At 45.8% G+C, this 60,948-nt stretch overlaps 1 protein-coding gene across 2 annotated transcripts; it reads right to left on the reverse strand.

Moving 5' to 3' along the window:
• Positions 1–31,984: 31,984 nt before the first annotated feature.
• ANKRD46 (ankyrin repeat domain 46) lies at positions 31,985–51,880 on the reverse strand. Of its 2 annotated transcripts, none has more exons than XM_073679628.1 (4): positions 51,757–51,880; positions 47,845–48,172; positions 46,597–46,830; positions 31,985–34,321 (listed from the first exon to the last, which is right to left on the reverse strand). In XM_073679628.1, the coding sequence occupies exons 2-4, from the start codon at positions 48,153–48,155 to the stop codon at positions 34,105–34,107; spliced, it is 762 nt and encodes a 253-aa protein (XP_073535729.1). In that variant the 5' UTR covers positions 48,156–48,172; positions 51,757–51,880; the 3' UTR covers positions 31,985–34,104. The 2 variants fall into 2 exon arrangements, with proteins under 2 accessions (XP_073535729.1, XP_073535728.1); XM_073679627.1 differs by lacking the exon at positions 51,757–51,880 and adding an exon at positions 51,575–51,750.
• Between the last annotated feature and the right edge of the window lie 9,068 nt (positions 51,881–60,948).

Below are 60,948 nucleotides of genomic sequence, written 5' to 3' on the forward strand. Positions count from 1 at the left end.
TTGTCTGGCGGCGTGCATAGCGATTGCAGTGCAGAGAGCCATTGTCTCTCAACTCAGCAATACAGTTCAGCTTAATGTACATCCAAGGACACACATTCAGCTGAAAATGTTGCTGGCACCTTGACTCCCCGGTCGCGGTTTCACCTCTGCAACCGCGATCATTAGACCCTGCTGAGATATAAGCTTAATGTTACGGATTCGGGTGGTGGAACCTCTGTGCTGCGGTGCAAGGAGGGACCAGAGGAGCGTAACTAGGTATCAACTCGGACTGACCAAGGTCGCACGGCGGCTCAATCGACTCCATGAACCAGGGAAGGACCGAGCAGAGGGACCAGGTGCTACTCTGGGCCTGTCCTTGTATGAGAGCAGGTGACTCCCACGGGTAACTGGCAGGAGCCTCCGGGTAGGCACGGCAGGTAACTGACAGGAGCCTCCAGGTAGGCTGACTGATAGGCATGGCAGGTAACTGGTAGGAGCCTCCAGGTAGGCTGACAGATAGGCACGGCAGGTAACTAGTACGTTCTCCGGGAAGGCAGACAAGCCAGGCCCATAGACAGACTGGCGGATTTGGATCGTAGGCAGACCGTCGGGCTGGAGAGTACACTTGGCAGGTGGAGACAGGGAGTCAGGCTGGCGGACTGGACTGGTAGTCAGGCTGGCGGACAGGACTGGTAATCAGGCTGGCGGACAGGACTGGTAGTCAGGCTGGCGGACTGGACTGGTAGTCAGGCTGGCGGACTGGACTGATAGTCAGGCTGGCGGACTGGACTGGTAGTCAGGCTGGAGGACTGGACTGGTAGTCAGGCTGGAGGACTGGACTGGTAGTCAAGCTGGCGGACTGGACTGGTAGTCAGGCTGGCAGCGGGACCTGAGGGCTGAAGCAGAGTTTAGGACACAAAGCTACAACCTTGCACGGGCACCTCCATTTTGGAGGAGGTGCCTTTTATATGAGAGGTCCTCCGGCCATTGGCCGGGGACTCCTTAGGGTGGCACGCGCGGCTCCTTTAAGAGGGAGGGAGCGCGCGCGCGCCCTAAACACAGTGCCCGGGGAGCTGCGTGCGCCGGCAGCAGCAGCAGCAGGAGAGCCGGAATATGCCGGGCCGGGAGCGCGGAGGTAAGAGGGACGGCGTCTCTGCCTGTCAGGGGGCAGAGACGCCGATACTACAGTACCCACCCCTTTACGCCCCCTCTTTTTTAGGCCGCAAAGACATTTTTTAAGGAGAAGCAGGGCGTGGATGTTCTCCCTGGGTTTCCAAGTTCTCTCTTCTGGGCCAAACCCCTTCCAAACCACCAGAAAAAAGTTTTTTCCTCTTACCCTCTTGGTGGCCAGAATGTTCTCTACCTCATAGACGTCCTCAGTGGAGACCGGAGCTGGGGAGGTACCTGGATTGTCGGAAAAGGAATTAAGCACAACTGGTTTGAGGAGAGATACGTGGAAGGAGTTGGGAATCCGTAAGGTGGCCGGAAGTTTTAACTTGTAGGCTACTGGGTTGATTTGCTTGAGGACTTCGAATAGACCGATGAACCGTGGACCAAACTTATAGGAGGGTATTTTGAGGTGAACATGTTTGGAGGGGAGCCAAACCTTGTCCCCCGGACGGAATTGAGGCGGATCCAGACGTCTCTTATCAGCATGTTTCTTCATCCGCTCGGAGGATTGAAGAAGTACGGAACTAGTGTCTTCCCAAATGATGGAAAATTCGCTGACCAGAGACTCCGCAGCAGGATTGTCCACTAAAGCGGAGACGGGAAACGGAATCCGGGGGTGTTGACCGTAGACCACAAAGAACGGGGACTTGGAAGAAGATTCGCTCTCATGGTTGTTATAGGAGAACTCGACCCATGGTAGGCGCTCCACCCAATCAGTATGGTGAGAGTTGACGAAGTGCCGGAGGAAGCTGGTAAGGATCTGGTTGATACATTCCACTTGGCCACTGGACTGCGGATGGTAAGCAGAGGAGAAATCTAGGGTGACATCCAGCAGTTTACACGTAGCTCTCCAGAAAAGCGAAGTGAACTGGACCCCGCAATCAGACACAATATGGAGGGGTAGGCCGTGGAGGCGAAAGATGTGATGGCTGAAATCCTTAGCCAGCACAGATGCAGACGGGAGACCAGGCAGAGGGATGAAGTGAGCCATTTTAGAAAAGTGGTCAGCGACCACCCAAATGACCGTACAACCGGCAGAAACAGGGAGATCAGTAATAAAGTCCATAGCAATGTGTTGCCACGGGGCAGCAGGTACGGGAAGAGGCAGGAGGCGGCCGGCTGAAAGATGTCTGGGAGCCTTGTTGCGGGCACAGGACGAACAGGCCGTGACGAAGTCTACCACATCCTTGCGCAGGGTAGGACACTAGTAATGCCGGGTAATGAGCAGGAAGGTCTTCTTCTGGCCAGCATGGCCGGCTAGTTTAGATGAATGACCCCAGTGAAGAACCTTCTAACGATCCGAAACCGCTACAAACGTCTTACCGGGTGGGAGACGAGACTGGTCCAAGGGGGCCACATTCATCACTTTGGAGGGATCGATGATATGCATAGGCTCCTCCTCTTGATCGGAAGACAGGAAGGATCGGGACAAGGTGTCGGCTTTAACGTTCTTGTCCGCCGGGCGGTAATGTAGGGTAAAGTTGAAGCGAAGAACAAAGACCACCGGGCCTGAAGCGGATTGAGTCTTTGGGCATTCTGTAGATATGCCATGTTTTTGTGGTCAGTATAGATGACCACCGGGTGCAGAGCCCCTTCAAGCAGTTAACGCCACTCCTCCAGAGCCAATTTGATGGCTAGCAGTTCTCGGTTTCCTATGGAGTAGTTGCGCTCGGACGAGGAGAAGAGCTTGGAGAAGAAGCCGTAGGTTACCATTCTACCGGACGGAGATTTCTGGGTGAGCACCGCTCCGGCTCCGGAAGAGGAAGCATCAACCTCCAGTAAGAACTGTTTGTTGCTATCCGGACGGTGCAGCACTGGGGCAGAAGAGAAGGCTTGTTTTAAGGAGAGGAAGGCCTCCTCCGCTTCGGACGGCCATTCCTTAGGATTTGCTCCCTTTCGGGTAAGCGCAGAGATGGGAGCAGTCCGGAAGAGACGGTAATAGTTGGCGAAGCCCAGGAATCGCTGAATCGCCTTCAACCCCTCCGGACGGGGCCACTTTAAGACGGCAGAGACCTTCTTGGGGTCCATCCGTAGACCAGTCTTAAAGATAATATAGCACAGGAACAGAAGAGAGGTCTGATCGAAGCGGCATTTCTCAAATTTTGCATATAGGTGATTCTGCCTGAGCCTAAGCAGGACCTGACGAACATCCCTCCGGTGTGTGGGAAGATCCGGAGAGAAGACCAAGATGTCGTACAGGTACACCTCCACGTAAGAATATAAGAGGTCACAGAAGATGTTGTTAACCAATTCTTGGAAGATGGCTGGTGCATTACAGAGACCGAAGGGCATCACACTGTATTCATAGTGACCGTCCCGGGTATTGAATGCCGTCTTCCACTCGTCTCCTTGGCGGATCTGGACCAAGTTATACGCCCCACGAAGATCGAGCTTGGAGAAGATCTTTGCGCTTTTAAGGCGGTCGAACAGCTCAGAGATAAGCGGCAGGGGGTATTTGTTTTTGATAGTAATCTTGTTGAGTCCTCTATAATCGATACAGGGGCGTAGTGAACCATCTTTCTTTTTTACGATGAAGAATCCGGCTCCATCCGGGGAGATTGATTTCCGGATGAATCCCCTAGCCAGATTTTCTTCGATGTACTCAGACATGGCCCGGGTCTCGGCCAACGACAACAGGTAAATACGCCCATGGGGTGGAGTGGCACCGGGTACCAGGTCGATAGGGCAATAATATGGCCTATGAGGTGGCAGTGTCTCTGCTTCCTTCTTGTCGAAGACATCTGCATAGGACCAGTAAGGTGCCGGTAGACCAGGTAAATTAGCCGGAGTAGATGGAGGTCGAACCAGGCAGACCGAGACCAGGTAGCTCTCGTGTCAATCCTGCCCCCAACGGAGCACCTCACCGGATTGCCAATTCAGAAAGGGTTCATGTCTCTGTAGCCAGGGTAGACCTAGCAAAAGGGAGTGAGAGAGTCCGGAAAGCACATGGAAGGAGATCCTCTCTGAGTGCAGCATTCCCACCTGCAGAGTTACAGGCTCTGTGACGAGCAAGGTGGTCACCAGAAGGAGTCTTCCATCCACGGAAGCGACTGCCAGTGGTTCAGCCAGAGGTTTGGTAGGAATCTGATACTTCTCTACAAGGGACTGGGAAATGAGATTCCCAGCGGCTCCGGAATCCAGATGTGCAGTTTCAAAGAAGCGGTTCTCTCCACAGGAGATAGAGACAGATAAAGTCAAGAACGGAGAGGATTTACTCTTGCCTAGGACGACCTCTCCGAGCTGTCCTAGACACTGGAGTTTCCCGGCTTCACCGAGCAGGAACAGATCAGGTGCTCCTTACTACCACAGTAGAAACAGCTCCCCTCGGGTCGGCGTGTTTCTTGGCGAGATTTGACCATCTTTGTCTGGTCGATCTGCATAGGTTTGGGCGAGCGTGCCCAGGGAGTTGCTGGTTGGGAAGCAGGTTTCTGGAAAACAGGAGCAAGACGAGGAAATCTTCTCTCCCGGGTAGTCTCCTTAGCACGTTCTAGGAAACGGATGTCAATGCGACACAAACTATGTGGTGTACCTCATTAAATGCCCTTGTGGTTTGATTTATGTAGGGGAAACAATGCAATCCATTAAAGATAGGATCTCCAAACATAAATCTACTATCAGATGTAAAAATTCACTATTACCCATTCCTCAACATTTTATCGCAGCAGGACATAATATTGCACAATTACGCTTTCAAGTAATTGAAGAGATTCAGCAACCTCGCCGTGGTGGCGACCGTATCCGTAAATTGAAACAGAGATAGTCCTACTGGATCCACGAATTGCAATCCCTGGCTCCCAGAGGGCTCAATAGGGATTATGATTTACTTTCATTCATGTGAATCTCTCTGACTCTCCGTTATCATTTATCTATAATACTGTGGGTACTCTAGTTGATCTGTCTCTATTATTATCTGCTATTTAACATATGTCCGCTTTAAAAGTGTGCTTGAACCATACTGTATGATGTACCATGTACACTAATACATGCCTCCTTCTGTTCCAGATGATCTTAAGGGCCAGCAATCGCTCCCCTCCTGCTTCCTCCCCATACCCTTGGTGCATAGTTCACGCCCCCCCTAAGTGGAACGCAATGGACAGCCCCTGGTTGCGACTTCCTGCCCCGTGGAACGCACTGCTTCGTCGGATGACACGCACGCACACGCGCGCACTCCGACCAATCAGATTCGCTATCCGGAGCCTCCTAGCGTCACTTCCTGTGACGTCACCGGACAAGCACGATTCCTATCAGACCTAAAGCCTCTCCCATTGGCTAACTGCCACTGCTTGTCCCGCCCACTCATGACATAAACTCCGTCTCCCATCACTACCATGCCAGCTATCAGCGGTGGATACCGCGATTCCAAGCGTCCTCACGCAATCTGCTTCAGCGCTCAAGGTATGCATAGTCCAACCAGGTTTTATTAGCACCAGCAGTTTCACACTGCATGGCTGTCCCACTGAACCACCATGTATTTTGCACCCACAGGATTCCCTAGCTGGGACACTGCGCCCCCCACTCCTTGCTCTATTGCCTTATTCCTAGCAAGTGGGTAGGTTATCTTAATTTTGCTTCAGCATTATACATCAACTTGCTTTAGACACAGTGACCTACTGTTCCATATGTGTTTTGTGTATGTTCCTTTCCTGTTCAACAAAAATTGATGTACTTTTGTTATGCTTATATTTCACTTGCAGTACACTGATGAAGGTCTAATGAATAGACTGAAATGTTTTTTGCTGTGGACTGCTATAATAAACCAGTAAATTCATCTTTGGTGTGCCGAGATTTTTCTACAAATCCGGGTAGCCAGTGACACCAGGTCATCCAGGGTGGTAGGAATGTCCCGGCCGGCTAACTCGTCCTTAATCCGACCGGAAAGACCCTCCCAGAAGGTGGACACCAGGGCCCCGTTGTCCCAGGCAAGCTCAGAAGCGAGGGTACGGAACTGTATGGCATACTGGCCCATGGTGAGACTCCCTTGGCGGAGACGGAGCAATGAGGAGGCAGTAGAAATCCTTCGTCCGGGCTCATCGAAGACCCTCCGGAAAGTAGTAAGGAAAGCCGGAAGATCAGACACCAGGGAATCCCCTCTCTCCCATAGAGGGTTTAGCCATGCCAATGCTTCCCCGGTGAGGTGAGACATGATGAACGCCACCTTGGCCCGGTCGGAGGGAAAATGATGTGCCAGAAGTTCAAAGTGCAGCGTGCACTGGTTCAGAAAACCCCGGCATAAGACGGGGTCACCTCCAAAACGAGGAGGCGCAGAAAGTCGGGGTCCTAGGCTGGATGCCGTGGTATTGGTAGGCAGCGGCGCCGCAGGAGCGGGTGTCGCTCGGCTCGAGGCGGGCACAGGTGGGACAGACAGCGTGTCCAGGCGAGAGTTGACAGACCGCAGGTAGGTCAGGATGGTTTCCTGTTGGGATCTCTGACGAGAAACCTCCTGGTACAGGTCAGCAAGCGAAGGAGCCTGGGGGCGACCGGGTTCCATGGCCCGTGCAAACTGTTACGGATCCGGGTGGTGGAACCTCTGTGCTGCGGTGCAAGGAGGGACCAGAGGAGCGTAACTAGGTATCAACTCGGACTGACCAAGGTCGCACGGCGGCTCAATCGACTCTGTGAACCAGGGAAGGACCGAGCAGAGGGACCAGGTGCTACTCTCTTAAAAAAAGATGTATTCCCAATTACAATCCTTTTTTCTCAAAGACTTATTGGTTCAGAAGAAAAAGAACTCAATACTTTCATCCTCCCACAACTTCTATATATCTTCCAGAAAGTCCCAATACACCTGCCCAGGCAATTGTTTAGTAAAGTGAGACATGTCTTCTGTAAATTCTAGTAGAATAATAAAAATTGTAGTCTTCCCTATAGATTACTCATCCTCAAGTCAGCGCATGGAGGTTTCAATTTCCAGACCTTGAGATGTACTATTGCTCAACACAAATCACCAGATGGGCTCTCCTTGCCAGGAATGATCCTCCCATTTCTCACATCGATATTGAATGTTGTACAGTAGGCCCATTCCACCTTACTTCGCTCTGGTTTGTTCCAAAGAAAATGGGTTTCCACCCACCTCACACCTCTCCTCCAAACTTCTTATCAAAAGTCTTCTATCTTCAACCCACTGCATCCTTTGCTAAACACACTATTCCACTTAGAATTTTTCTATTCATGCCACTGAGTTACCGTCCTGAACTGCTCTCTCTTTGCAAAGCACAACCTGATTATTGGAACCATATAATCCAGCCCCCATAACAGAGGCTTTCTCGGGGGCAAACCTCCAAGCCCGGAGCCTACATTACCATCCACCTCTTGACGAAAATTCACGTTCATACACAAACACAAGTCACATGGTTATAGTTATAGTGGTTATAGTGCATCAGCAAGGTCTCTCTCAGGCAAAGATTTCTAAGCGGGGTTTCAAGATGTTCTGTTGCGGTTCATAGACTCTGCCAAGAGTGTCTGCCATGAAAACATAGTACAGCAGATGAAAGACACATGCTAACATCCTAACGAAAAAGATGTCAAGCAGTGCCATCAGCTCAGAACTGGCAGCAACAAGGGTAACCCAGCTACACTTATGTACTATTCTGAGAAGTCTGGCCAGAAGTGGTCTCCATGCTTCATGAATTGCAGCTAAAAAGTCAGCAGATGAAAGACACATGCTAACATCCTATCGAAAAAGATGTCAAGCAGTGCCATCAGCTCTGAACTGGCAGCAACAAGGGTAACCCAGCTACACTTATGTACTATTCTGAGAAGTCCGGCCAGAAGTGGTCTCCATGCTTCATGAATTGCAGCTAAAAAGTCAGCAGATGAAAGACACATGCTAACATCCTATCGAAAAAGATGTCAAGCAGTGCCATCAGCTCTGAACTGGCAGCAACAAGGGTAACCCAGCTACACTTATGTACTATTCTGAGAAGTCCGGCCAGAAGTGGTCTCCATGCTTCATGAATTGCAGCTAAAAAGTCATATGTTTGGCATGGAAACAAGGCCAAGCAACTCCACTATGCTCCCTACTTGGGAATTGTTGATTATAAGAATGCATCCACCACTCACATTTCCTGATTAATCATTTGGTGATCCCATCTAGAAGAGTTGCTGTCTCCCTAATACCTGTAGACTTTAGCATAGGGGCTCACCTTCATGCACAGCCACCTCTTCTATAGTTTGCTGCATAGAGAAGTGGTGTCCAGACCTAGAGGTAAGAAACGGACCTCCACAAGCCTTAATGTTTGCCTTGATTTTACTATACACAGTACTTGCCTCAATATTATTAGACCTCTTCTCCATGTAAAAGAGTCCTATAAGAGCTAATAAAAGGTGTCTTCTTATGCATTAACTATCCTGATAATGTAAAATACTTAGGTGTGGTTCTAGAAATATTTAGTGGGACTGTTATAATTTAAATAGGGTCTATTACTTGGGCAGAAAGAATTTGTTACCCTTTTCTCCACCTGGCTTTCATGGTCATTGTAGAAAATCTCAGTCATTTGCTTTGCTTTGTTAATTCCCAGGAGGCTTTATGCACAGACCTAGCAGTACAGCAACTTATTTTTGACAATTATTCACAAACAGGTGGGTAAGAGTTCCGATTGTCTTCTTCTCTGGATCCCAGCCTTTACTCATAGTGGTAACTGCGAGTGTGCTCGTTTAACCCTTTTGCCGACCACGCTCGGGTGCTTTCCGAGTATTTTCGGCATGCTTGTATATTAAGTTCGAGTCCCTGCATCTGCATGATTTATGGCTGTTAGTCAGCCTCAACACATGCAGAGATTGCGTGTTTTTTTAGGGAATCCTCACATGTGTTGAGGCTGACTAACAGTCATAAATCATGCACGTCAAAGATACTCGGAAAGCACCCGAGTGTGCTCGGCGGAAGGATTAAATGAGCACACTCACTCACTATTAGTGCTCATGCATTACTAATAAACGTGACGCCCTACTGTGTCAGTTCCTGTTCAGAATATACACCACGTGAATAATGCCCATTCTGTTGATTCATTTATGTTTACCCCATTGACGTGGTATAATTGACTTGCTCTCTTTTTTCCGCATGTCATTGAGAACATGTAAAGTATCAGGGCTGCACCACCAGCTGTAGGTCCATAGTGATACAGAAGAATAAATATATCTCAGCCGGATCAAAATAAATTGATAGAATTAAGATAAATAACCTAGAGGTAACAATGTAAAATTCAGTATCAGCTTGTAATGAACAGAACAGAAAAAATAAAAAAACATTGAAAATGGCCTGGAAAAAAAATGATGGTACCTTAACGTGATATTTTGTTGTACAACCTTTTGAGGCATTACTGCAAGCAATTTCTGTGACTGTCAATGAGACTTCTGCACCTCTCCACAGGTATTTTGGCCCATTCCTCATGAGAAACCTGCTCCAGTTGTCTCAGGTTTGAAGGCGCCTTCTCCAGACTGCAAGTTTGAGCTCCTTCACCAGATGTTGAATAGGATTTAGGTCAGGGTTCATAGAAGCCACTTCAGAATAGTCCAATGTTTTGCTCTTAGCCATTCTTGGATGCTTTTAGCTTTGTGTTTTGGGTCATTATCCTGTCGGAGGACCCATTATCTGTGTCTCAGACCAAGCTTTCTGACACTGGGCAGCACATTTGACTCCATAATGCCTTGATAGTCTTGAGATGTCATTGTATCCTGCACATATTCAAGACATCCTGTGCCAGATGCAGTAAAGCAGCACCAATACATATCCGAGCCTCCTCCATGCTTCACAGTAGGTACAATGCTCTTTTCTTTGTATGCTTAATTTTTATGTCTGTGAACATAGAGCTTATGTGACTTTGCCAAAAACCTCCAGTTTTGTCCCATCTATCCAAATAATATTCATCCAGAAGCTTTGTGACCTGCCAATATGCATTTTGGCAAATTCCAGTCTCGCTTTTTTATGATTTGCTTTTAAAGTAGTTTTCTTCTCTGTCATCTATCATGAAGTCCACTTTGGTGAAGACAGCGATGGTGTGATCTGACACTGATGTACCTTGACCTTGGAGTTCATCTGTAATCTCTTTGTAAGTTGTTCTGGGCTCTATGATTACCATTCGTATTATCCGTCTCTTCAATTTGTCCTCTTCTGGGCATGTCCAGGGAGGTTGGCTAGAATCCCATAGACCTTAAACTTCTGAATAAATGTGTAACTGTTGTAACAGCAACTTCAAGCTGTTTGGAGATGGTCTTATAGCCTCTACCTTTCACATGTTTGTCTATAATTTTCTTTCTAATCTCTAGAGACAACTCTTAGCTTTCTTCGGTCCATGTTCAGTATGGTACACATCATGATTCCAAACAGGACAGTGACTACTTTTCACCCTCTGACTGCCGAGACCATAACACCCAAACCCTCTAATATCTAAGTTGCCTCCCCCCAATGATAAGATGCTCCAATAAGGCACTGGACACATTATTCTTTTGATGGACAGAGTCTGCCACAGCTTTATTATTCCCTTTTTCTCCACATACAGCTCCATACTCTCCAAACCGATATTTTACCGCTAGCAGAGACTTTATGTATCTCACCATAACATAGAAAACTGTATCTATAAACAGGTGATGCCTTAAACAAAGATTTTATAAGAGGAGGGAGGGAGGGAAGTTTAGTCAGCAAGTACCGGTAAAGAGACTGACAAAACGCTACTGGGTAGGAGGAGCAAGTGAGGGGAGCTGACCACCCCTTTATAAAGAAACTAATACACTGCTCCAAAAGTTTAACCCCAATCTAACCATCCCCCAGCATGAAGGAATAATAAAACTGATGAGGGAGATAGAGTTTAACACATTGACTTTGCAGTTAGGGATCCCTTACCTATTTGGCTTGTGGTCCTCAAAAATAGGCACACTGATTGATTACAAGTTTGTAGACACTTGTGATGCTAACTACAGCACACACCTTAGTTTAACATGTCCCTATAGTAAAATAATTTTCAATTTTTTTCTAGGGTCCATGCCAATTTCAGCATTTATTTTTATATTTCTGTTGAACCACAATTCAAAACCAATGTCTGTGCTATGCTAGCGTAGCTACTCACTCGGGTAAATAGGTAACAAACTAAAAACTGCACCTAGAGATTGGACCTATAGAAGCACTATTCAGGCGCGAAATGGCCGTCGTCCACCTGTTTCCTCTCTCTGCACACCTCCGCTGCTACTCCACTAACCGCTGAATCGATGTCCATTTTTGCTGAAATGAAGGACTTTTAACAAAGGAAACGGTGAGTGCTGCCTTTCTGTTTTCCATTTAATTGCATAAAAACTGCAACTAACCCTGACGGTTTCTGTATAGACTAGAGATCCTGACTGTACAGTCCCCAGTGATTACTGCGTGAGCAGAGATTGCCCTAACCACAGGCTAGAAGATGGTAACTCGGGCCTATGCTGCCTAAAAGTCCGTCAAGCGCATCACGTTCCTGCTAAGGAACCGGAGGGCAGAGCTGAGTGTGAATTACCTACAAAAGGGAGAGTGTGCTAAAAAAAGAAAAGATCCCAGAGTGAGTAAATTAAACCACGAAATACAAAATAAAGTATAAAGTACATAATATTAGAAATATGCCACCTACTTCCTAAAAGGAAACAGAAGCTAGGTGCAGAGCAAAGAACAGAAACAGCAAAGAGATAAACCCTAGCTGGTCTTTTGATGACTGGTTTTAAATGACAGCAGTATGGCTGGACATTTAAATGAGAATATCACCAGCAGGAAATACAAGCAGGAGGACTGAATATAAAGCCGCACCTGAAACGTGATAGGACAGACAAATGAAAACACCTGCGTTATGCTAAACAGACTGCAGCCAGAATAGAGGAACCTAAACACCTGGAAAAAGGTGTGTCTGCTGTAGCCCAGAGGACAGAGAAGCAAAACACAGGTTCAAGGGTTTGAACCCAGGAGCATGACAATCTGATTGTCATCAGTTGATATTCAGTAAATATGAATTGAAAATTTATAGTTTCAAGTTATTTCTGCGACCATAATGTTTTTTTCTTACTTTAGCAGAAGGGCAGCAACAATTTTGTCCACGTGTGTATTGCATTCTTTCACTAGAATACATCTATACTGTATTTCCTGTGCAGGGTAAGACTATATTCTCAAAACTGTGGGAGTCCTAGAGGTACGACTCCATAAAGTAGTGGCATAGCCATCTTCCCAAGGCAGGAAAACACTATTAATAACGTGTATTTATTTTAGTCACTGTCCCAATTAGGGATCACAATCTACTTTCCATAATCGAAATTACATACACTCTACGGGTCAATGTGATAGACTGCCAGTATGTAAGGGGGGCGCCACTAGACGACACACACCTTACCATTAAACTGATAACTTTATTGTAATTGTGGTGCAAACTTTCTGTCCCATTACTCCACTCACTCTACTAGACTGGCTTAGGGGATAGACCCCACAGTAGACTTCAGGGCAACCGGCCAGTCTCTTCACTCACTTTTCAGTCCCACTTCGGACAGGTACAGTCAGACACAGCTTAGCCAAATGGCTTTAATGTCCTACAGTTTCTTACCTCCAGCCCGGGTGGCTGGGTACAATCCTGTTGCTCTGCATCACTTGTAGCATGTCCCTCTGGGACTACATGTGGTTACTCCCACAAAACTACCGTATTAGTTCAACCTCATAATAAGCCTTTCTAATTGAACTTTTTTTTTTATAAATCAATGCAATTGGGCAGAACATAGCACCATTACCCTGCCCCACATCAACGTGAAGCCCCTGACACCACCTGTAGCTTTGGCAGCATCTTATCAGCTATTATACACAATGGTCATAAAATGCGCAGCACTTAAGAAACAGGGACAAACACTTTGAGACAGAAAGTGAGGTCACTTTAATAGGATTACGCTTGGCCAATGCCATTACAATGTCGGATGATAAAAGAGCTGCTATATGGAACCATTAACAGGTGGGACACAGGGATGATTGGCCGATTGTGCCATTATTTACATCCTTGTATTTGGCTATCTTTGTAAATCCTACTGACCTTGAACGGACTGGCAGGTGCATATTTGACTGCTAGTCCATTTATGCTCCTCCTCACTATAGTTGTGCATTAAAGAGTTGGGGGGGGGGGGGTGTCTCAGGATTCATGTTCTGATGATTGTGGGATTCCCAGAATTCAGATATTTATCACTCATCCTTTAAGTGGCATGCACAAATGGGGGTGGGAGGGGATATGCTGCTGAAGTTTGTTACGGATCCGGGTGGTGGAACCTCTTGCTGCGGTGCAAGGAGGGACCAGAGGGGCGTAACTAGGTATCAACTCGGACCGACCAAGGCCGTACGGCGGCTCAATCGACTCCGTGACCAGGGAGGGACCGAGCAGAGGGACCAGGTGCTACTCTGGGGACCGACCTTGTATGAGAGCAGGTGACTCCCAAGGGTCAGAAGGCAGAGACTGACCGGTACAGCAGATGAGCAAGGCAGGCAGACTGACGGGATATCCGGGCAGATGGGCTGGCAGGCACGGCAGGTAACTAGCAGGAGCCTCTAGGTAGGCTGTCTGGTGGTCACGGCAAGTGACAGGCAGGAGCCTCTAGGTAGGCTGTCAGGTGGTCACGGCAAGTGATGGGCAGGAGCCTCTCGGTAGGCTGTCAGGTATACACGGCAGGTGCAGGCAGGAGCCTCTAGGTAGGCTGTCAGGTATACACGGCAGGTGCAGGCAGGAGCCTCCAGGTAACAGGCAAGTTCTCCAAGTAGGCAGGCTAGCCTAGCCCATAGACAGACTGGCGGGTTTGACCATAGGCAGACCGTGAGGCTGGAGAGTGTCCTTGGCAGGCGGAGACAGGTAGAAGGTGAAGGCTCCGGATAAGCGGACTGGCCAAGCCCATAGACAGACTAGCGGACTGGGCTGTAAGCAAACTGTTGGGCTGGACTGGTAATCAGGCTGGCAGACTGGACTGATAGTCAGACGGACTAGACTGGTAGTCAGACAGGCAGCAGGACCTGTGGGCTGAAGCAGAGTTTAGCATACAGAGCAACAACCTTGCACGGGCACCTCCATATTGGAGGAGGTACCTTTTATAGGGGAAGTCCTCCGGCCATTGGCCGGGGACTTTTTAGGACGGCGCGCGCGCCCTAAGCACAGTGCCCAGGGAGCTGCGCGTGTCGGCAGCAAGAGAGGCAGGAGTGCCTGAGGACGCCGGGCAGGGAGCGTGGCGGTGAGTGGGACGGCGTCTCTGCCTGTCAGGGGGCTGAGACGCCGATACTACAAAGTTCATATGCTGATTTTGCTATAATTTTCTTAAAAACTGTAGCAACAATACTACAACACGGGACAGAAAATATGTAATTTGCCACAATTAACTCCTGTGCATTTCCATAAGAAATCAACATACAGTGCTGGCCAAAAGTATTGGCACCCCTGCAATTCTGTCAGATAATACTCAGTTTCTTCCTGAAAATGATTGCAATCACAAATTCTTTGGTATTATTCTCTTCATTTAATTTGTCTTCAATGAAAAAAACACACCAAGAATTGTCCTAAAGCCAAATTGGATATAATTCCACACCAAACCTAAAAAAGGGGGTGGACAAAAGTATTGGCACCCTTTGAAAAATCATGTGATGCTTCTCTAATTCGTGTAATTAACAGCACCTGTAACTTACCTGTGGCACCTAACAGGTGTTGGCAATAACTAAATCACACTTGCAGCCAGTTAACATGGATTAAAGTTGACTCAACCTCTGTCCTGTGTCCTTGTGTGTACCACATTGAGCATGGAGAAAAGAAAGAAGACCAAAGAACTGTCTGAGGACTTGAGAAACCAAATTGTGAGGAAGCATGAGCAATCTCAAGGCTACAAGTCCATCTCCAAAGACCTGAATGTTCCTGTGTCTTCCGTGCGCAGTGTCATCAAGAAGTTTAAAGCCCATGGCACTGTGGCTAACCTCCCTAGATGTGGACGGAAAAGAAAAATTGACAAGAGATTTCAACGCAAGATTGTGCGGAGGGTGGATAAAGAACCTCGACTAACATTCAAACAAGTTCAAGCTGCCCTGCAGTCTGAGGGTACAACAGTGTCAACCCGTACTATCGTCGACGTCTGAATGAAAAGGGACTGTATGGTAGGATTCCCAGGAAGACCCCACTTCTTACCCTGAGACATAAAAAAGCCAGGCTGGAGTTTGCCAAAACTTACCTGAGAAAGCCTAAAACGTTTTGGAAGAATGTTCTCTGGTCAGATGAGACAAAAGTAGAGCTTTTTGGGAAAAAGCATCAACATAGAGTGTACAGGAAAAAAAAGAGGCATTCAAAAAAAAGAACACGGTCCCTACAGTCAAACATGGCGGAGGATCCCTGATGTTTTGGGGTTGCTTTGCTGCCTCTGGCACTGGACTGCTTGACCATGTGCATGGCATTATGAAGTCTGAAGACTACCAACAAATTTTGCAGCATAATGTAGGGCCCAGAGTGAGAAAGCTGTGTCTCCCTCAGAGGTCATGGGTCTTCCAGCAGAACAATGACCCAAAACACACTTCCAAAAGCACTATAAAATGGTTTGAGAGAAAGCACTGGAGACTTCTAAGGTGGCCAGCAATGAGTCCAGACCTGAATCCCATAGAACACCTGTGGAGAGATCTCAAAATGGCAGTTTGGAGAAGGCACCCTTCAAATATCAGGGACCTGGAGCAGTTTGCCAAAGAAGAATGGTCTACAATTCCAGCAGAGCATTGTAAGAAACTCATTGATGGTTACCGGAAGTGGTTGTTCGCAGTTATTTTGGCTAAAGGTTGTGCAACCAAGTATTAGGCTGAGGGTGCCAATACTTTTGTCCGGCCCTTTTTTGGAGTTTTGTGTGAAATGATCAATGATTTGATTTTTGCTTCATTCTCTTTTGTGTTTTTTCCTTGCAAGCAAATTAAGTGAAGAGAATAATACCAAAGAATTTGTGATTGCAATCATTTTCAGGAAGAAACTGAGTATTATCTGACAGAATTGCAGGGGTGCCAATACTTTTGGCCAGCATTGTACGAGGTCCAGCAGAGTCTCCATAGAAGCTTTAGCACATCTCTGTATACAAGGGAGCCATAATAAAGGCAATAAAGGCATGTGTGCATGAACCCTAAACGTCGCAGTCCAGTTACAGCAAGTTCTAAAAATTTTGGCCAAATGTTTTGTGGTCATTATTAGATTTTCCGCATAAATATTCCCTTTTTGTACATTGTGCTGATCACTTTCTCTGTGAACCGGGCTCTTTGGATAGCAAATCACAGCACAGGCTCCAATTTCATAGAGATATTTTGGCAGGGAAGATTTGGGAATTCTTCATTCTCCCCTACCCAGCCCCATAACAGATGGATGGATGCCGGAAATACACTATGATGTAGAAGAAGCTATTTTTAAGCCCGTTAACCCTCCTTTGGCTCCACGAAACACGGACAAATCCACATAGTTTGGAGTGATAATTTTGGTTGGTTGGCTTTATATAATCAGAAAAGAAAGATTCATGTAAGACGGTATACAGTTAGAATAAAATGTTCCCTGGCTCGAATCTCTTGGCAAGTGCTATCCGTGGCTTGGCCTGTAACACAACACTGCGGCACTATTCATTCAAGACATCGTGTTATCCTACACTGCAGGCAGCTTCAGGCTGGAGATGGTGCTCTGCTACCAAGCACAATGAAGTCACATGAAAAGTCCTATGCACATCCCTTACCGGGAATAGAAGTGTTAGGCTATGAGCCCACGTAGCAGATTTGATGCAGAGCGTTTTTGCCTCTCTCTGGCAGAAAAAAACGCATGCAGATTTACATGCGTTTTTTCTGCCAGAGAGAAGCGTTTTTTTTCAGTGTTTTTACATGCGTTTTTGCATGCGTTTTTTCAAGCACTTCTCCAAGCGATTTTGAGCATCACTTGGAAAAGTGCTTGACAAGTTGATCACACAATCTAAATCCATGCAACCGGCATGGATTTATAATGTGTGAACAACTTAGATGCTTTAAATGCAGCATCTATAGTAAAAAAAAAAAAAAGAATTAAAACGTTAAAAATAAAAAAAAACTGTATATTCACCTCTCCGGCGGCCCCCCGTCTGCTCTCCAGTCTGCTCCCGGCCGCGTAAGCGTCCCGCAGTGTACTGTCAGTACCAGCGGTGATGTCATTTAGTCAGCTGATGGTCACGCGACCATCACCTGACCATCGACGTCATCGGTCGCGTGACCATCAGGTGACTAAATGATGTCACCGCAGGTCCTGACAGTACACTGCGGGACGCTGAAGAGAGAAGACGCGGCCGGAAGCAGACTGGAGGAGACCGGAGCAGACCGGGGCCGTCGGAGAGGTGAATATACAGGTTTTGTTTACTTTTAACTTTTTTATTTTCTTTTTTTCACTGCCTGGTAGCCGGGATGAAGAGGAGTTGTAGTCTCGTCTTCATCCCAGGTACCACACGCACCGCGATTACGCTGTAGCGTAATCACGGTAGAAATGGTCATGCTGCGTTTTGCAAACCAGTGAGAATTCGGCGCGCAAATTAGCGCATCCTGTGCACAGCACATCCGAATTCACATTGCTTTGCATGGCAGATGGTTTTACAAGCGTTTTCGCGGCCGTAAATACGCCGCAAAAGCGCTACAAAAATGCTACGTGGGCACATAGCCTTAGATCCTTTACATTATGGACACAAGCAGAGCCAGAACGAAGCCAGAACGAGGATCTCATAGACTTACACTGAGAGCTTGTGATCGTTATCTCTGACTTCCGGGCAGTCAAAAGTAGTGGTCACAAGATGGCGGCGCAGGACGGAGCGACAACGGGAACAGCTGAAGACAGGGACTGGTAAGTATAAAACTAAGAGCAGGGAACTTCCGTTAGTGCCACCACTCCAGCTCTGAAATAAAAGAAAAATGCTGGAGTGGTGCTTTAAGTATGTTTTTTTAATTTTAGAGGAAAATTCTCTTTAATTGCAGAACTAGTCAAAAAACCTGTCAGTTAAATTAAAACTAAATTAAGAAAGAATCTATAAGGGTATGTGCACACAATGTGTTTTCCAAACGGATTCCGCCTGAAAAAGCATCACAAGAAATGACCATATTGAACTGCAATGTCAAAGTGACATGACCTCCGTTGTCTAACAATGACCTCCATTCTGTAATAAAGTCCCCGTCCTGTAATAATGTCCCTCATCCTAGCCCCTTCCTGTAATAACATCCTGGGCCCCATCCTGTAATAAGGTCCCCCGACCTGTAATAATGTCCCTCATCTTGTAATAATGTCCCTCATCCTAGCCCCTTCCTGTAATAATGTCCTGTGTCCTGGGCCCCATCCTATAATAATGTCCCCCATCCTCATCTCTAACTCATAAAAAAAAAAGAAAAAAAAGATTCTTCTCACTTTGTAAACACGCTTACGGATGCAGCGGCACAAAGAACACAGACTCAGTGGTACAAAAAAACAAGTTGCTGTTTATTAACTATTTAAGCAAATTGTCTTTTCAGAGAGGAAGAGGACTAGAACTCTAATGCCACCTATTAGAAGTAGCAATCCTAAAAGTCAATATCGACTCTCTAGCGAGCCTCGTCACATGACTTAGGATAAACACCAAAACCAAAATCTCAATTTTGGCCCGGTCAGATGCCTCTCACCCAGCCAAACCAGATCTCACACTTTTCACTGATGAGGAGCAGTACCCCGAAACACAGTGCAAATTGAGATTTTGGTTTTGGTGTTAATCCTAAATCATGTGACAAGGCTCGTTAGAGAGTCGATATTGACTTTTAGGATTACTACTTCTTATAGGTGGCACTAGAGTTCTAGTCCTCTTCCTCTCTGAAAAGACAATTTGCTTAAATAGTTAATAAACAGCAACTTGTTTTTTTGTACCACTGAGTCTGTGTTCTTTGTGCCGCTGCATCCACAAGCTTGTTTACAAGGTGAGAAGAAACTTTTTTTTTTCTTTAATGTGTTAGAGAAAAGGGTCATTGACTATAATGATGCAGACGGAGTCACAGTGTGCTCTGTCGTTTTCATTTTCAGCCTTATACACCTATTGGAGGCAGGCAGCAGTAAGTAGTACATTAGGTCTTGCTGCCTGCCTCAACAAGGCATATATGCCCAAAAATGATGCCCAACAAAGCGCACTATGACTCCATGTGCATCATTATAGTCTATGGTCCCGTCTGCTCATATGACCGAATTCCGATTTCAGAGGCTCGGACGTAAACCCCAACTGAGTCTCTGAACATAGGGGCAAACACTATGTGTACACAGCCTTAGTCATAACTACACCTGGAAATGCCAGGTAAGAAACAAACTAAATGGGTAGCACGGTGGCTCAGTGGTTAGCACTGTTGCATTGCAGCGCTGGGGTCCTGGGTTCAAATCCCACCAAGAACAACATCTACAAGGAGTTTGTATGTTCTCCCTGTGTTTGCGTGGGTTTCCTCCCACACTCCAAAGACATAGTAATAGGAAATCTAGATTGTGAGCCCCAATGGGGACAGTGATGATATTGTCTAAGAAGTGCTGTGGAATATGATGGCGCTATGTAAGTGAGTAAACTAAAAAAATAAATCATCACAATGGCTGCCACAGGGCTTGAGTTTCAATCAACAATAGCTCTATTTTTACAGTTAATTTTTTACATTTTTATTTAATTATGTTTTATAATAGAATATTCCTGATGCTGGTTGACTTCATTGACTACACTTGGCACGTTGGGCTTACTGCACCCTTGGGGTATTACAGAATTTTTTATGCGCCAAATATTTTTCATTTCAGAGTCTGGAGGTATGAGAGGATTATCCATTTAATTAAATATCCAAACAGAGGTACTAAATAAAGCCGATCAAATGTCAATTGGATTTACCACGTATTATCCATAGGAATGTGACAAAGTATTATGTCCAACTCTATTATACGTGTGCCGCCATTTTTTTTAGATGCTTTAAGGCATTTAAATTAAACTTACTCGTTATACATAGGATCCAATTCAAAACTGTCTAATAGTATTAATTGCATAATTTACATAATTTCATATCCTTAGGATGGGTTATCAATATCAGATTGGTGGGGGTCCAACACCAGACAATTGAATCGGAGCTGAGCTGCAGTTCTCGGCAGCGGCCACTATACAGTAAATAGAACCGAACTTTCCCGGCTCTGTTCATAGTTTAAATCCATCTGCCGACGCAGCTGAAAATAGATGATTAGTGGGGGTGCCAGGAATTGGACCCCCCAATCTGATATTGCTGATTTACTCTAAATACAGCCATACTTTTGGTCCAAGTGAGATCTAATAAAACATTGGAACGCACTAGGACCAATTTTATTCTATGGGGCCGTGCAGGTAAACAGCACATATGCATTTTTAGCGCATTTCCACTGCGAAGACAAACCAAAAAAAATATGTAATCCACACATGACTGTATCAATAAAGTCTTGTCAAAGCAAAATACCAGAAAGTATCAAACACAAAACAGCTTTATTTAAAACATGACAGATCAAAAATGCAATAAAAAAGCATGTAAAAAAAAACACACTCAAAATCGCAATGAAAAAAATGTAAGTAATCTAATTTACCTAATAGGTGCAGAAATGCTACAGAAAATTTACATAAAAAAATCATCAAAAATTCATCATGGGAATGTGGCCTCAATTTCTTCCACACTTTACAGACATCATCAACACTGTCCCCATTTGGACTTATAATCTAAATTCTCTTTCAGTGTGTCTTTGGAAAAACTGCTAGTGGTTTCTTTATTGTTGTATGATCCGGAAAATACCAGTAAAAAAAACCCACCATTAACACTAGAATAACCCTAGTGATTAAAGACAAAAACTAAAAAAAAAAACTAAAAAAAAAGAAGAAAGGAAAGTTTTTTCAAAGCACCTGATGCTTAAAAAATGGATATTTTTGGGTGCATGAAAAAGATGTGTGAACATACCGTAAGGGGGCAAATTTAAGGGAATCTGTCAAGTCAAAAAACACTATTAACCAGCAGATATGGCGTTAATCTGTAGGTTAATAGCATTCTGAACCTGCCCGGCGCCGACACTTATACCCCTGCTGCCGGCGCCGACACTTATACCCCTGCTGCCGGGAGGAGATGAGGAAATTAACTTTATTCCTCTCTGCAGCATTCAGGTTCCAGTCACGGGGCAGAGCTGGTGCGGGTTCAGTCACCGCTCTGTGATAGGAAGCGACCCCGGCACTGACTGATAGCAGCTCAGCATTAGAACCTGCTGTCAGTCAGTGCCGGGGGCAGGGTGCAGATAATCTATTGATTAACTGTTCACTATCATCTGTACATCTCATAACCAAAAGAAAAGTATTTTTTAGGCTATGTGCACACAGAATTTTCCCAGGTGAAACCGCGTACAGAAAACGTCGGTGCTTGTTCTCCTCAAGCGACTTTTTTTCTATATTTTCAAGTATAGAGAGTGCGGGAGGTTTCCTGGTGGAAGCTGCTCAAGAACTGAGCATGTCACTTCTTTCAGCCACTTCAGGGTTTCTGAACCCCGAAGCAGCTAAAAGACATGATATAAGTCGTTGTAGTGCATTATGCTTATTTTACGGGCCGCTTTTGCTGCGTTTTTTCAGGCGGCTTCCGTCTGGAAAAGACTCCATGTGCACATACTCTTGTGCTGGCACATTCCAAGAGGCAACATTTTCTTTATTTTATGGTTAAAACATGGGCTTTTTTTTTGGTAGTACAAGGTTTTTTTTCACCCCTACATGACCAGGTAATTTTTGTTTTTGTGCTTTTTTTATTCTCCTTTTTTCTACCCGCATAGCTAAATGAGGGCTTGTTTTTCTGCAGGACAAATTGTAGTTTTGAATTAGACCATTCATTTTACTATATAATATACTGAAAAATGGGGAAAAAAATTGCAGATGGCGTGAAATGGTTAAAAAAAAACCTGTAATGCTGCAATTGTGTTTTTTTTGGAGGTGGGGGGGGGTGGGATTTGTTTTTACGGCGTTGATTTTGCAGTAAAAATGACATGGTAGTAGGATTCTTCAGGCCAGTACAATAATAGAGATACTGTACATTTATGTAACTTTTTTTTTCTTCATATTTTAGTGGTTGAAAGAATTTAGGGCTTTGTAAGAAAATATCTTCTTTTGTTGCCATTTTTCTCAGGTAACTTTTTGAGTGCCAACCTGAGATTTTTGATACCGTGTTGGGCTACATTTGACATTTTGGTCATTTTGGTTGCTGATAATTCCATTTTTGGGGGGGGAAGTGTTGTGAATGACAAAGGGCAATTTTGGTCTTTTTTTTTTCTTTTTAGCTTTTAGCACACAGTTTAAATGATTTTACACTTCGATAGATCAGTATTTTTCAGACGTGGTTATGGCAAATATGTTATTTGTTTTTGAACTGAGAAAAGATGGGCGATATAAACTTTTAGATTTTTTAAGTATTTTTAACACTTTTTTTTTATTTTTTTTTTACTTTATTTCTTAGTGCCCTTAGGGAACTTGAACCTGCAATCCATATACCGGCACCTGACATAAGACATAATATTATTAAAAGGTTAATAAAAATCATTTAGAGATATATAAAATTTATTGAATAACTTTCTTTTTTTGGATGGCGCTGCAAAGGCTATTTCTTATATTTTATATTCTATTTTTTAGAATTTCAACAAGACTTAATTTTTTAATTTTGCTCGTGGTTGCAATCCAGTCTTAAAAATCTCTCGCCTTAATAAAAGTACCAATCGCAGCTTTTTCCCTGTTTGCCTAATAGCCACTTTTAGAAAATGTCTTAGAAAACATGTCAGATCTCACCAAAGAGACAGTTTTCTCAAAGATGTTTAGAGAATTATTGCAAATCTATTGTGCCGGCGGGACCCAACAAGACAAATAGCGGAGCTGATGGTTCTGTCCGCCTGACACACAAAGGAAGAAAATTAAATATCTGAGGCTTGCTAAGTTGTGTAATGGGCGATTTGTCCTCGGGCCTCACTCCTTAATGGATTGCATAATTGGACTTCTTTTGTCCCCTTCAGAGCAGCCTCAGGAGGTGACCCACTTTATAATAAAGATTTATCAAAATCAACTTCAGTTTGTATGTTTTTTTTCCTCTCCACATTTACTTTTCTATATTGGTCAAATTATGACCGCAGTACCAGAGGACACAGTGACCCACATTAACCACGGCCCGTTCTTTGAGCAAAATTTTAAAGCAAAGCTTTTTAGACAGATTTGTTAAACTCTTGTGCCCAAAAAAGAATTACCCTTTGTGCCACGCTCAACACTTTTCTTATTGGACAGAATGTGCAGAGCCATATTTGCAGTGAATTTCATATTGTTATGCGCCATTTTTTTACGCAAATTAATGGCCTAAAATAAGTTAAGTTAGAGAAAGGCCCTGATTTATCGAAGAGTTTTCGCCAATTTGCAAGGAGTTTAGGTCTCCTCATGCTGGCGTGACTCTCCACAAGGAGAAACCTTACCCCTTAGATCCCAGTCTTAGCCTCTCACCCAACCAAATCAGATCTCATACTTTGTACTGATGAGGGGCAATACCCTGAAACACTGTGTCTACAAATTGAGATTCTGATTTGGCTTTTATCCGAAGTCAAATTTCAAGGCTCGTTAAAGGGTCGATAAGGACTTGTAGGATTGCTACTTCCAAAAAGGTGGCACTAGAGTTCAAGTCCTCTTCCTCTCTGAAGAGACAATTTGCATATTTAATTTCCCAGAAGAGCATGCAAGGTGTTTAAGTCTCCTCATACTGGCATGTCACACCTCGCATGTCACTCTCCACAAAGAGAAATCTTACCCCTTAGACGCCAATTTGCTTGAAATGTTGCAAAATTTTTGTACAACGCGAGGCTTTGCAAAAATCTGGTGATTTTTTTGCATTTGTACTACAATTCCAGCCAGCTCCGCCAACTGTTTAACCCCTTCACAACCTTTGGCGTACTTGTATGTCAAAAGTTGTGCCCCTGCCTTTGATGTAGGCTCGGACTACAAGTCCGCATCTTTCCCGGCACGTAATGGCTGATTTAATCAGCCATCATGTGCACTTAACAGCCGCAGGCATAGCTGTTAACCTGTTAAATCCTGCTGTCAATCTCTGACAATAGCATTTAACACTTGCCGACAGGGGCGCGCGTCAATCCATGCTCCCATCGTCATGCCCGTGACTTGATCGCAGGGCGTCGATGGGTTGTTATGATAGCTGGAGGTCTGCTGATGACCCCCGTGCTTGTCATTGCAATCCTCCTGTGAACGCTGGCCTGTGGCCGGCGTTCATAGGAGACTGTGGTATCTGCTATACATTACATATCAATCCATGCTCCCATCGGCATGCCCGTGACTTGATCGCAGGGCGTCGATGGGTTGTTATGATAGCTGGGGGTCTGCTGATGACCCCCGTGCTTGTCATTGCAATCCTCCTGTGAACGGCGTTTATAGGAGACTGTGATATCTGCTATACATTACATATCAGGGCTCATGCACTGCTATGTATACCACAAGCGATGGGATGAACGCAGCTTCAAGTCCCCTAAGGGGACTATTAAAAACAGTTTAAAAAATAATTTTTAAAAATATGAAAAGAAAACAAAAAGCTCAAATCACCAACTTTTGCCCCGTTGAAAATAAAACAATAAAAAAAAAAAAAACAAAACATATATTTGGTATCGCTGTGTTTAAAAAATGTCCGATCTATCAAAACATAAATAAATTAATAAACTCAGTAAACGGTAATGAAAATAAGAATCAGAATGACAAAATTAATGTTGTTTGGTCGCCGCAACATTGGGATAAAAGGTGATCAAAACATCATATCTACCCCAAAATAGTATCAGTAAAAACGTCAGCTCACTACACAAAAAATAAGTCTTCACACAGCCCACTATCCCAAAAAAATAAAAATGTTACGGGTCTCGGAAAATGGCGACACAAGAAAAATTTTTTTTCACCACTTAAAATGATAAAAAAAATGATACATGTTTGGTATCTGTGCACTCTTACTGACCTGGGGAATCATATTGCCAGGTCAATTTTACCACATAGTGAACATGAAAATAATTGTGGAATTTAACTTTTTTTTGCAATTTCAACATGTGGCACCCTACTACCCACAGGTAACACAGGACCCAAAAGGGTGCATGGATGAACTTCTCCACAAGAGGCTCTCAGTACACACAGACACCTCCACCCTTCCACCTCATACCACCAGAGGGAGCCCTGTTAGGGATATATATACTGGAGGGTGGAGTTAGGTAGGCAGAGAGTGTGCTGACACTTTAGAGCAGCGAAGAAGCAGCACATGTTAGCTGCTGTGCTGAGGGCAAGTTAAGGCCTAAAGCACGTGCTGAAGCCTGAGGGCCTAGAGCATGGCCGGAGGCAAGGAGAGGAGAGAGAAGTGTTGGGGGGGGGGGGGGGCAGAGGAGCATCTTAGGCTCACCCCAGAACACAAGCCGGACACCGGGTCCGCGCCTACAGGGTCCTCTACGTCCAGTAGGAATAACCGGTATACCAAGGGGATTCTAGACCCCTGGTCAACCTGAAGCTACAACCATCCAAAGAACTAGGAACCACGAACGCCCCAGAGTCCAGGGATAGTGGTAGCCAGAGGAAAGTTCTTACCACCAAGCAGACAGGTGAGAGAGTGAGAAAGAGTACAGAAGCTAGGCGTAGTTCCAAGCAGGTCAGGAGCTTCAGAGAGAGAGAGAGAGAGAGAGGAAGAAACAGACAAGGAGGCCTTATACCCGCTCACTGGGGAGAGTCCAGAAGTGCACCCTTCCTACCAAGTACCCAGGACCGTACCTGCCATCTACACCAGTAAAGGTACTGAAGCGAATCCCCTGTGTGAATGTCTGTTATTCTCCCTTGACCCAGCTGGGCCACCTCTTACCTGCATCCCTTCCATTTACCCTGCCCCGGGGGCCCGCTCCGCCTGTGGGGAGCAGAAACATCTCAGCTGCTATCCCATCACCCCTGGAGGTCTGCAGCAGCGCTGGTACCCATTACCAGGAACCACAGGTGGCGTCACGAGACAAAACCGTTTATCATCCCTTCAAGCAACAACCCCTTTTAAGAGTGACCCCAGGGTACGGGCCCGGGAGCCAACCGCCGTGACATCCCAAGAAGGTAAAGGCCCGGGTACCGAGTCCCCCATATCCCCCTGGGCGAGTCAAACACATTTGGAATTTTTTTCCCACTTTCCAGTGCATCACATTAAAAAATGTATGAGGTCAATCAAAGTACATCTCGTCCCGCAAAAACAAGCCCTCATACACTAGATTGAAGAAGAAATAAAAAAGTTATGGCTCTTGGAAGAAGGAAAAATCGAAAACGGAAAATCGCAAGATCACGAAGGGGATAAAAAGTGAGCAAGCTCAGATGTGAGGGTGTACATCCGACAAATTCATCAAAATTTACACCAAGTAAATTAGTAAAAAAAAAAAGTGGCAAGTCCCCCAAGTGAGGGACGGGAGTAACATTTCTGGTGGAGACGCACAGTAGTTGAACATGCGTCAGATTCATTAAGAGGCACTCACTCACCTCTTAAAGAATTTGGGCCATCTTATGCCAATGCACATTTCTTCAAGACTGGCATGCACAACACCAATCTTAATGAATTGGAGCCAAAGTGTGTAACATCTATTAAAGGCAGACATTTATAAACACAAGATGCCTAGACTAAGATAAAGGGAATCCGACACTGGGCTTTTGCTATGTAATCTGAAAGTATCACAATGTAGGAGCAGAAATACTGATTCCAGGGATGTGTCCCTTACAAGGCTTTTTTTCTGTTTCAATACAATCAGTATTTTATCAGCAGGAGATTATCACTACAGGACAACTGGCCTTGTGCATGCTAGTACAACCACTCCCAAGCACTGATTAGCGGCTCTCACTATACAATGTACATGGAAAGCTGTGGTGTGGGTGGGGTAAAACTATGTTGAAAATGTGTTGTTACAACACACGAATAGAAATTGGCCCTTTTTTTTATTTCACCTTACAAGAAAAAAAAATGATAGAGGCCTAACGATTAGATTGTTCAGACATCGGTGTTTGTCATGTGTGCTGTCTGTTCAACATGTACAAAAAAGAATATTCGCGTGTATGAGCTGTTCACTTTACAAGGGCTGGTGGCTACGAGATAATTAGGAAACATCCAATTTTTTTTTGTGCATAATGACAGGTGGGAAAAACGGACACATGAAAAATAAACATGTAAAAAGCTGAATATCACATAGGTGAAAAAAAAAGTCTTTGCAAACACAAAAACACTTGTGAATAGGACCCTACACAGCATTAGCAAAGGTGGGCCTCGATGTCGGTAAGGGCTCATTCAGACGTCCGGTTTTCGCGTACCAGTGCTGTGTTTTTTTTTTACGGATAGCATTCGTACCTGTGATTCACATATCGGTGATTTCCGTCGTCCGCGTAACATAGCGGAGATGTGTCCAATTTTGATCCTAGAGTTGGTTCAAAATTGGCAATGCAAATCTATGGGTCTGTGAAAAAATTGGACAGCACTTAGGCTGCGTGCCCATGATGCGTTTTTCATGCGTTTCCGCAGCGGAAACGCATCAAAAACGCATGTATATCCGCACCCCATGGTCCCCAATGGCATTCCGCAATGTCAATGCACATGCTGCGGATTTTTCCGCAGCGTTTCTACAGCGCAAATAAATCCGCAGCATGTTCATTAATTTTGTGGAAGCGCCGCCATTGACTTGCATTGAGACGCATAGAATCCGTGTCTGTACATTTGTACACGCGGATTATATGCGTTTCAATGTGCGGATGGTACCCAGTTCTGGAGGAGAGAAGACTCTCATCCAGACCTGGGTACCATTGTACCTGTAAAAAAAAAAGAATAAAAAAAATAAATAATGTTATATTCACCTGTCCGGTGGCCCCTGCAGCGCTTCTCCTTCCAGGACCTGAGATGACGTCGCGGTCATGTAACCGCAGGCTGTCTCGCGAGAGCCCGGCAACCCGGAAGAAGCCAGGACGAGCGTGACAGCACACGCGGCGGGGGATCGGGGGTAAGTATAGCTTTATTTTTTTTATTTTTACGGTTCACACTGTAGAAATCCATGCTGTTTGCATGGATTTCTACAGTGTTACCCAGTTGTCAAGCACTTTCCAGGTGATGCTATCGCCTGGAAAGTGCTTGTCAGTCCGCATGCGGAAACGCATGCGTTAACGCATGTGAATCTGCATGTATTCTGCAGGAAAAACGCATGCACAATCTGCATGCGTTTTTTCTGGCAAGGGAGATGCAGAAACGCTGCAGAAATTTTCTGCTTCATTTCTGCATCGTGGGCACATAGCCTTAGATGACATCCGAGTGCAGTGCGATTTTCACGGACAGACACATAAGAGAAGGTGTAAAAAAAATTTTTTGTTCTCCGCGTACGAAAAAAAAACTGATGACACTATGATTAAAGTCTGATCAAAATAATCGCCCGTTTTTTTTCGCACATAAGAAAAATGGACGTTTGAATGAGGCCTAAGAGTCTAACTGGGTCTTAGTGCATAGAAGCACATGTGGGGGTAGACAAACGTAGGTGTCAATTTTGGTAAAAGTAAACAATTAGAAGCAAAGTAGATCGCCTGCCTTAAAAGGGTTGTCCGGCCTTAGGTTACAAGTCTGCAGTCATTCTTTGTGACTTCAGACTTGGGAATCCTCACATCGTGCACACTGCACACTGTGCAGATTCTCCAGTGTCTGGTCATGTGACCGGAAGTATGTGATTTGCATACTTCCGACTAGTCGTGTCAAGCCTCGCTCAATGCAAGTGTCCCATCTAGTCGGCATGTGACTGCATATATGAAAATCACATACTTGCAGTCACACGCCCACAGCTCCCCGCACCAGAGAATCCTTAAAGTGGGCGATGTGAGGATTCACAAGTCTGCAGTCACATAGGCTACAAGTCTGCAGTTACTCTAAGGCCAAACAACCGTTTACTGACCTTGAAATGTAGCCCAGAGATAGACAATAAAAATCAAGTTTAAGAGAGATCTATAGATCGTACAACAAACTTTGTGTGAATCGCTTGTATACGTAAATGTAAGAAACTTTATAATATACTGTGTCTTATCAGAGAAATCTGCTTCCGTCTCCATTTATGAGCCACTTCTTGCCCTCTTAAGTCATTCACACCTTTTCAGTTATTCCTCATGGCAATAAGTAGGAATAACACATGGACTGGACCTTGTCAGAGGGTGTAGGGACAAGGCAAGGAGGATGCTAGAGGCGATTCATTGTCACCATTCATGAGGGATGAGGCTCTCTGTGGGTTGTCATGTTTGGTGGAAGAAGAAGGAAAGATGAGTAAAGTTTGGGAAGCACATTGTCATATCTTACCTTATTAGTAGTGAGAGAAATAATTAATCTAATATTTTAAAATCCGACTCAGTTCTGTTGCATCAAATGAGTTGCTAGACGTTGAAAGCCGTGCAACAGTACTGAGGATTAATGTAAGTAATTAGTGCTCCCTCTGGTGGAATAAGCAGGGGATTTCTTGGCAATCACATATCCAATTAAAGGTCATTTGTCACCAATTTGTTGCTTCCCCATCTGAGAGCAGTATGATGTAGGGGCAGAGACCCTGATTCCAGAGATGTGTCACTTACTGGGCTGCTTGCTGTACTTTTGATAAAATGACAGTTTCATCTGCTGCAGATCTAGCAGTTCTTTGAATGCTGAGCCCTGTATAACCCCGTCCACACCACTGATTGGCGGCTTCCTGCCCATGCACAGTGTACACAGAAAGCTGCCAATCAGTGGTGGGGGTAAGTTTATGAAGAGCTCATGAATGTGAAGGACTACATGGAATTAGGTTTGCTAGCAGTCAAGTAATAATTTCCTGCTGATAAAAGTGGTTTTATCAAAACTACAGCAAGCAGCCCAGTAAGTGATACATTGCTGGAATCTGTCACTATGATATTTTTCTCTCAGGTTTTTAATTCAGTCCCATTGCCACGGGGTATAACTCTCAGTCCCTCATCATGCGGTCTGTTTTAACTAATACTTAAGAATGTCTTGTTCTAAAATGCTCATTGATACCAAGCTGGTCCTGTAATAGGAGCCAATGGTGTAAGATGACATTTCTTCCCATCACTTGTGACCGGTATTGAAAAGTGGAAACCGCAGCAAAGCAGCCACAAAGTGGAGACCACATAAAGTTACAGATTGGGGTCACCACCACTCTGCTGACTCCATAACTGCAGAGTCCAAACCTCCCCTGCTATTAATGTCAGCTAGGAGCTTTGTATCATGGATTTCCATGGCCAAACAGCTACATGCAAGCTTTACATCACCAAGCACAATGCGTAGCATTGGATGGAGTCGTGTAAAGTTGAACTAGACCGGAGCCTGTCCTACAATATCGCGGTCTGACCTCAAAAATGCTTTTCAAGATGAAAGAGCAAAATTTCCTACAGACACCTCCAAATTCTTGCAGAAAGCCTTCCAAGAAGAGTGAAAGCTGTTATAGCAGCAAAAGGGACCAACTCCATATTATTGCTCGAAGATTAGAATGGTATGGCATAATAACTCCTGCAGGTGAAAGGTATGGGTGTCCCAGTTTCTCCATTCAGGGAATAGAATATATACACACACACACTGTATATACACATGTATTTTGTATACATATATTATGACATAAAAATCGACCATGACATTAAAAGCACCTGCCCAACATACGTCTGCAATGTGCCACCAAAATAAGGCACGGACTCCACAAGACCTCGGAAGTTGTCCTGTGATATCTGGCACCAAAATGGTAGTCTTGTACGCTGTGAGAGGCGACCTCCATGGATTGGACTGTTTTTTCCAGCACATGACACAAACTTGATCACATTTAGATCTGGGGAAATTGGAGACCAAGTCATCATTGTGAACTACTCCTCCTTGGTCAGACCTCATCTGGAATACTGCGTCCAGTTATGGGCACCACGTTTTAAGAAAGACATTGAAACACTGGAGCAAGGTCACAGAAGGATGGTGAGCGGACTGCAAACTATGCCCGACGAGGAACGGGTACAGGATCTGGGAATGTTTATCTTGCAAAAATAGAAGACTGAGAGGAGACTTAATAGCGGTCTACAAATACCTGAAGGGCTGTCACATTGTAGAGGGATCGTCCTTATTCTCATTAGCACAAAGAAAGACTAGAAGCAATGGGATGAAACTAAATGGGAGAAGATACAGATTAGATATTGGAAAAAACTTTTTGACAGTGAGGGTGATCAATGAGCGGAACAGGCGGCCACAAGAGGTGGTGAGTTCTCCTTCAATGGAAGTCTTCAAACAGAGGCTGGACAGACATCTGTCTGAGATGATTTGGTGAATCCTGCTTTGAGCAGAGGTTGGACCAGATGACCCAGGAGGTCCCCTCCAACTCTAACATTACAGGATTTTATGAACTCTATCGTGTTCATTTAACTATTCTTGAAGTGTTTTTGCGGTGCGGCAGGGCACGTTATCCTGCTGAAGGAGGTCACGGCCATTAGTCGGCCACATCTTTGTATCTGCAGTGTCAGGGAAGGGGCAGCATCTGTAATGAACTGAACATAACAGCCGCCCGCTCCATCAAGTCACCAACACAAAGGGGGGGGGGGGGGAGAAGAAGAGAAGAAGAAAACATTATCACCACCACCAGAAACCACAACTTTTAATCAGTTATTTAATTCAGCTCAGACACGGACAAACCAACTGTTATCTACCGCATATTACACTGATGCAATTTACCTTCTGTGAATTAAGCACCATTACACACGATTAAGTAGTAAGGCTCGCCACACACTCTAAGCCTTTTACAAAACTATTACCGGACTTAATGCATAAAAACTGTTCGTCCTTTATATAAAAAAAAAAAAAAAAAAAGTGTCATTGATGCCTCCAGGAACCAGTCAGACCACTTTTCCTTATTATAAATGATCTGATTGATAGCTAAAGAAATCAGGCAATTTCTTATGCATGAAGTGGATAGGCAGCCTTACAATAATACATTATTGACGGTATATTTGTCCTTGGAGTTAATGGTCCAAATACAAAACAAAAGGAAATGTAAAAAAAGTAAAAATTGCACACATTTGAGAAGCCAAAAAAAAAAAAGTAAAAATAAACAATAGAAGAAAAAGCAGAAAGTGACAATGTGTATATACATTATAATAAACACGGCAGTACGTTACCTATATACAAAGAAATAAGGTTTGTTAGAAGAAAAAAAAAAGTTTCAGAAATAGTTTAGTATAGTCAGTGGAAATATTATGAATTACTGGCTGCTCCGACTTTACAGAATGGGGCAGATTTACTGATCAAAATCAGCCCAAATTTTTAAATTGAGAACAATTGAATCTAAATTTTGCTGCAAGACATTGGTCTAAATTAAAGTTAACCAAAAGGTGGCATAAAGTGGGACTAATGTTTCTAAAGATGCACCAAATCTATCATCCACCATGAGCCACTGTTACATTTGGCACATCTATGCCTAAATTATCGAGGTACTAAAGGGTTATTTTAATTTTAAATACTTATCACCTGTGCACAGGTTAGATGATCACTGTTAGATGGTGGGAGTCTGACTGCAGGGATCCACACTGATTGGGGCCGATTCATGAAGACTGACTTTGTACATACCAGTCTTAATTAAGAGATGTGGTGGAGTAATATGCCCCGAATTCTTTAATATGCACACGCTGCTTAATTAATTCAGCGCATTTTCTCACTGGCGTGCACCTTCAGGAATGCTACTCTAGTTAGGGACTGGAGTAAAGTTTCTGGTGTAAGTTAAGCCACTAAAATGGCATAACTTTAGAGGAGTTCGGCGGGTAGCTGCTGCTATGTCCTATCCACTTTGGTGGAGCTGCCTGGGTCTAACATGAAAATGCCAAAACTTTTTTTGCGCAAAAAATGTGACTTTTCAAAGTATTTTACACTACAAATCCTGGCGTAAACACTCTGCTGAATCGGCCCCTTAGTGGGAATTGTATTTATTTATGGGCTCTGGTTTAGAAACGGAGTAGCGGGAACTGGGGGTGGGAAGTAAAAAGTCTATTTTTAATTTTCTCATAAATAAGTGATTTATTTTTATCAACAGGATAAATGATAACGGGGATCAAAACCTTGGAACCCCCATTGAATGAGAACTCAAAATCCTCGGTGTGAATGGAGCAGCAGTGAGCATGTGCGACCACTGCACCATTTAGTTCTGTAAGAGCGGTGGTCTCACATGTTCACTACTGTTTAATTGAAATTGAAGAATATGGGAATCACATTCTCGAGATCTGTGATGGTCTCAGCAGCCAGACCCCCTACAACCAACATTTATCACCTAGCCTGTAGATAGAGGACATACTGTTCGAAGACAACTCTTAGGCCTGATTTTGGGGAGTTGAAAAATAGAGAAGTTGAAAATGGAAGCTTGGTTAACAACTCAACAGCGATAGATATAGATATATATATATTTTCCATTTTGACTAAAAATGTCATATTTTATGGTCTTGATTTATATTTTGGCAATTTTCCAGTATTATAGAATGATAGGTTAACCTAAGTGGTGATAATGTAATATGTGACAAGAATAGACATCTAATAGGAAATAATACATGAAAATTAATAACGTAACACTTCAGGTCCTGAGACCAAAGATGGGAAGAGGGAATGAAATGTTAATGAAATCCAACGAGAACCGTGATCTTCTCCTATAAGGCCTTTCGTCCGGAGCCAAAGGAAGAAGAAATCCTCCATATGATTAGGAAAAGGGAGCAAGACTTAACCCAAGAGTCTTCTTCCATCTAAAATAGGGTACGTCCTATGTCCTTCAATATGGAGAAATCTTTCCATAGACCTTCTGATAATGTCCTACCACGTAATGAGAAGTGGGGTGACGTAAAGTGGTTCAGTCCAGAAGCCCAGCACCCACAGTCAGCGCTGCACTGGAAAGGATCGAGAAGCTGGACTCACGAGCAACCGCGGCACCTCGGCTAGTGAACGAGTTCTGGCTGATTCTCCACAAATGGCAGCACCCCGCTGACATAATATGCAATGCCCAGAGAAAGTAGGGCGATGACAATGAGAAGAAGGAGGACTCTCCAAAATCCAAGATCCTCCACAAATTCCTGCCAGGTGGTGCGGAAACTGGACAGGACTCCTTCTCCTTGTTGAAGGTTTGGATTCAAGAGGGAATGACTTTCCATAGCGCTGCAAGAACAAAAAAAAAAAATAGACACGTCAGCACGCGGCCAATCGTACATCTGCAACCCATTAGGAAAACTAGAACTGGATATTGGATTATAGTGTCACTCGGCATGCCAATTTTGACAGATATAAAAAAGACAAAAGGGATACTGAACCTAAATTCTATTTCATATCCCGCAGCTATGGTGAGAAGTGCAAGACGTTTTTCCAAGAGGTCATTTTTTGGGTTGGGCAGAGGCCGAGCTGTTGTACTTTAGTCTGCACATAAAGCAATTTATCCGATAGATATCAGGCTTACAGACCCAGCGTTACTGCAATCTGTTATGTACAGTAGTGCACAAATTTCCAATGAAAACCTAAAGCAAAAACATGTGGTTTAAGGATTAATCTCACGGTTTTAATACAGTTAATATACGTCATGGTTAACATATATCTGTACACTCTTTTGCCTCCTCCTCTGCCCAGGAGATGTGGTATGATCAGACCATGTTCCTGTACGGTCAGACACAGCCATTACACAGTACACAGCAGGGAAACATTTATAAGATTATCTCGGCACAGGAACATTTTATTTAATCACATCCAATTGTGGAACTTATTATTATTCCAAGATTTATTAATGAAAACATACTTTGTTTGTGGGACAACCACAGTATAATTGCAACTGTGTATGTTTAACTTACACTTTGAAAAGCCGGTCGGGAACTATGTGCCGGACGACTAATCCTAGTCTAAGGCAGGAGCCTGGCGACTTCTCCCCTCCTGCTCCCCTAGACTGACAGATCTCCCCCCTATACACAGAGAGAGGCCGATCAGTCTTGGAGAGCGGAGCGAAGTCACTGGGATCCTGCCTTGGACTTGTCTGAAAGCTGCATTGCAGAATAAATCATGCATTTCTACAATAGTGCAGTCAGTGTCTGAATCATATTGCAGCAATCATGAACTGATGGGTTCTCTTTAAAACTATAATGTGCAAGTCAAAACAAGCAACTTTGCAATTTACTCGCTATTAAAAATCCTCTCTATTCTCAACAGCAAAGTGATTTTTACTGCTTGATACCTAGGTTGCCGGCCACCTCTGCACTGTAGCAGTGAACATATGCAACGCATACAAGCCCTATTGCAAAGAGCTTATAAGGTTGCCAGATGGCTTGAGTGCACTGTTAGCTAATAACCCCGGTTAGTTTTGGTGAAACTTCACGCCACCAATGCTGCAAATGTAAAGCTGCCTCTTACACCAGCATCCAGAACACACAGTTCGGGTCAGCAGCAAGATGGAGCCACTGGTCTGAACTGTCAATCAAGAAGGAGTGCACCGCCCACCAGCAAGCAGGAAGCCAGGAGGAAGTGGAGCGGTGGGCACCTGGCTAAGACAAAGAGGTGGAAAAACAAAACAATCCACATATAACAAAGTCCATAATTTGTGCATTACACACTGTAAGACTTTGGTGGTGGAAATGTGACATATTCAGCTCATCATCGAATGACCCATTTCACATGAAGGAACCAATTTAGTCTATGGCAGAGTTCACAAGTGATTGCTTTTTGGGGGGACCAAGTGTCTGCAATAAACAAAAGAAATTTCAAACATGTCTGTTTTCAGAGTCATGGATCAAACTCGTCCATTCAAAATCAACTGGACCAGATTTTACTGTTTAATGGAAAGACGAAGCCTGGAATTTTTTTAAAAATATTTTTTGCATACAAAAAAATAGGATGACACATCGATGGTAAAAATGGGCACATGGACCAAAACATGGATGAAAACCAAATTCAACTTATTGCTGGAAAACTGTCAGTGAAAGACCTCCCCCCTACACAATAGAAGAGCCAAAGATGTCTGAATGACTAGCCTAAACGATGAAAGTGACAAGTTCTCGTCACTTTGTACCGTTTTCTCCATTTTGTCTTGTTAAGTAAAAATGTCAGCCAACGATGTCATTTGCAGTAATACCCGGAAAATGCAAGTCTCAGAGAGGAGAAACAATGTGCATGGTTATTCTTTATTTCCAGCAAAGTATTCCTGTAAATTACGCCCTGACACTTCTTGCCAAGAGCGGTTTCAGTAATGCGCAGCTATGCAGTCCGTCATCCGATGTTAATTGTGAGAGTAGAACGCAATGTTCCCACCACGAAGACGGTCTGCTACCATGACACAGGGAAGCTCAGCCGAGAGCTACTGGTTCTCTATGAGAGACACACTGAAGGGACACACTGAAGGGACACTCTCGCCCCTTCCCGCGACGCCCCCGCCCCTCTCCTTTGAGGGACACCTTCATCACTTTACTGCGACACCCTCACCCCTTCCCTTTACCGCGACATTCTCGTCCCTTCCCGCGACGTCCATACAAATTAGATAATTGGCTGTTTCAGCTGACATTTATTAAAAGTCAATTTAGCCTTCAACAATGGAGTGCAGGAGATCAACCGAGAGATCAGAAGAACTGTCCAACAGAGCAAGAAAATGTAGAATCTAATGCAGCTTAATGCTGGATTGTAGAGACTGTATAAAACAATGTCTTGAGGTTGGTTCAACCTTTTTGAGATAAATTCAACTACATTAGGGGCCCTATTTATTATGGCATTTACGCCTGTTTTTAGTGTTCCGCAACTATTTTTGTGTGCCATATTCATCTTTCCATTTGCACCTTTGTTTGAAGTCTACTCTGTTTGTGTTCGCCTGTTTTTTTGCAACGGTTTCTAGATGTTTTCACCCGATTCATCATTGGCAGCTATATGAAAAGTCCACTAAACTTATTGCTGATGTACCGCAGTCCCCACCAGGAGTGATTTTATGTATGCCAGCTATTGTTGCAATTTGTGCACCAAACTTTGCTCTAAAAGTTGCAAAAAAAAGTTAAAAGACTTTGTGCAAAAATTGATGAACTGTGTACGAATACCACAAGACAAGAAAGAAAAGTGAATACCCCTTCTGTCCATGAAATATCTAATTTATTACTATTGTAACACGTTTTAAAATTCCAACAAAATCATTACATTTTATTGGGGCTGTGTTTAAAAGTACATAATGCTGGTAAAAACTAGCAACTTCACAGTTTACCTCCTATTAAAAACCCTCTCCTTTCTCAAGAATGGCAGGATTTTTATCTTTACAGCGTACAACTTGTTGAAAATGTGACCGGCCACCGCTGCAGCCTCAGAGTGGCCAGTTACCTAGGCGAGCAGGTAATGCCACTTTTTTACTTTAGAGATATATGTATTCACTATGTGCAGTATATTGGAACTCATACAGATTGTCCTTGAAAACTGAATTATTAGAGAGCGACTCTCCAGTGACATTAGTGCACTTTAATGAGCAGACACCAGAGAGCGTGGGAATCCCCAGCTGGAAAGTAAGAGCAACTTGAGCCACCTGGTGGCCACAACAGTCATAGCATGGAATAAGACATGCTGGGTTCTTATATTATCAATGTAGCAGTCAGAACGGGTTCAATATTGTGACTATTGATACTTTTTTGGGGCAATTTAGTACTTAAATGCAAGTATTTTTGAGTAATTCTTGCAAAAAAGTGTTTTATTAAAATTACTTTTTGGATTTTTACAGCCTCTGTGTATCTCAGTACAAAGCTGATTGCAGAGTGATTTAACAGTGAATCAGTCAGTGAGCTCATTCTGACACTAATGCCTGTAACCTTTACCCATCATCCAAGCTGATTTATTAGAACATTAACGTTAGTCCATTCATAGGAACAGAGATAGAGTCTGTAACGCTTATATTTGACCTAAGCCGATTAATGACCACATGCAAGTTCAACTTTTACACGGTCCTAAATCAACTTGAATGATCGGTCCGGAGAAGAGAGATAAGAGTTATAGATTCTGCTGTCAGAACGAGCTCACTGACAGATTCATTGGTAGCTCACTCTGCAGCTAGTTATATACTGTGATATAAAGTGTAGGTAGTAGTCCAAAATTTGTAATTAAAATCATATTGAAAATATTATTGTAGCCAAACATACATTTATTTAAAAGGCCTTTTCTGGTTTCAGAAAAAAGACTCGGTCCCCCAGCTCAGCTCTGTCGATGTGATGCAGACAATAACAGTGGTAGAGACTTGGTGCTAGACCAGTTGAGGGTGAGTAAAGCACAGTTTGTTTTTGAAACACACTGCAGTCATGACACAGGGGTTTCCTTAAGCCAGAAATTCCCTTTAAGTTCAATATGAACAAAGAAAAAAAAAAGTTAGAGGGGATTTTCCAACATGTGCTTCTACATAAAAAAAAATAAATTTATATTATATATTATATATATATATATTGTGTGACTAAACTTTTGGTCTGTACTGTGTATATATATTATATATTATATCAACTGAAAATATGTCTTATATTCTAGGTTCTTCAAAGTAGCCACCCTTTGCTTTGATGACTGCTTTGCACACTCTTGGCATTCTCTTGATGAGCTTCAAGAGGTGGTCACCGGAAATGGTTTTCACTTCACAGGTGTGCCCTGTCAGGTTTAATAAGTGGGATTTCTTGCCTTATAAATGGGGTTGGGACCATCAGTTGTGTTGTGCAGAAGTCTGGTGGATACACAGCTGATAGTCCTACTGAATAGACTGTTAGAATTTGTATTATGGTAAGAAAAAAGCAGCTAAGTAAAGAAAAACGAGTGGCCATCATTACTTTAAGAAATGAAGGTCAGTCAGTGCGAAAAATTGGGCAAACTTTGAAAGTGTCCCCAAGTGCAGTTGCAACAACCATCAAGCGCTACAAAGAAACTGGCTCACATGAGGACCGCCCCAGGAAAAGAAGACCAAGAGTCACCTCTGCTTCTGAGGATAAGTTTATCCGAGTCACCAGCCTCAGAAATCGCAGGTTAACAGCAGCTCAGATTAGAGACCTGGTCAATGCCACACAGAGTTCTAGCAGCAGACACATCTCTACAACAACTGTTAAGAGGAGACTTTGTGCAGCAGGCCTTCATGGTAAAATAGCTGCTAGGAAACCACTGCTAAGGACAGGCAACAAGCAGAAGAGACTTGTTTGGGCTAAAGAACACAAGGAATGGACATTAGACCAGTGGAAATCTGTGCTTTGGTCTGATGAGTCCAAATTTGAGATCTTTGGTCCCAACCACCGTGTCTTTGTGCGACGCAGAAAAGGTGAACGGATGGACTCTACATGCCTGGTTCCCACCATGAAGCATGGAGGAGATGGTGTGATGGTGTGGGGGTGCTTTGCTGGTGACACTGTTGGGGATTTATTCAGAATTGAAGGCATACTGAACCAGCATGGCTACCACATCATCTTGCAGCTGCATGCTATTCCATCCGGTTAGCATTTAGTTGGACCATCATTTATTTTTCAACAGGACAATGACCCCAAACACACCTCCAGGCTGTGTAACGGCTATTTGACCAAGAAGGAGAGTGATGGGGTGCTACGCCAGATGACCTGGCCTCCACAGTCACCAGACCTGAACCCAATCGAGATGGTTTGGGATGAGCTGGACCGCAGAGTGAAGGCAAAAGGGCCAACAAGTGCTAAGCATCTCTGGGAACTCCTTCAAGATTGTTGGAAGACCATTTCCGGTGAATACCTCTTGAAGCTCATCAAGAGAATGCCAAGAGTGTGCAAAGCAGTCATCAAGGCAAAAGGTGGCTACTTTGAAGAACCTAGAATATAAGACATATTTTCAGTTGTTTCACACTTTTTTGTTAAGTATATAATTCCACATGTGTTAATTCATAGTTTTGATGCCTTCAGTGTGAATGTACAATTTTCATAGTCATGAAAATACAGAAAAATCTTTAAATGAGAAGGTGTGTCCACATTCAACTTTGTACAAAACAAAGTATTCAATGAGAATATTTCATTCAGATCCAGGATGCTTCATTTGAGTGTTCCCTTTATTTTTTTGAGCAGTGTATTTGAGATATATATATACACACACACACACACACACACACACACACACACATACAGTATATATTTTTGAAAGGACGCTGCTGTATAGAGAAGTGTATAAGTACATGCTATTTAAAAAAAAAAAAAAAAAAAAGCATAATATAAGAGTCGTAGAGCAATGACCGAGCAGGTGTGACCTGCTGTGGAACTGTAAAATAAGGAAAGTGAGTGGGTTAAATCCTACTTGTTAGATATAGGGAAAATGCATGGAAATGACGGCACGTCTGTTCACGTATTTCGATTCTTACAAATTGTTATACAGTAGTGTTGTCATTGCCATGGGGTATCTACCTTTCCACCTACGTGTTTTCCATCCATCTGTGCCCTCCACTGGCTCCTGTAAAGTCATAGCTGTCAATCAAGGAAGAGGAGGGTAGAGCGAAGGAAAATAAGTAGGTGCACTGAACTATTTGGCCAAACCAAGGGTGAATGGAGTACGTGTGCTTGGTTTGAACAGTCATTGGGTGCCGAAGATTCCCTTTAAGCCAAAAATTGCATTGGGCCTCCTTCACACGTCAGTGTTTCCTTTATGTGTGGTATCCATTATTTCACGGATATCACACAGTGCCGGACTGAGGTGCCAAGGGCCCATCAGTAACCAACTCCAGGGCCCGACTTTTCACTTATCCTCAATCACAAATTGATCTAACAATGAACAGGGTAGACTGATAAATGAATAAGATGCTGCCTTTGCCTGTACATAGTGATTCCAGTATATTGTGCCAAGTACTGCTCATATAAGAGGGTGGTGGCCCACCAGAGGATTCTCCTGTTCTCTTGTGGGCCAGTCCGAGCCGTACCCATTATAGCCTATGATGCTATGCACATGTCATCCGTGCTGCCACCAAAAAAATGGACAAGGGCCAAACCAAGTCTATGGGTCTGTGAAAAACATGTCCAGCACACGGATGGGATGGCATCAGTGTACAATCTCTGTGCTCTAAATGTTTAACATCGCAAAGTATAGGTTTGTAATTTCTTTCTTTAATAGTCAAAACGCTAATTAGCATAAGAAGAACAGAGTTTATAAAGCCTTTTTTAAACATTAGTTTAGGTGACTGACAGTACAAAGGGCTGGCTAGGCAGGGAATTTAGCAATGTACAAATGCGGCTGGGTTGGAGGACATGACAGGTTTCCTTTAAATGGATTTTATGTGATATATCAAACACAAAGTAGCGAGTATTTGCCAAGTGTAAAGGAAATGATTCATGGTTTACTAAATCTTTTAAAAATAAATCTAAAACTTGTGACGTGCATTTGTATTCAGCCCCCCTGAGGCAATACTTTGTAGGACCACCTTTCGCTGCAACTACTGCTGCAGGTCTTTTGGAGTCTGTTTCTACCAACTTTGCAGATCTAGTGGTGATATTTTTGCCCATTCTTCTTTGCACACTCGCTCAGGGAGATTGGATGGAGGCGTCTGGGAAGAGCAATTTTCAAGTCTTGCCACAGATTCTCAATGGGATTTAGGACTGGGCCATTCACACACATGAATATATTATAATATACACCATCCATTGTAGCTCTGGCAGTATGTTTAGGGCCGTTGTCCTGCTGGAAGGTGAACAGGACTGGACCAAGGAAATGCAGTGGATGTTGTGTATATGGACTTTTCAAAAGCTTTTGATACGGTTCCACACAAAAGGTTGATACATAAAATGAGAACAATGGGGATAGGGGAAAATATATGTAAGTGGGTTAAGAACTGGCTCAATGATAGGAAACAAAGGGTGGTTATTAATGGAAAACACTCAGACTGGGTCTCAGTTAACAGTGGGGTACCACAGGGGTCAGCATTGGGCCCGCTTCTTTTTAACATATTTATTAATGACCTCGTAGGGGGCATACAGAGTAATATTTCAATATTTGCAGATGACACTAAACTCTGCAGGGTAATCAATACACAGGAGGACAATTTTATATTACAGGAGGATCTATGTAAACTAGAAGCTTGGGCTGATAAATGGCAAATGAGCTTTAATGGGGATAAATGTAAGGTAATGCACTTGGGTAGAGGAAATAAAATGTATAATTATATGCTTAATTGTAAAACACTGGGCAAAACTGTAACTGAAAAAGACCTGGGTGTATTGGTGGACGACACGTTTAGTGGCCAGTGTCAGGCAGCTGCTGCAAAGGCAAATAAAATAATGGGATGCATTAAAAGAGGCATAGATGCTCATGAGGAGAACATAATTTTACCTCTATACAAGTCACTAGTGCGACCACACTTAGAATACTGTGTACAGTTCTGGTCTCCGGTGTATAAGAAAGACATAGCTGAACTAGAGCGGGTGCAGAGAAGAGCGACCAAGGTTATTAGAGGACTGGGGGGTCTGCAATACCAAGACAGGTTATTACACTTGAGGTTATTTAGTTTGGAAAAACGAAGGCTTAGGGGTGATCTTATTACTATGTACAAGTATATGAGGGGACAGTACAAAGACCTTTCTACTGATCTTTTTACTCTGAGGCCTGAGACAGTAACAAGGGCGCATCTTCTACGTCTGGAGGAAAGAAGGTTTAATCATAATCACAGACGCGGATTCTTTACTGTAAGAGCAGTGAGACTATGGGACTCTCTGCCGCATGATGTTGTAATGAGTGATTCACTACTAAAATTTAAGAAGGGCATGGATGCCTTTCTTGAAAAGTATAATATTACAGGTTATATACACTAGATTCCTTGATAGGGCGTTGATCCAGGGAACTAGTCTGATTGTCGTATGGAGTCAGGAAGGAATTTTTTTCCCCCAATGTGGAGTTTAGTGTTTGCCCCATGGTTTTTTTTTTTTTTTTTTTTGCTTTCCTCTGGATCAACATGTTAGGCTATGGGTTGAATTAGATGGACTTAGTCTTCCTTCAACCTTAAAAACTATGTTACTATGTTATGCCCCAGTATCAAGTCTTTTGCAGCCTCTAGCAGGTTTTCCTCCAGGACTGCCCTGCATTTAGCTCCTTCCATCGAAGAAAAAAGTATCCCCACACCATGATGCTGCCACCACCATGTGTGACAGTGGGAATGGTGCTTTCTGTCAGAGTTTCGCATTTAACCCAAAACGTTCTACTTTGGTCTCATCTGACCAGAGCACCTTCTTCCACACGCTAGCTCTGTCACCTACATGGCTTTTTGCAAATGGGACTTCTTATGGCTTGCGCTAAAAAAAAAAAGTCTTTCTTCTTGCCATATTTCCATAAAGGCCAGATTTGTCACATGATAAAATGAAAAGGTGTCAATCAAAAGTACAACTCGTCCCGCAAAACACAAGCCCTTATATGGCTATGTGATGGAAAAAATACAAAAAGTTATGGCTCTTGGAAGACGAGGAGAAAAAAAAGCAAAGTGTAAAAAAGCCTGGTAGGAAACAGGTTAAAAAAGCATTTTCCTTTAATTAGAAATCCTCTCTATTCTTACAGTGGAGGGATTTTGAATCCTTTAGTTTGTCTAGATTACCAGGCAACGCTGCAGTCTGTCAGAGGTGGTCGGTCTCCTTTTCTATAGAGCTTGTAAGCGCTGCTCTGAAGCTGGCGGTACAGCTGGTTTTTGACAGGTTCAGTGTCCCAGCGCTCCTCCATTGGTACAGAAGCAAAGCTTCTTCTTGCAATATGGGAGTGCACACAGCTTGAACTTTCAATCATCTTGAGCCAAATACGGAGACTTGTGATTTTCGTTGCAGACTTAAGTAAGACTTTTGCGTTTTGCAATTTGAATCTTAGGTAATCGCAGACATAAGATAACAACATCTTCATTTCCTCACTCTGTGGATCCAAATTTATTTTTACCGTACTTTTAAATGACAAGACGGATAGGTTTATTTGGTAGTCGCAGTGAAAACGACCTTTGCTTCTCATATAACTGCAGTTACACATTAGCCTGTAAGTGCCCATGTGCTGCCCACTCAGCTTCTAATTTGTTGTGTTATTTCCTGTACTTTTCCGTTCCATCCTAGAGTCTGATTTATGACCCATCGACTGGTGGTGCCAGTACTTCTGCTGCACCTAAAGCAGCAGTGCAGGGTGTACAAAGGGCACAGAGCCTTCAATGTAACTGGGCCTGACAGATAGCGGATTATAATACAATGCCTTGATGGTTTTTAAAATATTTTAAAAATATAAAGTCTGAAAATTGTGATGTGCATTTCTATTCAGCCTCCTGTAGTCGGATACTCCTAAATAAAATCCTGAGTGACTAATTTCCTCCAGAAGTCACAATTAGTAATTTGAGTCCACCAGTGTGTAGTTTCTTCTTAGTATAACTACAGCTGTTCTGTGAAGGCCTCAGGTTTGTTTGAAAACATTAGAAATCAAACAGCATCATAAAAAACCAAGGAGCACATTGGACAGGTCAGGGATAAAGTTGTGGAGAAGAGTAAAGCAGGGTTAGGTTATAAAGAAATAGTCCAAGCTCTGAACATCTCACGGAGCACTGTTCAGTCCATCAACCAAAAATGGAAGCATTATGGGTCAACTACAAAACTACCAACACATGGCTGTCCACCTAGACTGACATCCCAAGCAGGGAGAGCACTAATTAGAGAAGCAGCCAAGAGGCCTATGGTCACTCTGGACGAGCTGCAAAGATCCACAGCTCAGATGGGAGAATCTGTCCACAAGATATAAGGACATGGTCACACGTTCAGTATTTTACATCAGTATTTGTTCCATTCCTGATTTTTGGCTCACAATCAGAGGAAAAGTATAGAAACAAGTGCACCACTTCTGCATTTTACACCCACTCCTGATTTTGGCTTACGAATGCTGATGTAAAATACTGAATGTGTGAACGTGGCCTGAGTTATATACTCCGCAAATCTGGCCTTTGTGGAAGAGTGGCAAGAATAAAGCCATTTTTGAAAGCAAGTCACAAGAAGTCCCGTTTGCAGTTTATAAAAAGCCATGTAGGGGACACAGATAGCATGTGGAAGAAGCTGCGCTGGTGAGATGACACCAAAGTAGACCTTTTTGGGCTAAATGAAAAACACTATCTGTGGCAGAAAACTAACCCTGCACATCACCCCGAAAACACCATACCCACCGTCAAATATGGTGGTGGCAGCATCATGCTGTGGGGAGGCTTTTCTTCAGCAGGGACAGAGAAGCTGGTCAGAGTTAATGCAAAAATGGATGGAACTAAATACAGGACAATCCTGGAGGAAAACTTGTTAGAGGCTGCAAAAGACTTGAGACTGGGGCGTAAGTTCACCCTTCAGCAGGACAACCACCCTAAACATACTGCCAGAGCTACAATGGATGGTACAGATCAAAGCATATTCATGTGTGTGAATGGCCCAGTCAAAGTCCAGACCTAAGTCCCAATGAGAATCTGTGGCAAAACTTAGCAGTGCTCTCCATCCAATCTCACTGAGCTAGAGCGAGTATGAAAAGAAGGATGGGCAAAAATTTCAGACTGGCACCAGTAATTGCAGCTAAAGGCAGTCCTACAAAGTACTGACTCAGGGGGGGCTGAATACAAATGCACGTCACAATTTTTAGATTTATATTTTTAAAATATTTAGAAAACCATGTATCATTTCCTTTACACTTCACAAATACTTGCTACTTTGTGTTGGCATAGCACATAAAATCCCAATAAAATACATTTCAGTTTGTGGATGTAATGTGAAAAAAAATGTGGAAAAGTTCATGGAGTTTGAATACTTTTTCAAGGCACTGTAAGTCTATAGGCAGCTATATGGACAGGTTTCATCTATAGATCACTATGTATGTACTTCAATCAATTAGCCTGCAGCCATCAGCCTGGGTCAGAGGTTTTTCTTGAGAATATTAGAGATCAAACAGCATCATGTAAGCCAAGGGAACCCACCAGACAGGTCAGGGATAAAGTTGTGGAGAAGAATAAAGTAGGGTTAGGTTATAAAAAAAAATAGCCCAAGCTCTGAAAATCTCATGGAGCATTGTTCTGCACGCTCTTATGAATTGGTTTAAGCAGGTCATGCACATTAGATGTACATCGGTGGAACCTGGCAAACCGGTCAAGCATCTAACGTGTGAGGGGGTCTCTCAACCCACCCTCAATAGCGGAAACAGTTTCCTGATTCTTTTCTTCTCAGGGAGAGGAGTTCAGACTGGCAGTGGCTTATTCCTCTCTTCCTACTGAGATCACAAGCATGCATGTGTATGGAAGAAAGGGGGACAGGAGTGATAGCAGTCAGCTTGCCCCTCTGATAATGATAACATACCCCAGTTAATTCTGGTGTTACTGCCCATCTCACTTTTAGTTACCACTTGGTGACACCATTATAGGGATTTCAGCCGATACAAGGAAACTGTAAGTGTGTTGAAGAAAGACAGGAAATATAAAGAAATACAAACTTTTCCCAACGTACCAATCTTCCTCGGTGGATCCTTCCGACAGTGTGCTGTGTCCCTTCTCCATTAGCAGCTCGGAGCATTGGACATATCTTTCGCTTTCAACCGTTTGCATGGTTTCCATCTTAGAGTGAGTGCCCCTGTTGAAGCCCTTCACCTCTTGTTCTTCCAAGGACTCCAACATGCGGATCACCTCCTTATTCACCCCTCTGCGCTTTGCCAGAACTAGCGGGGTAGCACCTTGGTGATTGCTGAGAAAACATGTGAATTACAGAAGGGTAAGAACATCATCCTTGATTTCACCGATATTAAGAACATTACTGGAATTATGACTTTTTTCCCTTGGAGGTTGTCCCGTTTCAAAGATTATTCTTCCATAGGTTCAGGGACGGAATAAAAACAAACCAAGTTTTTATGCACCATCCGGGGGTCCAGTGCTGCCTCTTATTTTGGTCTTTGTTGATCAGCTGCAGCCAGTTACCGAGCTAAGCGGCTTGTGACCTCTACATCACAGCGCTGGAACCAGGAAAGTGAATAAAAGCTCTTTTTTTTTTTTTGCATGTCTTAGCCTATGGAGGAATAATCCTTGAAAAGGGAACCTGCACCTTTGCAATCCAACTATAAAAGTACATTTTCCACTAAACTCAGAGTTTTTTTCCCCCAATCTTCTTTCACTAGTACTCATTACTTTGTGATATTTTGTTGTCCCTTTTTACTGCAACTCCGGAGGAAATTTTGTTGCAAAAATTGTAACAACCATATCTGGACAACTGTTAACACTTTTTATTTCATCACCTGCTCTATGAGGAAGACCTGAACCGTGAAATCTTCCCTGCAACCAATCTAAATTATGCTTAAAAAGGAGTCCAAGACAGAAAGGAGGATGCAACTTTTCACATACAGTTTTATATCCAATTACTTGAGATCGGCTTCAAATGCAAAAACAGGGAGACCCCGCAAGCATTAGTCTTTGCAAATGCAAGGGAGACCCTGTAAGCATTAGTTTTTGCAAAAGCAAGGCAGACCCCGTAAGCATTAGTTTTTGCAAAAGCAAGGGAGACCCTGCAAGCATTAGTTTTTGCAAACGCAAGGGAGACCCTGCAAGCATTCGTTTTTGCCTTGGTAATGGGAAAAAGATTGATGCTCTGATCTCCCCTAGACTGCAGAAAAAGAATTAAAAAAACCCTTTAAGTCAGGAGCAGCTGCTCTAAACTGAGAATTTATTAATTTTCCTTGGCATAACTCATTCGATATAATGAACTCACCAAATATCAATTTTGAGACCGTTGGAGACAAGGAACTGTATTGTGTCCACGTGACCACAGAGGTGCAGGGCTGTATTTCCCTGATAATCGGTGGCGAGGAGATCGGCTCCAAACTTGTGCAGCAGCTGACAGATGTCTACGTTCCCTCTGGCTGCAGCCAGGTGAAGCCCCGTACGGCCTCGGCTGTCTCGGATGTTGGGATCAAACCCACTTTCTAGAAGGCGCTTGGAATAGTTGAAGTCCCCATCGATGCAGGCCTGCAGCAGGGGAACGTTGGTCTGGGATGAATCGTTCACAAAGATGTAGGACATGACTGGATCTAGATGAGCTAGAAAAAGAAAGGAAAAAAAAAAAATATCAGGGAATTGGTGAAAGCAAATAATGGAGGGAACGATATGATTCATAAAGCTAAAGACAAACAAATAGCTATGATGATGTCCTCATTAAAAGATATGTTGCAGCTATGAGGCGAAGGCTGCCCCTACAAGCGATTGTTAGACAACAGTTTTAAAAGGCTGCGTAACTTTCAAGGGCCACCATCATTATCTGAAAAACGTGAGCGAAGAGACTTTCACCAATGTGAAGAAAGGGGATGGAGGTGTTTAAATCACTTAAAGGTATTCTGTCAGCACAGAACGACTGTTCAAACCAAGTAGAGGCGCTCACTGCACCCTTGGTGTGGCCAAACATTTAAGTACACCTTACAATCTATCCACCCCCCCCCCTCCACTCCTCTTTGATTGACAACTTTGAATTCACTGAGCCAGAGTAGGGCGGAGATCAGTGGAAAACAAGCAGGTGGGAAGGTACACCTAAATGTTAGGCCACACCTAGGGTGCTCCGAGCTCATGTGCTTGAACAGTCACTGTGCTGACAGACGCCCTTTAAAAGAATGGACATTTTAATGGGAGAGCCACTGACTGGGACCCCCTCCAGTAGCTAAAATGCTGCTGTAAGGAGTAACCAAGACTCCCGGGGACTGAGTGTAATTATTACATGGTCGACAATTTATCTGAATGGGTGCAATATAACAGAAGCGATCTAGCTTATTGCTAAGGGGTTCGGATTTAGAAATAAGGGTGTCCTGATGGGGAAAACCCTATAAAATAGAAGTGAGAAATAGTTAAGCTTTGTATTCGGAAAAAAAAGCTCACATGCTGGTTACAGATTAAAGGGTTACTCCATAGATAGTAGGCTATCCTGTGTGTGTTATATGGAGGATACCTAACTGATCTCTGGGGGTCCACCTGCTGGAGCCCCCCAGTAATCACGAGAGCAGGGCCCTGCACAGCATGGTCTCAAATGGAGCGTAGGTGCACATGATCGACCTCCGCTTCATTCAGAAAAAGCAGAGGACCGCGCTCCAACGTCTGCAGGATAGTGTACATAAGCCCGAGCAGGATCACTTTGCGACGCGACATTAGTCTTAGTTTATGTAAAACTTGGCCTACCCAGCAACAGTCATGAGACAAAAAAGGAAGAAAAAAAAAAAGCTATCGGTCTGTGAATTGCTGTAGAGTGAGTATTTTATGATACAATACTAAATAAATGGGGACAATGCCCATAATGTCTATAATGCGCTGTTTAATTAATGGCGCTATATAAGTGAGTAAAATAAATAGTAAAAAAAAAAACAAAAACAAAAAAAAACAGATATTTGCAGATGAGCTGTACTTGCATGTGACTATACAGACTAAAAAAAAAATACATAAAAAATTGAGTCTACCTAACTTGTGAGGATGAGTGTCGTTCCCCATTAAGAGGAGCCAAAAATCGAGGAACGTTCACTCCTGACTATCGGCTTGAACTAAAAAAAAAAATACAAAAATAAAAGGCTCATCTGTAAACTGTGATGATTTTTAAGCCGGCAGCACATCGTCCGGGGCAAACATGCTGCCGATGAAATCATGTTCTATGGGCACAGAACGGTCATAGTAACGATCATTCTGCGTGCACCGCATTCTGCGCCAGCCAGTGAAAGTGCGCAGATCAGCTTACATGTAGTCGGCCTTTAATGGTTGCAGTCGGCACGTCTAAGGGGCCATCACACAGGTAAGGAGCACAGAAGTGTACAGTGTATAGTAACGTTATCACAGATCCCATATAATCAGACACATACTGAATACGGAGACATTCACACAGTTGTATTTTCGGTCCGAGGGCTGTCTGGGGAGAAAACTGACATCACAAGGATGGCACGAGGACCATAGCCACGGCACCGTTCACATATCACACAAGTATCCACGTGAAGAAAAAGAAAAATATTTGTCCTGTACTTCAAATAAGACTTGTCTATTCAGGTCTATGGGGGCTAAAAAATAAATACATCTAATACTATATAACATCCGGCGACACTCACAGCATCGCACGTCATCGCCAGCGACACTCACAGCATCGCACGTCATCGCCAGCGACACTCACAACATCGCACGTCATCGCCACCGACACTCACAACATCGCACGTCATCGCCACCGACACTCACAGCATCGCCGCCACTCACAGCATCGCACGTCACCGCCACCGACACTCACAGCATCGCACGTCACCGCCACCGACACTCACAGCATCGCACGTCACCGCCAGCGACACTCACAGCATCGCACGTCACCGCCACCGACACTCACAGCATCGCACGTCATCGCCACCGACACTCACAGCATCGCACGTCATCGCCACCGACACTCACAGCATCGCACGTCATCGCCACCGACACTCACAGCATCGCACGTCATCGCCACCGACACTCACAGCATCGCACGCCACCGACAGTCACAGCATCGCACGTCATCGCCACCGACACTCACAGCATCGCACGTCATCGCCAGCGACACTCACAGCATCGCACGTCATCGCCAGCGACACTCACAGCATCGCACGTCATCGCCACCGACACTCACAACATCGCACGTCATCGCCACCGACACTCACAGCATCGCACGTCACCGCCACCGACACTCACAGCATCGCACGTCACCGCCACCGACACTCACAGCATCGCACGTCACCGCCACCGACACTCACAGCATCGCACGTCATCGCCACCGACACTCACAGCATCGCACGTCATCGCCACCGACACTCACAGCATCGCACGTCATCGCCACCGACACTCACAGCATCGCACGTCACCGCCACCGACACTCACAGCATCGCACGTCATCGCCAGCGACACTCACAGCATCGCACGTCATCGCCACCGACACTCACAGCATCGCACGTCACCGCCACCGACACTCACAGCATCGCACGTCATCGCCAGCGACACTCACAGCATCGCACGTCATCGCCACCGACACTCACAGCATCGCACGTCACCGCCACCGACACTCACAGCATCGCACGTCATCGCCAGCGACACTCACAGCATCGCACGTCATCGCCACCGACACTCACAGCATCGCACGTCATCGCCAGCGACACTCACAGCATCGCACGTCATCGCCACCGACACTCACAGCATCGCACGTCATCGCCACTCACAACATCCAAAGTCGTCGTCGCCACCGATACTCAGTGCTGCATATCGTCATCACCGCACTCACAACATCGCACGTCGTCGTCACGTCGTCGTATATCATCACCAGCGCACACACGTCGCATGTTGTCACCACCACACTCACAATGGCGCACATTGTCGCACGTCGTCATCACGCTCACAGTCATTACATACAATGTCGCAGACTCATACCACTACAGGCACCAGCAGTCAGCGGGCACATGATACATTACTGGCATCTGCGGCTCCTCCTGTATTGATGAGCTCCAGCCCTTCCTCTGCACAGAGATGCAGGCCCAGACCGGCCATTCTCCAGAAATACCCGCCTCACCCGGTCCCAGCGCCGCAGCAGGAGAGGCCTCAGCCGCCCCCTGATGATGTACACAGCAGCGGAGGACACAGGACGAGCACCTACCTGCACAATGCACGACCACCGATGTGCGATGTTATTGGATCTTGGGGAGGAGGAGCGGCCACACTGTCTGTACAGGAGCGGCGACACCCAGCGGCCGCTAGCGAGCATTACACACAAACAGCACAGGGCACATAGCAGATACTAGATCACATCGAGCGGACCTCTGAAGATGTCACGTGATCAGGCTGACGGCTTCTGTTATTTTGTGTTTTGGTGTATGGCAGTGTCCTCCAGAGCAGGAGATAGAGGAGCTGTGTGCGCCAGGGGCCGAGTACAGAGATGTGCGCCAGGGGCCGAGTACAGAGATGTGCGGCAGGGGCCGAGTACAGAGATGCGCGGCAGGGGCCGAGTACAGAGATGTGCGGCAGGGGCCGAGTACAGAGATGTGCGGCAGGGGCCGAGTACAGAGATGTGCGGCAGGGGCCGAGTACAGAGATGTGCGGCAGGGGCCGAGTACAGAGATGTGCGCCAGGGGCCGAGTACAGAGATGTGCGGCAGGGGCCGAGTACAGAGATGTGCGGCAGGGGCCGAGTACAGAGATGTGCGGCAGGGGCCGAGTACAGAGATGCGCGCCAGGGGCCGAGAGTAGAGATGCGCGCCAGGGGCCGAGTACAGAGATGCGCGCCAGGGGCCGAGTACAGAGATGCGCGCCAGGGGCCGAGTACAGAGATGCGCGCCAGGGGCCGAGTACAGAGATGCGCGGCAGGGGCCGAGTACAGAGATGTGCGCCAGGGGCCGAGAGTAGAGATGCGCGCCAGGGGCCGAGTACAGAGATGCGCGCCAGGGGCCGAGTACAGAGATGCGCGCCAGGGGCCGAGTACAGAGATGCGCGCCAGGGGCCGAGTACAGAGATGCGCGCCAGGGGCCGAGTACAGAGATGCGCGCCAGGGGCCGAGTACAGAGATGCGCGCCAGGGGCCGAGTACAGAGATGCGCGCCAGGGGCCGAGTACAGAGATGCGCGCCAGGGGCCGAGTACAGAGATGCGCGCCAGGGGCCGAGTACAGAGATGCGCGCCAGGGGCCGAGTACAGAGATGCGCGCCAGGGGCCGAGTACAGAGATGTGCGCCAGGGGCCGAGTACAGAGATGTGCGCCAGGGGCCGAGAGTAGAGATGCGCGCCAGGGGCCGAGTACAGAGATGCGCGCCAGGGGCCGAGTACAGAGATGCGCGCCAGGGGCCGAGAGTAGAGATGCGCGCCAGGGGCCGAGTACAGAGATGTGCGGCAGGGGCCGAGTACAGAGATGTGCGGCAGGGGCCGAGTACAGAGATGCGCGCCAGGGGCCGAGTACAGAGATGCGCGCCAGGGGCCGAGTACAGAGATGCGCGCCAGGGGCCGAGTACAGAGATGCGCGCCAGGGGCCGAGTACAGAGATGCGCGCCAGGGGCCGAGTACAGAGATGCGCGCCAGGGGCCGAGTACAGAGATGCGCGCCAGGGGCCGAGTACAGAGATGCGCGCCAGGGGCCGAGTGCAGAGATGCGCGCCAGGGGCCGAGTGCAGAGATGCGCGCCAGGGGCCGAGTGCAGAGATGCGCGCCAGGGGCCGAGTGCAGAGATGCGCGCCAGGGGCCGAGTGCAGAGATGCGCGCCAGGGGCCGAGTGCAGAGATGCGCGCCAGGGGCCGAGTACAGAGATGCGCGCCAGGGGCCGAGAGTAGAGATGCGCGCCAGGGGCCGAGTGCAGAGATGCGCGCCAGGGGCCGAGTGCAGAGATGCGCGCCAGGGGCCGAGTGCAGAGATGCGCGCCAGGGGCCGAGTGCAGAGATGCGCGCCAGGGGCCGAGTGCAGAGATGCGCGCCAGGGGCCGAGTGCAGAGATGCGCGCCAGGGGCCGAGTGCAGAGATGCGCGCCAGGGGCCGAGTGCAGAGATGCGCGCCAGGGGCCGAGTGCAGAGATGCGCGCCAGGGGCCGAGTGCAGAGATGCGCGCCAGGGGCCGAGAGTAGAGATGCGCGCCAGGGGCCGAGTGCAGAGATGCGCGCCAGGGGCCGAGTGCAGAGATGCGCGCCAGGGGCCGAGTGCAGAGATGCGCGCCAGGGGCCGAGAGTAGAGATGCGCGCCAGGGGCCGAGTACAGAGATGTGCGGCAGGGGCCGAGTACAGAGATGAGCGCCAGGGGCCGAGAGTAGAGATGCGCGCCAGGGGCCGAGTACAGAGATGCGCGCCAGGGGCCGAGAGTAGAGATGCGCGCCAGGGGCCGAGTGCAGAGATGCGCGCCAGGGGCCGAGTGCAGAGATGCGCGCCAGGGGCCGAGTGCAGAGATGCGCACCAGGGGCCGAGAGTAGAGATGCGCGCCAGGGGCCGAGTACAGAGATGTGCGGCAGGGGCCAAGTACAGAGATGAGCGCCAGGGGCCGAGAGTAGAGATGCGCGCCAGGGGCCGAGTACAGAGATGCGCGGCAGGGGCCGAGTACAGAGATGTGCGGCAGGGGCCGAGTACAGAGATGCGCGGCAGGGGCCGAGTACAGAGATGCGCGGCAGGGGCCGAGTACAGAGATGCGCGCCAGGGGCCGAGTACAGAGATGCGCGGCAGGGGCCGAGTACAGAGATGCGCGCCAGGGGCCGAGTACAGAGATGCGCGGCAGGGGCCGAGTACAGAGATGCGCGGCAGGGGCCGAGTACAGAGATGCGCGGCAGGGGCCGAGTACAGAGATGCGCGGCAGGGGCCGAGTACAGAGACGCGCGGCAGGGGCCGAGTACGGAGACGCGCGGCAGGGGCCGAGTACGGAGACGCGCGGCAGGGGCCGAGTGCGGAGACGCGCGGCAGGGGCCGAGTGCGGAGACGCGCGGCAGGGGCCGAGTGCGGAGACGCGCGGCAGGGGCCGAGTGCGGAGACGCGCGGCAGGGGCCGAGTGCGGAGACGCGCGGCAGGGGCCGAGTGCGGAGACGCGCGGCAGGGGCCGAGTGCGGAGACGCGCGGCAGGGGCCGAGTGCGGAGACGCGCGGCAGGGGCCGAGTGCGGAGACGCGCGGCAGGGGCCGAGAGTAGAGACGCGCGCCAGGGGCCGAGTACAGAGACGCGCGGCAGGGGCCGAGTACGGAGACAAAAAGTGTGAAACAACTGAAAATATGTCTTATATTCTAGGCTCTTCAAAGTAGCCACCTTTTGCTTTGATAACTGCTTTGCACACTCTTGGCATTCTCTTGATGAGCTTCAAGTGGTAGTCACCGGAAATGGTTTTCTCTTCACAGGTGTGCCCTGTCAGGTTTAATAAGTGGGATTTCTTGCCTTATAAATGGGGTTGGGACCATCAGTTGTGTTGTGCAGAAGTCAGGTGGATACACAGCTGATAGTCCTACTGAATAGATGTGTAGAATTTGTATTATGGCAAGAAAAAAGCAGCTAAGTAAAGAAAAACGAGTGTCCATCATTACTTTAAGAAATGAAGGTCAGTCAGTCCGAAAAATTAGGAAAACTTTGAAAGTGTCCCCAAGTGCAGTTGCAAAAACCATCAAGCGCTACAAAGAAACTGACTCACATGAGGACCGCCCCAGGAAAGGAAGACCAAGAGTCACCTCTGCTTCTGAGGATAAGTTTATCCGAGTCACCAGCCTCAGAAATCGCAGGTTAACAGCAGCTCAGATTAGAGACCAGGTCAATGCCACACAGAGTTCTAGCAGCAGACACATCTCTACAACAACTGTTAAGAGGAGACTTTGTGCAGCAGGCCTTCATGGTAAAATAGCTGCTAGGAAACCACTGCTAAGGACAGGCAACAAGCAGAAGAGACTTATTTGGGCTAAAGAACACAAGGAATGGACATTAGACCAGTGGAAATCGGTGCTTTGGTCTGATGAGTCCAAATTTGAGATCTTTGGTTCCAACCACCGTGTCTTTGTGCGACGCAGAAAAGGTGAACGGATGGACTCTACATGCCTGGTTCCCACCGTGAAGCATGGAGGAGATGGTGTGGGGGTGCTTTGCTGGTGACACTGTTGGGGATTTATTCAAAATTGAAGGCATACTGAACCAGCATGGCTACCACAGCATCTTGCAGCTGCATGCTATTCCATCCGGTTTGCGTTTAGTTGGACCATCATTTATTTTTCAACAGAACAATAACCCCAAACACAACTCCAGGCTGTGTAAGGGCTATTTGACCAAGAAGGAGAGTGAAGGGGTGCTACGCCAGATGACCTGGCCTCCACAGTCACCAGACCTGAACCCAATCGAGATGGTTTGGGGTGAGCTAAACCGCAGAGTGAAGGCAAAAGGGCCAACAAGTGCTAAGCATCTCTGGGAACTCCTTCAAGATTGTTGGAAGACCATTTCCGGTGACTACCTCTTGAAGCTCATCTAGAGAATGCCAAGAGTGTGGAAAGCAGTCGTCAAAGCAAAAGGTGGCTACTTTGAAGAACCTAGAATATAAGACATATTTTCAGTTGTTTCACACTTTTTTGTTAAGTATATAATTCCACATGCGTTATTTCATAGTTTTGATGCCTTCAGTGTGAATGTACAATTTTCATGGTCATGAAAATACAGAAAAATCTTTAAATGAGAAGGTGTGTCCAAACTTTTGGTCTGTACTATATATATATGTATATATATATATATATATATATATATATATATATATATATATATATATTATATATAATGCGTCAGCACACTGCGACTAAGGAAAACATGAACTCCAATATTGCTATACCCGTAAAAAAGTGAGGTACTTAGTCATACCTCCCAACTTCTAAAATAGAGAAAGAGGGACAGACTTTTTTTAGGCCACGTCCTTAACCACAGCCACACCAATTACCATTTCATTTTCACCTGGTTATATTAAGAAAAGTTTAGAAAGTGTTGGACAACCCTTTAAAGGCCGTGTTCACACTATTGCTAAACCTTTTTGTTGTCCTGTCCATTATAGGAGCAAAACAATGGAAAGCAGCTGTAGACGGATTTGTCATCAAATGCACAACACAGGCTGACTGTCCCCACTGACTATAATCAGCTCCGTCAACTTTCTCTCTTAGGCTGTCTCCTCAGCGCTCCTCTCTGCTCTCAGACCGTCTCCTCAGCGCTCCTCTTTGCCTTCAGGCCGTCGCCTCAGCGCTCCTCTTTGCCCTCAGGCCGTCTCCTCAGCTCTCCTCTTTGCCTTCAGGCCGTCTCCTCAGCTCTCCTCTTTGCCTTCAGGCCGTCTCCTCAGTGCTCCTCACTGCTCTCAGGCTGTCTCCTCAGTGCTCCTCACTGCTCTCAGGCTGTCTCCTCATCGCTTCTCTCTGCTCTCAGACTGTCTCCTCAGCCCTCCTCTCTTCTCTCAGAGTGTCTCCTCAGCACTCATCTCTGTCTTCAGGCTGTCTCCTCTTCGCTCCTTTCTACCCTCTGGCTGTCTCCTCAGTGCTCCTCACTGCTCTCAGGCTGTCTCCTCAGTGCTCCTCTCTGCCCTTGGGCCGTCGCCTCAGCGCTCCTCTCTGTCCTCAGGCTGTCTCCTCAGCGCTCCTCTCTGTCTTCAGGCTGCCTCCTCAGCGCTGCTGTCTGTCTTCAGGCTGTCTCCCCAGCGCTCCTCTCTGTCTTCAGGCTGCCTCCTCAGCGCTGCTGTCTGTCTTCAGGCTGTCTCCTCAGCGCTGCTGTCTGTCTTCAGGCTGTCTCCTCAGCGCTGCTGTCTGTCTTCAGGCTGTCTCCTCAGCGCTGCTGTCTGTCTTCAGGCTGTCTCCTCAGCGCTGCTGTCTGTCTTCAGGCTGTCTCCTCAGCGCTGCTGTCTGTCTTCAGGCTGTCTCCTCAGCGCTGCTGTCTGTCTTCAGGCTGTCTCCTCAGCGCTGCTGTCTGTCTTCAGGCTGTCTCCTCAGCGCTGCTGTCTGTCTTCAGGCTGTCTCCTCAGCGCTGCTGTCTGTCTTCAGGCTGTCTCCTCAGCGCTGCTGTCTGTCTTCAGGCTGTCTCCTCAGCGCTCCTCTCTGTCTTCAGGCTGTCTCCTCAGCGCTCCTCTCTGTCTTCAGGCTGTCTCCTCAGCGCTCCTCTCTGTCTTCAGGCTGTCTCCTCAGCGCTCCTCTCTGTCTTCAGGCTGTCTCCTCAGCGCTCCTCTCTGTCTTCAGGCTGTCTTCTCAGCGCTCCTCTCTGTCTTCAGGCTGTCTCCTCAGCGCTCCTCTCTGTCTTCAGGCTGTCTCCTCAGCGCTCCTCTCTGTCTTCAGGCTGTCTCCTCAGCGCTCCTCTCTGTCTTCAGGCTGTCTCCTCAGCGCTCCTCTCTGTCTTCAGGCTGTCTCCTCAGCGCGCCTCTCTGTCTTCAGGCTGTCTCCTCAGCGCGCCTCTCTGTCTTCAGGCTGTCTCCTCAGCGCGCCTCTCTGTCTTCAGGCTGTCTCCTCAGCTCTCCTCTCTGTCTTCAAGCTGTCTCCCCAGCGCTCCTCTCTGCCCTCTGACTGTCTCCTCAGTGGTCCTCTCTGCCCTCAGACCAAGGAATGTCAGAACTTTGTTACAATGTGCAGTGGATGCCTTTTGATTATTATGGTTGTGGGATACATATTATTATATATGTTTTTCGTTATTTAAAGGGAATCTGTCATGTCCGATAATGTTATTGACCTGCAGATACAGAATTAATCTGCAGGTTAATAGCATTATGAAGGTGTCTGGCCGCTGTACCGAAAGTGCAGCACCCTGGAGAAAATGAACTTTATTTCTCCCAGGAGCCACCGATATTGGACATACAGGCATGCCGGCATGGCTTCAGTCTACGCTCATAGCAGTGTGAGTTACTGCTGTATCTCTTGGAGCCTCAGTTACAGGGAGAACATCCAGTCCCTGGTGAGCTAGGACCCAGCTGCTCTGTGTCAGGCAGAGACAGCGATTATGTTACGGCTGGGTATGATAGAAGCCTTTGCTGTGCCCCAGCTTCTATTCAGCGCAGTGTGAGCTCAGCAGGTCAGTTCTCACACTGTGCAGTGTTACCTTGATGGGAGGGTGGGACTCTACCTGGGACAGAAACCCAAATCCTGCTGGATCTGGGAGAACTTAGTTAACATTTCTTTTATTAAAAAGCCTAGAAACCAACTAACCAAGGAAATGTGACCTCATGGATGATATAGCTTACATGGATGATATAGCTTAAAGTTGTGGGACTGGGTGGAGAGACTGCAGAGCATGGTCAGGATGGTACCCTATGATCCCAGTCATACAGCTGGAGCTATTTTTTCTAACTCTTTATGGGGAGGCACAACAAACTGTTATGTACCGACAACCTAAGGACATTTACACAATGGAAAAAGTGAGTGGGTTTTTTAAAGATATGCATGGTGACACTACTGACCTTGGTAACTTACGCATGCGCTTATTTAAACGAGTTCAAGGGGAAGGTGCGACCATTGCGCAGTATGTCAATGTTCTGCAGGAGGTGACGGCCCATATCGCCAAGAAGACTCGAGAAATGTCGAGGGCTGTTGCTAGACTAAGGGATCCCTACCTGCGGCAGGCTCTGAAGGAGCGGTTACAGACTTACCCGGACATGAGTTTCTAAAAAACTGCTTCTGAGGCAAAAGTCTGAGAAAAAGAGTTAGCTAATGCCTTGGAAGCCGCTGGCAGGGAACCTGACTGGGCATGAGAATTACGTCAGGAGATCAGAGATATTCGAGGAAAGTTACGCAAACTCAAAGGAGCCTCTAGCAAGTTGCCAAAGGACGGACCCTCGGCTAGATATAAGGAGAGGGACCAAGGAGAGGATCTTATACCCCCAAATTCGTCATCAGACCCATCGCCGGACGAGCGAAGAGTTGAATGTTGGATCTGTGGTGGCCGAGGACATATACTCCAAGAGTGCCAGAGCCAAAGAAGAAGGGGGCATCCTTTAAACTAAGGAGCCCCACGGTTGATGAGCAAATCATGGGGTACCATGTCCCAGAAGAAGGAGAGGAAGGCTTTGAAAATATTGTCTTCGAAAGGCCAGTGACTTGGGCTGAATCTGAATATATGTGGACGAGAATTAGGAAAGAAAAGGATTGTGTTGGTGAAAGGCCTGATAAGCCCCGGGCCCATAGTGCCGTTGGGAATGAATATCCTTAAGGAAGTAGTGGAGTTCCTGATTGTGATTCACCAAAGAGGCAACCAGAATTGCGTGACCAGGTGTCACGCTAGACGAAGGGTTTTTCAACAACTCATTTGAGTGAGTCAGATCCAGAAGTTACCAGACACCTCTCAGCTTCTTGGCAAAGTGATTATACTTCCGGAGGCTGCCATGACTTTACCCATTGGACAAACCATACTCACCCTTCCTGTAAGGGCCTGTGTACCAATTGAGGGGGTGTAGGTGCAAATTGAGCCCATAGAAGGAGATGAAACAATCCACCGTGCGGCACGGGCGTGTGCCGGCACGCCGCGTCAACTAGAGCGAAATAAATTTACAATTGAACTCTCAGAAATCGCCCAGTGTGAACGTAATGCCAGAGGATCTTCCCAAACCTGACTCCATTGAGTTGACACCCCTGGAAGGAGATCTATGGACTCTATCAGTGTCTCTCGCTATGAGCGTGAAAGAAGGGGGAGCACAGGTTGGTCGCTGTCTCCTGGATCAGATGACGGCTGACCTTACAGAATTTTCCCCCAAGCAAGTAGAACAAATTGAAGGCCTACTGCAGTGTTTTCACAGGGTGCTCGCTAGTCATAAAGACGATTTCAGGTGCACTGAGGCTATCCAGCATGAAATCCCTATGGCAGACACTGCTCCCATTAGAGAGAGATACCATCAGATTCCGCCGCAAATGTATCAAGAAGTGAAAGACCTCCTGTCCCATATGTTATGAAATGGAGTAATTTGAGCAAGTCAGAGCCCTTGGACCGCACCCATTGTATTAGTTCGGAAGAAGGATGGGACCTTGAGGTTCTGCATAGATTATCGGTGGTTGAACGCTTGCACGGTGCCAGATTCTTATTCCCTTCCGTGGATTGAAGAGTCCCTGTCTGCTTTAGGAAAAGCTAAATATTTTTCCTCCCTCGATCTGGCTAGCGGCTACTGGCAAGTTCCTATGGCCGATAAGGATCGGTCAAAGTCTGCCTTCATCCTCCCCATGGGTTTATTCGAGTTCAACCGAAGGCTCTTCGGCCTAATTAACTCGCCTGGAACATTTCAACGGTTGATGGAGAGATGCCTTGGGATCTCAATTTCGAAGCGATCTTAATCTATCTGGACGAAATTGTAGTATTCTCCACCTTCGAAAAACATCTCAGTTGGTTAGAACAAGTGCTAAATAGGCTCCAAACCATGGACTGAAGATTAAAC

The sequence above is a fragment of the Phyllobates terribilis genome, unplaced genomic scaffold (genome assembly GCF_046119375.1).
Source record: "Phyllobates terribilis strain yellow unplaced genomic scaffold, ASM4611937v1 Scaffold_4__5_contigs__length_816908805, whole genome shotgun sequence".
Taxonomy (NCBI): Eukaryota; Metazoa; Chordata; class Amphibia; order Anura; family Dendrobatidae; genus Phyllobates; species Phyllobates terribilis.

Bases quoted from the DNA above. Each gene is read 5' to 3' on its own strand.
- ANKRD46 (XM_073679627.1), bottom strand. From the start codon at position 51,650: ATGGCCGGTCTGGGCCTGCATCTCTGTGCAGAGGAAGGGCTGGAGCTC. The intron at 46,831-47,844 runs GTGAGTTCATTA...ATGTTTTCTCAG, and splicing joins GGTCTCAAAATTGATATTTG to CAATCACCAAGGTGCTACCC. The intron at 34,322-46,596 runs GTACGTTGGGAA...TTGTTCTTGCAG, and splicing joins GGATCCACCGAGGAAGATTG to CGCTATGGAAAGTCATTCCC.